This window comes from Pinus tabuliformis, chromosome 2_2 (assembly GCF_031772625.1).
Source record: "Pinus tabuliformis cultivar Carrire ecotype Pingquan chromosome 2_2, CPIR1, whole genome shotgun sequence".
Taxonomy (NCBI): domain Eukaryota; kingdom Viridiplantae; phylum Streptophyta; class Pinopsida; order Pinales; family Pinaceae; genus Pinus; species Pinus tabuliformis.
In genome coordinates this window covers 211,520,283-211,592,371 of record NC_142300.1, presented here as the reverse complement: position 1 = coordinate 211,592,371, position 72,089 = coordinate 211,520,283, and the positions used below count along the sequence as shown (strand labels likewise).

The 72,089-nt window shown below is 40.0% G+C and overlaps 1 protein-coding gene across 1 annotated transcript; it reads right to left on the bottom strand.

The window, feature by feature from the left end:
- Positions 1-38,793: 38,793 nt before the first annotated feature.
- Positions 38,794-41,421, bottom strand: LOC149192078 (uncharacterized). The gene is made up of 2 exons (XM_089406834.1): positions 40,250-41,421; positions 38,794-40,084 (listed from the first exon to the last, which is right to left on the bottom strand). Exons 1-2 carry the CDS (start codon positions 41,419-41,421, stop codon positions 38,794-38,796), a joined length of 2,463 nt encoding a protein of 820 aa, XP_089262960.1.
- Between the last annotated feature and the right edge of the window lie 30,668 nt (positions 41,422-72,089).

Here is a 72,089-nt window from a genome sequence, read left to right as displayed (position 1 = left end):
CCCTTCAAAACTCGTTCCTGTCCCACATGCCGATGGTTTGATCGGGTTTGTTTCCAACTATATGAGACAACTTGTTGCCCAAATTGGGAAATTGATTGTTACATCTCAAGCCCTAGAAAGTGCGTCTGGCTCTGCTAAAGCACCCTCTCTTGACCAGTACACCAATGTTCTCAAAGTGAAGTCCACTTAATCGAAGAACAACCTAGAATTCGATGGTAAAAATAATATAAGAGAAATAAACAAAAGAACCAAACTGCTTAGGAGTCTCAACCCAACCCACAGAGTCAGGGAGGGGGCTCTAGTGAACGTCGATGTAAAGTCAATTTCCCCTGTAAACTTTGTCAAGGCGACCACCTTACTCACAAATGCCCTTGAATGGATGAATTCCATAGGATTATTTCACCACCATCCACTCAACAGCATGTTGTTTTGACTCATCCATTCCCTACACAACCCCAGAAAAAAATGGTTTCTCAACCCTCTTGACCTCCGTAAGGGGGAAACGAGGGGTTATCTTATCATAATTCATCCATCTTCATGTGCAAGGAAGATGTTAATGTGATTATGCGAGCCAAATATTCTGATGTTCCTGAGTCAAGTTCTCCCCATAAGGAGTCATTAGCTCCACCTACCTCCACTTGACCTCTCACTTTCGATAAGCCTATGGAACCAGCTGTTATAGACAATTTTGTGCCTTACAGCAACAAGCATGAATTGTCAATAATCCAAGGGATCCAAAGTTCCCTAAACATGATGTTCCTACCCCTAGAGGAACAAGGTCAGCAAACCAACAGCTCTCAGATCAGTTCTCCACCTGAAAACACTCAAAAACAAGCAATCCTAAAATCAAAGCAGGTGCTCCACTAGGTTTCTGCGCTGAAACTCAGTTGCTCCATGGTGTACCTGCGTTGCAAAGCAAGTGGGACAAAGGCCACCTGCGCTGAGCGAAATGGGACAAGTGGCACAATGAGTCATTGCTTTGGAATCTTCCAAAAATGACACTTGGATCAGGGATTTCGCCTTGTGATGAGTCAGAGGCTTTGTTTCTCCAAGTGGAAGCAAGGTTCACCAAGTGGACTCAAGAACTGAAGATCAACTAAAGATTAACTGAAGAGAGAGAGGACACAAGGCAGCTACACATCAGTTGCAAGCTGACTCATCCTTTCTCAATTCATCTATATATTGAGCTCTCTCCTATGAGCTCAAGAGGCTGGAATTTTGTGCAAAGTAATGATATGTTGTTGGTTTCATTCTTGAGTTATTGGGTGATTGTTTGAGAGAGGTGAAGAAGAGCAATTCTTTCTGCTGGGAGGTGTTGCTGGGTTGGAGCCTGCAATGGTTGAAATCCTCTCAGAACCTTTATTTCTTCATTAATAAAAGCTATTGAGGTTCTTCTATGTGCTCTTGTTTCAATTATGTATTGTGATGATTGCATGTTTGGTTTACACTAATCCATGAACCAGTTATGATTGCATGCCTCTTGTAGTTTCCTTCTTTGTCATTGTCCAGGATCTCATTGCAGCTGGGCGAGCAGAAGGACAAAGAGCTAGGAACAAGCGGCCAAAGAGGAGAGTTTGGATTCGACATTAAGCGCAAGGCAACGGTTAGTGCTTTCTTCATCCTCTTTTGTTTTCATAAAGAAGTAAACCTTCAGTAGTTTGTTTTACAGTTGTTGCTAAGGAACTGTCACCCTTAGAGTGGGTTAGGGTCATCCGAGTCGGATACTTTTCCCTACAACAAACTGGCGACTCCGCTGGGGATCGTATCCGTTTGATTGTGTTTGTAGTATTTTTCTATTCATTTCCTGAACAAAAGAGTACCAAATCGAAAAGATTTGACTATATCAAAAGCGAAGTAGAGGGCAGCTACTCTGGCTCATTTCTGAGCAAGTTCATGATTTGAAGAGCTGATCTACAAGGATCCTTGTAAGCTCTTAGTGATAGCTTTGCACCTTCCTAATCATCCCTTTGAGTGTGCTTGACTGATTGCTTCTGATTTGAGCAAAAACCGTGCATTTTTGAGAAAATTATGACTCGGAAACTGTGAAAACGCAATTCTCGTTTTCCAAAGCAGGTAGTACACAGGCTACCTGCCTTGCAACGCAGGTCCCGAAGGGGCTACCTGCGCTGAGAGCCAGACTGGCTGTGCAGCACCTGCGTTGGCCCAATTTTGCCTAGTGCTGTTGGGGTTTCCTCCTTTTCTCTTGCCTGTTTTCACCATTGATTTGGCTGCCAGTTACCAGTCTTGCACCTGTTCTGAAACCAATATTACTTGCCATCATTCTGCCTCTGTTATATAACGAAATTGTACTTGTTCTTTGTATTTCTTACTCATTTACAATTTCCCATAACGAAAAGTAAACTAGTCTTGCTTTTGGCCTCTTAGATCTGAACCTGTGTTAGGCATTTTGCTGGTCTAAAGAGTTAGCTTGTTTGCTGTCCATAGCTGATTAGTCATTTTACTTTCGTCAGTATGGTTTGATTTCATGTATTTCCAGTGATTAAGCAAGTGAATCTTAAGGTGTCTTTTGATTTTGGACAAACTTGTTTGTTTTCGCTCTAAATCGAAATCAAAGTTATATAACCACTTTCTTTTTGTAATCCATCGACATTAAGAAAGGGAAAAGAAAATACATGCATTGTGCATTTTGCATTTGAAAAAGTTTGCATGATGATTTAGGAGAAAGTGCATTAGTTTGTGCTGTATGAACTGTGTGAAAAGAATTTGCCTTTCTTCTCCCTCAGTAGTTAAGATTTTCATCAGTCAAAAAGATTTGAAAAAGCTTGCTTCTCATCTTAGGCTGCATTTAGGAATTTGTCATATACATCTCGTGGTGAACCTTGAAAGGCAAACTTTAAAAAGATCAACTTAAAATATACTGAATGAACCTAACAACGCATTTGAAACATAACGCAAACATCTAGAGGTCTAGGTAGAGACGTGTTCCGGCGTCGTTAAACATAGTGACTGTCGATCTCTATGAAGGTGGGTGATTCCTCCTGAGAGTCGGTGGCACTAATACGGATTTGTGCTCCCACGTACCGTCGCGTATATATTGGGAGACCCCTATAGGCAATTATCCTTTATCCATAGGAAGCCGTGTCGGCCGCCCTACTGATCGCGATGCAGTGAACACAGCATTCACGAAGATCGACCACCCGTACCGTAAAACATATTCTGTGGTTTCGCGAAAAGTTTGGCACACCCTCTGCCTAGATCTCCAGAGCAGTTTCTTTTGGCCCTTTTCAAACTCTATAACTGAAAAGGTCCAACCGAGCATTTGTCACTTCGGGCTCGTTAATACATCGAAGGAGACTAGAGTCATCTTTAGCTTTTTCTCGACTCTTAAAACTTGAAAAAGCAAAGTTATGTTTAAAAGCGTCTAATAAAATTCATTCAAATCGGAAACACAAATTTTCCCCTTTATATTTTAGTTGATCGAGTAATCCGCAATCGTGGAAGAAAGTCAACTGAATATCCGTCGTTCTCGGAGGCTTGCGAGTCAACCATCTTTGTCTCCGTAATCGAAAACAATCCCGGCAAAGCGAACTCGTCGAACCAGTTCAAAATCTCCTTTAAAAGTTAGAACAAGTGTTCCAACAACATCTGAGATTCTGGTCACTCCAAACATTTCCGGAAACCCTGCCTCCATAGAAGAAGTTCAACCGCCACAGAGGGACAGTAACACTGATCCTAGTCTGGGGGAAAATACTTGTATGACTGAACCAGTTCCATCTATAACTGGTCCAGAGAGTTTTGTTCCTCAAACATCTGTCGCTTTTGATACAACCCCTTCTTCGGCACCGGAAATCTTTTACAGACCTGACGGTCTTCCTCTTCCACCTGGTCTGATTGCGATAGAGGAAATTATAGAGGAACCGCAAGTATCCACTCCAATTCAGTTTGGAGTAGGGGTCACTCTATTTCCTGCTACAACAAAAGTTTGTCCATCACCAGTGGAAGTTCCTGTAGAATCACTAGGCGATCAATTGGATAGACTTAAAATGTCTGAACAACCGTCAACATCTAGGACTGTGTCAAATGACACGGCGACGGCAGAATTACCTGCTGAAAATCCAACAATGTTCGCCGGCATACCATCTGTCCCAGCTAGCTCTCAATCGCTAGAAGGAGTCCACCAAGAGACTATCTCGACAGTATGGTCTGTTCCTGTTTGTTCCGGAGTAATGTCTGGTAACTCTCACGGTGAGACTCATCAAATTGACCCTTTTGGGAATCTAATTAGGCCATCCAGTCCTCCAGGACAATCAATTGCCTTGAGTTCTGGATTGCTACCGTATGGGGGGCAGTATGCCCTTTCATTACCCCCTCCGGGAGGGTACCCATACGGGAGTTCTCAACCTTATTCAAGTTATGGTGGAATTGCAACGAGTAGTTGGGTACCTATGCTATCCCAGCCACCAAGAGTTGTATATTCTATGCAACAGTGTGTACCTATGACAAACATCCCAACTACACCGGCTATTGTGACCGTGTCGCAAGTTCAAACAATGCCTGTTGTATGTCAACCTCAGATTTCTCAGGTTCTCATGCAACAGCCCCTTGACCCTGCGACCCAACCACAATCGCCTACTGGTGGGGCAACACAAGTACAGTCGGGTACAACTACCCCACATCTTGGTCCAATGGTTAGTATAGCGCAACAACCCATGGCGTCGCAACCGTGGATAGTGCAATACCAACAGCCGCAATTCCAACAAGTGTACCAAGGTTCTGAACAGCAAATCTTTGCGAATACTGGACAACCATATATCCAAAATGGTCAAAATCAACCACTTTATAGTGGTCAAGTCCATCAACCGTATCAATCATACCAACATCAACTCCATTATGCTGGTATGCAAAGACCAACTGTTCAGGCGATTCCATCGTATCCTGGTTACGCTTCACCTAACTTGAATCAACAGTTACCATTCGTGGCGACTTTAGAGTTGCCTGATTTACATCGGTTAACCAATGATCCAATTGCTTATGCCCCTTGGTGGCCAGTGATTCCGCACAAACTTCCATCCGACATTCCTAAATTCAATGGAAATCCAGGTGAAGACCCGTCGAATCATGTGATGACATTTCATCTATGGTGTTCATCGAACACTTTAAATGACGATTCGATAAGGCTTCGCCTCTTTCAGAGGAAATTGACAGGTCTAGCGGCAAAATGGTATATAGAATTGCCTAGAGCTTCGTTCGACAATTTTAGCTCCCTTGCCATGACATTCTTAACCCACTTTCAATTACCAATAAGGTATGAAACGGGAACAGAGATATTGACCAACTTCAAACAGACAACCGCAACTCATATATAAGATCATATACATGAGTGGCGACGTCGACGAAGAATGGTTAAAACATACGTTCCTGATCAGCTTTTAGCTGAGTGGTTTATAAAGTCGTTACTTCCGGCCATAACGGAAGATGTGGCAAAGGGGGGGGTCGTAACAGAAGAGCAGGTTATCGCTCGTGCACAATATTTGGACTTAGTATATACTCAGTCCGGCACGCTCTATGACAAAATACCAGACGCCCCTAGACCAGAATTTTCAATCCCTCCTCCTCCTAAATCAAATAGTGACTCTCATGCCGGCGATGGCGTGATTGGCACAGCAAACACGAATCCGAAAAGGACCAATCAAAAGAAGGCCCGTAAGGATTCGAATCAAAATGCGCATGAAGAAGTTCTTGCTTCGGAAGTAAATGTCATATCCACAGATAAAGGCAAAGAAACCAATCAACCAGGAAGCAAGAAAAATCAAAACAAAGGGAAGAAGAAGAAACAAGGAGAGTCATCTCCTCGAAAAACTTCTTCAAGCCCTCCTCGAGATAGGAAACCACCTTATGGGTGTCAGATATGTGATGAGGATCACTGGACGAGAGAATGTCCATACAAAGCTGATCTAAAAAGATTCTTAAAGAGTTCGCAAACTCCAGCTGTGTTAACTGATCCGTTTCCCGATCGAGGAAAAAATCTGGTTGGTAGTGGAAATGCTTCACCGTCGCAAGTGCTTATGTTATCGATATCGAAGCAACATAATGATGCTTTGATTTCGACAAGGAACAAAGATTACGGGAATCCACAGGTGTCGAACGATAAAGGTAATGATCAACCTAGCAGTTCGACAACAACTTCGGCAGAAGTTGTACCCCCCATCACGCATGAATTAACAATAAAACCGCCAAAGGGAGTAGTACACAAGTCGACATTTAATCCTCGTGCTAGAGCGGCACAGCATTATAACATAGTAGAAGATTTGGCGCAATCACCATCTGCTATGTCGACTCTTGAGGTACTACAACATTGCCCATCCCAGAGGCAGGCATTGTTATCAGCAATTGGTGGGGTGGATCCTAAAGATTCCAATCTGGTATCCTTTGATCACAAAGGGTATGATCCTCAGTTACCAGCTCAACTAGCTTTCCTCGTCCAAGTGAAAGCCCTCAACAAAACAGTTCATAGAACGATCATTGATGAGGGGGCATCGACATGTATTATGTCGATGAGTTGTTGGAAAACTTTAGGATCTCCAACCTTGTCACGATCATCGACAACATTAAAAGCATTCGACGGAAGGATATATACCCCTTACGGTATCCTTAGTAACCTGAAAGTTGAACTAGGGGGCAAAGCAGTAGAAATAGATGTTGAAGTCATCGACGGCAATCTTGACTATAATATCCTACTGGGAAGACCATGGATTTATGCCATGGAAGCTGTTGTGTCGACCTATTTTAGGAAAATCGCATTCCCCTTTCAAGGAGGGATTACGATCATTGACCAACAAAATTTCCTCCCTAATGGTTCACAAGTTACAGGAAGCGTTCCTCTGATCCATGGAAGCGACCATTCGTTTCAAAATATCGGAGTAGGCCTACTAAAAGATCCTACATTAATGGGAACTTTCACCCTTCCGCCAACGTTCATTGTGGGAGAAGTGGCGACAGTAGGAACCTACAATATGATATCTTCCACACAAAAGATGTCAGAAAACGATATCAGCATGGATCAGGCAAAGGTTTTGTCCCCAAGCCCAATGGAAGTATTGTAGCAATCAATTTTCTTGGCCTGGGGAGCAACCCCAAATCAACACTCATTAAGCGTTTAGATAGATAGGTCTAGAGAATATGGTACCCCTTTAAGTCCTTGGTCGCGAGTGCATGGAACCGACAAAGGAATAGTCCAATCAATGGTAATTGACGGGGCACCATGGAATGATTCCCACCATCGTTCCCTTCTCCCGGGTTGTGGGGAAGATACTCCAAATAACCTTTATCATCCTTCAGTTTTCGATTTTCTATCGAGTACTGTAAATACAGTGGGCAATGAGGATAGTTCTTTTACTATGTCAACCTCATTAAAAAATGAAACGATCCCCTTTCCAGATCTCAATGGTAAACCTTCATTCCAACCAACAAAGTTGAATGCAATGAAGCTTGGGGGGCATGCACCTCGATTTGCGTTATTATGCTGGGGGCATGCAAACATATCATCGAGCAGTTTTAGCAATGTTCATGCTCGTTAAAAAATAAAAGCAATCATCGAGCAGTTTTTGTGCAGAAGTTCATGCTCGTTAAAAAATAAACGTAAATTGTGAGCAATCTTTCCCTAGCAGTTCAAGCTCATCCAGAAAAATGAACCGGTAAACAACCTCGAGAAATGTAACCTTTGAAAGCCATATTAAAAGCCCTTGGTCGTGTTTATATGCCATCACCTCCATCTGTTCATTTGGCCAATCGTTCACCTCCATATGTTTGTTTACTCATTTTGAGGAACAGCTGCGAAGAGTGATTTCACTTAGCCATCCTTGTGACACTGCCGTGATTGGAGAATTCCAACCTATACCTGGAATCTGCTGCTATCCCTGTTCATCACTCGTTCCTCAAAAGACGAGTCTTCTTTGAGCTCTTTTCACTGACTCGTAAAATATGAAAAGTTTGCCGAGTTTTGGCCTTCCAGCTCGTTAAAGCGACCAGAAAGCTATCCCTCCTCTAGATTTTAATCTTTTTGGACCTGAGGGATTATTGCACAAAAAGATCGAGCGCTTGTTTGTTCGGCTCGTTAAAGCAACCGAAAATTCATCCCTTCTGTATTGTTTTAAACTTTTTCGGACTTAAGGGATTAGATGACGAAAAAGGAATTTTGGAGTTAACTTTTCGTACCTTTTCAGACTCTCTAAAAATGAAAAGGACCGAGTTTTCCTTGTCGTTAGACTCGTTAAAATGATTAAATAGCGACAAACTTGTCTTTAGACGAGAACGAGTTTCCCTATCGCTAGGCTCGTTAAAACATAGCGATAGGCTTGCCCGAAGGGCAGGTTATAGAACAAGCATATGTTATCCTCCTCAAGCTTGACAAAAATAAAGAGGTATTGGTCAGCAATGACTAGGGAAAAATTGGGAGAACCTCACAGTATTAATGGTAGCAAGTCGCTCTTGAACATGACACTTTGTCCTCCGTAGCACATCGGGTTGGGTTGTTTCATTCACCGGTCGCAGAATCATGGTCCTCGCCACACCATCCACAATTGGGGTAATTCTACCAATCCATCACATCAGTGTCGTTATATGTTCAAGAGATGTGGTTCTGTAAAGAGTCAACCGTGTTCCACCCACTGCCATACATTATCCTTCATCCACTTCATGACCACCACCCTGAATCATACATCACAGTTTGTTTTCACCTCATCATAATCACTAGCTCTGTTCCGTGTCACTGATGTGGGATTCATTAAGGCCCTCCTTTGACGGATCGCTCCTTGTCGACATCAGCTCATTATCCAAGGAGTTGATTTAGGAACACCCCCTTCAGTACTTTGAAGCTTGCATTCCTCAATGGCAAGTTTCTCACTTCCGGCGACAGGTATACATCAATGACCTTCGACCAGAAGATTTTGCATGGTGGTCGACGCCAAGTCCTTCATTCCCACCATGTGGATTGTACTGCCGTACCTTGAGGGTCATCATCCTTATCGGTGATTCCTCTCGCGCTTGTTAACGGTTTACATCATTGACCGGTAATCAAGCGATGTCTTTCCATGTTCGACTTCAAGAAATTCTCACATGGATCGACTTGTACATCGAGTGAAGATCGGAAGAGATTGAAGACCCCGGATCTAGTTTCATCCATCCGGGCTGCGATATATATTCAGGACATAAAGACATTTGATATGTACATCATTACAGCAGATGATCATCCTTCTCAAAGGATGATAATTTCATCAGAGAATTATCAGTCTACAATCAGACGATCGTCTGTTCTATGTACCAAAATGTATTTATAAAGCTGAGCATGGGAATGCCCGCCTCAGCTAGATCATGAAAATGTATGAAAAATAATGTATTGTATTGTATCTTATTACAGGACACTTCTCAGCAGATTGAATGAACTTCGGATCCTCTCAATAAAGCATTTCACCCGATAAACGACCTCATACTTTAGGGGGCATCTGTTATAGACAATTTTGTGCCTTACAGCAACAAGCATGAATTGTCAATAATCCAAGGGATCCAAAGTTCCCTAAACATGATGTTCCTACCCCTAGAGGAACAAGGTTAGCAAACCAACAGCTCTCAGATCAGTTCTCCACCTGAAAACACTCAAAAACAAGCAATCCTGAAATCAAAGCAGGTGCTCCACTAGGTTTCTGCGCTGAAACTCAGTTGCTCCATGGTGTACCTGCGTTGCAAAGCAAGTGGGACAAAGGCCACCTGCGCTGAGCGAAATGGGACAAGTGGCACAATGAGTCATTGCTTTGGAATCTTCCAAAAATGACACTTGGATCAGGGATTTCGCCTTGTGATGAGTCAGAGGCTTTGTTTCTCCAAGTGGAAGCAAGGTTCACCAAGTGGACTCAAGAACTGAAGATCAACTAAAGATTAACTGAAGAGAGAGAGGACACAAGGCAGCTACACATCAATTGCAATCTGACTCATCCTTTCTCAATTCATCTATATATTGAGCTCTCTCCTATGAGCTCAGGAGGCTGGAATTTTGTGCAAAGTAATGATATGCTGTTGGTTTCATTCTTGAGTTATTGGGTGATTGTTTAAGAGAGGTGAAGAAGAGCAATTCTTTCTGCTGGGAGGTGTTGCTGGGTTGGAGCCTGCAATGGTTGAAATCCTCTCAGAACCTTTATTTCTTCATTAATAAAAGCTATTGAGGTTCTTCTATGTGCTCTTGTTTCAATTATGTATTGTGATGATTGCATGTTTGGTTTACACTAATCCATGAACCAGTTATGATTGCATGCCTCTTGTAGTTTCCTTCTTTGTCATTGTGCAGGATCTCATTGCAGCTGGGCGAGCAGAAGGACAAAGAGCTAGGAACAAGCGGCCAAAGAGGAGAGTTTGGATTCGACATTAAGCGCAAGGCAACGGTTAGTGCTTTCTTCATCCTCTTTTGTTTTCATAAAGAAGTAAACCTTCAGTAGTTTGTTTTACAGTTGTTGCTAAGGAACTGTCACCCTTAGAGTGGGTTAGGGTCATCCGAGTCAGATACTTTTCCCTACAACACCAGCCTATCCCCCCCCCCAAGGATGTTCTTCGGAAGTAAACACACAATCCTTCAGCCAGGGCTTCTTAACATGACAATATTGTTAAGGATCTAGCCTAGGCTCCTTGTGCCATGTCTACCTTGGAGGTCTTGCAAATCAATCCTTAGCATTGTAAAGCCTTCTTGTCTACCATTGGTGGAGTTGACCTGATTGACTCTAATCTCATCGATTTTAATTCCAACAAAGTCATCCCTCACCTTTCCCATCAGATTTCTTTTCAAATCATTATGCATATTTTTCCATTGAAATATTCATCGCACTTTGGTGGATCAAGGCTCTTTCACGTGTGTTATATCAGTATCTTGTTGGAAGGCTCTTAGCTCCCTAATGTTCGCCATGTCCAAAACCACTCTCAAAGCTTTTGAAAAGCACAACTTTGTCCCAAAGGGGGTTCTTCCGAATTTTTCCATCGAGTTAGGGGGGGAAACTGTATATGTTGATGTTGAAGTTGTCGAGGCCACAGTAGATTACAACCTACTCCTTGGTCGTAGCTAGTTTTATACAATGACCATAGTCGTCTCATCTATTTTTCATTTTCTTTGCTTTCCTCATGAAGGAAATATTTTCACTATCGATCAAATCGATTTATGTGTGCTATCCTCTCATATTTCCACTACTGGGAATCCTGTACCACTTGTGGGAGGTAACCCTAGTCAGTATGAGAGTGTTGGAGCTAGACCCTTTAAACTTTCAACTCTTATGGGGGGTTTTTCTCAACTCCCTCCTCCCAACACTCCTACTTCTACCACAGCTCCTATGCATATGATCTCTTCTAGCACTGGTGGAACCCATCGACCTCCTGATCCTTGGGTGGTTTCGCCTATTACTATGGAAGTTTATATAGCTATTCAACATCCTCTACACCTCTTCTGGAAGATATTTCCTCTTCGATAGTCCCATCAATACCTTATAATGCTGGTTAGAAACACCATCCCAATATGGAATATGATCAGGTTCTTTTTTCCACACAGGCCCCCCCTCTACTTGTTCCACATGAATCAGTTACTTACGAGCCTCCCTGATTAGTCATCTTGGAGATCATGGATCTATCCATTGATAACCCTAGGCAGTTTATGGCTCTTTATGCCTCTAGTATCCATGATGAGGAATGAGCAGAGCCTGGCACTTTAAATCTTGAATTGAATCAGGGGGCACCTTCCCAGTGTTCCTTGAAGTTGCCACCCATGAACTGAGTCAAGTCTTGGGATGCTAATGTTGAACTTGTCAATGAATTGTCAAACTCCTTACCCCCAATGGGTGTCGTGTAACACCTTTATGTCTTGATCCTCCCTTATGACCTTAGGTTAGCATCGCAAGCGTGACTATGTTAGAATGTCCCTGACTTGGTCAACCTTTCCAAATTGGGTAGTTGAATTCCTTTGGCACAACCCCACACTGATGAGCCATATGGTCACATCATCCTCCATGGGTTCACATATAGAAACCCTTTGCCTATGCCCAGCTATGGGCACACTTTGACATGACCTATTATATCAAGTTGCGCTTGTACATATTACACATAGGAGTGTGATCCTTTATCTCATTTTTTGATTTGGTGTGTGATGTGAGTACTTTTCATGCCTTATTTATGCCAAAATTAAAAAAAAAATATAAAATCCAAAAAATCAAGATATATGGTCTTTTTTTTACCTCATCCATGTTTATTTCTTTAATTATGTGATTTAACAATGGGTTTAGTCTTTTTGGATGGTTTTTATAGGATAGAGTGTTGTTTCTATTGAGACATCTATTGGACCTTAGGTGTGTTTCTCTAAACTTGGCATATAGGGGTAGGTCATTTTTGTCGATATTTCATTTTGACCGTCAGCATCATTTATGCCTTAGGGTTGGCCGCATCAAGTTGCGATTTTATCCACTTTTCTTTATGCATGTCGTCACTTGATGGTAGAGCTTACCTAATCATCGATACCCTAGCTAGTGCCTCTTTGCCATATTGGTGTCCATGCAGTCATTTTTATTCCCTTCTTGGAATTCCTTCTTCTGACCCACCATGACCTAGAATTTCAACCACATTTCCTCTTCTTCTTCATATTTCTGGCTATACCCCAGGAGAATTCCACCATTTTTACCCCTTCCGATTGCCACTTTTTATCAGCCTACTTTTGCACGATGAGCGTTGGTTTCACTCTTCCATCGTCATCATCTGCTTGGCCTACCACTGGCTTTCACTTGGTGTTTTACCCTTTCTTAGAGGAACCACTGTAATGAGTGGTTCTATTAGCCAACATCTTGTCCTGGTTATGTCATGAGAAGTTCCAGCATTACCGGAACTAGTTTCTACCCTCTGTATCACTTGTTCCTCCAAGAGGAGTTTTATTTAAGCTATTTTTAGAATCCTTAATTTAGAAAACATTGTCGATTGAACTTGTCTACTTCACGCTCATTAATGTATACGAAGTGTCATCTACCCAGTATAAGTTTAACCCTTTTCCAGACAAGGACAGACTAGTTATGAAAAAGCAATACCCTAGTCTGCTTGGCTAGGAGGTTCCCCCTTGTATACTTCTCTCTCTTTTTCGGGCTTGGGGGACAACTTTATGAAAAGGAACTTATAAAAAGAGAAGGGAGGGAACATATTTTTCCATTAGTCATGGGAATGGCAACATCAGTTACATCACCATTGGACATGGCAAATGTCTGTTTCATTATCTCACAGTTGGGTTTTAGCTTTCCTAGGAGCCATACCATCCATATGAGTCTCTTTACACTTCAGATGGGTAACTCTTCCAGTCATATGGAATGTGCTTTGATGCCTCCTATGTTGTTGTTTAATATCACATGGTGCTCATTAGTCGTGCTTCCAAGTCACTCTTGTGTTGTGCCGCTATGTGTTCAAGGGAAGTCTCAGCCTATGATAGCCATCTACAATAGCCTATTGACCTTTTTGACTCAACCATCCTTGTGTCATTTGTACTTGACCTCTTCATTACTTCATCCATTCATGACATCATCCTGGTCAACTATGTGTCGATTGATGGGGGATACATTAAGGCCCTCCTTCGATGTATATTCTCTTGTTGACCTCCGCTCATTATCGAGAAGCTTGATCTAGGAACCAGTAGTAACTTGGATCTTTTAGACCTTAGTGGCAAGATTCCTCATGATTAATAATGGGTTTACATAATTGGCTCCTGATTGACCGAGTTCACTAGTGTTCAACATCAACTCCTCTATTTACACTGAGTGGACTATACTAGGTACCTTGTGGTCCATTTTCATTATTGGTGGATATCCTCGTGTCTGTTACTGGTTTGCCTCATTGGTTGGTAATCAGGTGATTTCTACCATGTTTAACTTCAGCTCATTTATTCGCATGATGTAGATTCATACCATAGTGGTTATGTCAAAGACCCTGGGTTAGGGATATCTCACTCTAATATGGCATCCTCCCTAGGCTGCGTTGGATTTATGTATCTCTTATGTACTTTGAGGGCTATCTGAGACACTTCTCTATCTGCCATGTGCCCATAGTCCTATTGATGTATACTATGACATAGATCCACATTGTATTTGTTGGTGGCTATGCTCTATTTGTTAAGTCACATGGATCCACTGTGTATGTCATCATGACCATGATCTAGCATTTCATGTCATGGATCCGCAGTGTATTTTATGGTGGCCATGTTCAGTACTTTCTTATGACAGAGCATGGGTATCCCCACCTTGTGGATATTATCAACAGAGTTTAGACTTCAACACTTGAGTTCCTCTGATCCAACTTCGTAGTCTTAGCTCCTTCCTCCCATTTTGAGAATTAAGTATTATTGTAGTGCATTTCGGCCATCAGTTTCTCTTCTAACCTCATGCATTAGGGGGCATCTCTTACAACCCTATTTTCAACTCCATTATATTGAGATAAACCCAAGTTCAACTTACCTCATTTATTTGGCTAAAATGCATCCCTTTTCACCTTTTCTTTTACTTTTATGAGATTTATCCCATGTTAAAAGGGTGAAATTACATAATTGGGAAATTTATCATAATTATTTTACAAAAATATTATAATTATGAGATAATGTTTATTTCACAATTGAGATAACTGAGAAAAATATCATAATTGTGAAAAAGGTTTCTATATTTTTCCATTCCCATGGATATCAACTTGACCCAATTGTGTATGAATTGGCTAGGCATCCATTATTGTAGAAGTTTCCTAACTTCTCAAGCCACTAGGTGTCTAGATACATTCTCCTAGAGGATGGAATGAGCCTTTATAATATCACCAAGAGGGAAAGAGGGATAGTATCCAAAATATAGCATGAGAGATCCATTGTCTTGGGAGAGTGTTCTAGTGGCTACAACCACCCTCCAAAATCTTGCCTTAGCTTCATTTTGGAACCTACCTACCAACTTTTCACAGCAACATGAATTTCCTTGTAAAGTACACAACTTTAACAATTTTCACATCCCCCTCATAGGCTGTTTCTCCAGACTTGGTCCAACTATAGGCTGAGTAGCTCCCTCAAGAAATTGTGCAATTCTGGAGGGAAACCAACCTTCCCTCCAAAAACTGTGCAATTCTGTCTGGGAGCCTACTAGGCTCCAGAATTGCGCAAATTTTCCTATCACTATTCACTGGAAAAATTGTGTAATTCCTCCAAGCAGGATTGCTTAGCCCAGAAATTGCTAAATCCTAGGCAACAATTAGTTGTTCTAGCTAGAAATTATGCAAATATTGTGGGAAACCAGCCCACTTCCCTCCCAGAAATGCGCATTTTTTCCTCCTAGCTGAGCAGACTGTTGCATGTGCAGTTTAGTTGACCGGTTCCCTCTAGGACCAAGCAAAACTGATTTTCATGTATGGATTGCTTCTCCCATGGTAGCATGCAATGGAATCCCTTGATTCAGGGATATATTTTTAGTAGCTAGAGGTTACATGCAAGGATCATTTCGAAAACCTCCCGTCAAGTGTCTCTTTTCCTATATCTGTGGCATGCATGTCAAAACCTTGGCTTTATCAAAACTCATTAACTAGACATTGTAGATATCTTTCCTCACATCGATCTTGCAGCTCTGACATCCCAGATTGCATCTAGGAGTCATCAACACATTCAACTTAGTTGTTTTGGGGTAAGCCTGATTTTCATGTCTTGCGTTGCATTTCTGTTGCATTTTGTGTTTTACTTTGTGTGAGTGTTGTTTTCTTGATTTCAGTGAGTGCTTTCTGTTGTTTTAAAGTATGTTAGCTTGTCGAAGAACCATTTCATTTTTTGTTCGCATCTCACTACTATCATGTGCATGACACTATTTTTCACAGATGGTTGTCGTTGCAGCGACTCACTTCACGCACATGCATGATTTCCGCATTTTATGAGTCCTGTGTTTTTTGTTTGCATGAATGATCATTCATGCTCATTTGCACGCATCTCATCATGCATTTAGACTTCTCATGTTTTTAGTCTTTCGTTGGCCGGACTGGGTTGCCTTCGTCCAGACCATGCCTAGCCCATCTAGCACTATTCTTTTTTCAAAGTGAAGGCTTTGCCTTCCCTCCAGAAATTCTACAAGTCTATCCAGGAACTGACCTTCAGGCTTGCATTGTGCAATTTTGGAGGCAGTGTCCTTTTGGCCCCAGAAACTGTACAATGCACTTTGCTGGTTGCATGTCACTACAGAATGAAATTGTGCATTGCGTAGTTTCAGTTCTCAGTAGGACAAGCTGGACTATGCATTGCTCATTTCTAGTAGTTACTTAGCCTCCTGACAGCCCAGACTGTGCCTTATGTAGTTTTGGCAGTCAGTCTCCCAACCTACCAACAGAAATTATGCAACTTTCGCGTTCAATCACACATGTACATTGCAAGTCAGTCCTCAAGTTTGTTTTGGTTTTCAACTGGCCTATTTCTTTCCCTGAGTGTTTCTATGTCTCCAGGAATCACAAGTTTTCAATTGTCTCTCAGCAGCACAAGTACAATGGCTTCTAGGAGAGCATAGTCAAAGACACTATTAAGAGCGCAATTGGGGATGCATTCGATCAAGTGTCTATGAACTTGCCTATCCACAAAGACATTAAGTTGTTCATGGAAAAGGATATCAAGATCAGTGGCAATGGCATCACATTGATCATCACCATCAGCAGTAGTAGAAGGAAACACAACTGCATGTGACGGATGAAAGAGGAAGGTCGTTGACATCGTAGAGGTAGAGAAAAGCTACAAGTTCAAAGCAGAACCACTCATGACGAAAGAAACTTTGGAGATTGAGGCTATGAGGTGACGATGCGACATGAAGATTACGCGAAGATAGATAATGGAATAGAGAAGGAGTTGTATGTGTTAATGCAACAACTCAAGAAATAACAAGAGTTGCATAGATGAGAGAATGAGTTGTAGCAGGAACAGGCACATAAGGGGGTGTAACATGAACTGACGGATGAAACTGTACCTGTACAAGCTATGGATCCATCCCAATAGCTAGCACGGAGTAGACAAGGTGGGTAGTCCTATTGATCACATGCAAAGGAATTCAATAGCATGCATGTCATTGTGCACACGCATGCGATCCCACCCATTTGGCACACTCACCAAGGCAAAGACAAGAAGCAAGTCCAATTGGAGCTGAACATGTATTTTTCCAAGTTGATGCGCACGACCACTAGCACATTCTTAGAGATTAGTGTAGACACTATGCATCAACATGTTGTCAGTCTAGTCACACCCAGGAAAACCATGCACATGATATCAGATGAGTTGAACGGAGGAGCCATATCAGCGTACCCAGATCCAATAGAGGAAAGAGTTCTCTTTAGCAAGATGTCACCATTGAGTGCACAGACACCATCACAGACCACCACACTTGGTATTAGTTCGCCACCATCGACCATCACAACGATGTCAAAGAGTTGGTCTCACCACAATGGTCCGAGTGTTAGTGATGTCTTGCATGGATTTCTCAAGCCATTTTGTCTCACATGGGTACATGTGCATTGTAATGTAATGTCTTGTCAAATGTAAGTTCAAGTGTCGATAGTTGGATGTAACAGTCATAGAGTAGTTGAAGAGTCATGAAGATAGATGAACGATCTCAAAGGGGAATGCCAAGGGTCACCCCACCCTTTTCTATAAATAGTACCTCATAACTCATTGTATAGGTTTTTGGTTAGAAAAGCTTTGATAGGAGTATCTTAGAGAAAGCTTAGACAATATTGTAACACACCTTGGCTTCTCCACTGTGCAGAGCTAGTATATCTCTTTGGAGGAGTAGGCAGTTGTGGTTGTAACATTACGCTATTGGAACTAGTGGTTGGACATGGATTTATTGTATGACTGAAACTTACACTTCTTAATATAATAGAGTGAACACGTTTCATGCATATCTTGTATTGTATTTTAGCTATCTGTTTTACTCTAAATGATATATGTATTTTCTTTCTTACGCATGCATGTATGGACTATATTGTATAAGTATGTATGAATCTCTTTGAAATGTGTTGTTGTTTTAACCATCACCTTGGATTGCTCGCTAACTTGTTTTCCATGTTGTGATGCATATTTGCTCATGTGTTCCCTTCCAAGTTGTGTACTATTACAGGTTTCCAAGGGGAACACTCACCTCACCCTCAGTGTGTTAGAACCTCTCGTTCACCTTCCTTGACTTATTGTAGCTGTCACACCCTTGCCACCAGTAGGGACATCTTAGTTGCCTTTGTGTGAAACCGTGGTCAAGGAATTACCATACAACCAACTGTTGGGACTCCTACACCAAACAATCTAAGGTCTAATTGGGACTTCTTACTGGGGAGATCCCCTGACATGTTGGTGGGCCCAGCATCGTCAACATTTATAGTGCCAGAAGGAGGGAAAGATGACAAGATAAGCCCTCATCATTTGTTTTGAACCTTTACATATCTATCATGGAGTCTTGCACTCTCCTCCCTCCATGATGTTTTTCGCATGTCGAATCTATTAGCATCACAAGGGAGTTTTTCAATATCTTTCCACATACACGTATGATGGTGAAGGAAAAGTGGCTTGGCCTGAGTTCTTACATCACTTCCCTACCATGCTTCATGAGGAAGATGGTTGTTCTGATGAACAAGCCAATCTACTACTTAGATACACACTTCGTGAATCTCCACATCAGTGGTTGTGCAGCCTGCTGGCTGATAGCGTTCACTCTATTGAGCATTTTTGTGATCTCATTGAAGACACTTTCTATCATTTTGATCTAGAACATCTTGACCAAAAACTATTACAACAACGAAAGGCTCTGCATGAATCTCCTATGGATTTTTCGCAACGCTTCCGTGATTTGCAGTTTGAAGCTTCGAAAATCCAGATGAAATCTCCTTATAATTGGGATAGATTCGAGTATTGTTAAGAAATTTTCCCATCCTAAGAAGAAGTTCAAGTTAAAACCCCACTCAGAATTATTCAATGATGGAGCTGCGCAACCACCAATGGATATAGTCACTGTCACAAGTGATTGTCTATCGTCCCCTCATTAAACAGCTCCACCACTGCAAAGTGATGCAGGATGTGGGAGTTCATGCTCACACATTTGTTGAACCATCAAAACCTCCCAACATCACTCCTGCCAATTTTCGTATGGACTTGGTTGTGATTCCCATACCTCCTCACATGTATTTTGTACCTCAATCTCCATCTTCATATTCTGATCATCCTCCAGATGACACTGTCTTGTATTCTTCCATTTGGGACTCTACACTTGTTTTGAACAAGGATCAATCTATTGATGAATCTGGTGTTGCACAACCAACATGATGGAATTCATGAAGAGAATGACAAGGGGCTTGAACATCCACCGGCATCAGGGGACCATCCCTATCTGTCCGTACCTCCTTCGTTTTTTCATGACATCCTTGATGATCCTGCCATCCCTGATTTTTCATGTGCATCTCTGTCCATGGATGCACCCATTGTTGATAATTCATAGGACACACTAGATATCAGTCCATCATCTGACAATGGGGAGGACCAATCATTCATTGAAAATCCACTTGATCTTTCATCTGCATTTTTCGGAAACACAGAGGGTGAACATCTTTTCTTCTCATCTACCCTTCTGTGTGATTCATCAAATCATGAGGATGCTGACCATCATCGTAAGTTTTTGGATCTTAGTTGTCATGATCTCTTTACCTCATAATCTAATCACAATGTTGATTCACTCGTTGTTAATATGTCTAAGCCATTGGTCTACGATGATCTATCTATCGACGAAGTTGAAACCCCATAGATTGTCGAGGCACTTCAGCTCGAGCTTATGGTTATGTCAGGCCCTCACTATCTTGAGGTCAGTCTCACTGCTAATTAGGAGATTGTTCGAACACCTGAGGCTCCTCATCACTCATATGTATGCACTAAAGAACTATCTAGCCTCAGATTTCACTTCCTCCACTCGAACTACACAATCCCATTGCTCATGCATTGGAGTAGTCTTACATAGCAAGCACACTTGCACAACATAAGTGGTCTACCTTTCTCACGTTTTCTTGCATGTGACAGTCAAGGGAATGCATACACTCAACATCTGCACACAATGTAGCATAGTACCATAGCAAGTCCATAGAGTGAATCTCATGCACTTTCACTCATTTTTGTTTTGTGGATGCTTGTAAGCTTGGAGTGTGTTTTTTTTCATTGTTCTATCTTTCACATTTGCTGGTTTTCACAACTTGGTTTCTCACGAAACAAGCCTTCACCAACATGGGTCAACCAATGAGCTAATGGATGCATTGGAAATATCACTTGACGTGATCAAGCCCATGTACTGTTAGCTTAGGAATAGGAGTATTGTTTGCTTTCAATTTTCTTGATTGAATGCTTGTTTTCTTTCTTGCTTTGATGTTTATTTTTCTACTTGCTTGTTTTCTTGATCACTTTGCTTTCACATTTACTTCATCTTCTTCTTTTCTTTGTTGTTTGTTTTCTTGTTTTATTTCATAGGTTATTTTCACATGAAACCATGCATAACTCTTGAAACAAGTTGGATAAAAGTACAAGAGGCCTTGTGTAGCTATAACTACTTGGTTATCTGTCATCCTGCCTCTGTATGATGAACTTGTGACTTTTATTCCATGAAACGTCAATGTAAAATATGTACTGTTTGAAGTAAACCTTGGTGAAAACACAATTCTTGCACGCTAACTAGTGTCACCTTCTCTTGTCGGTTGTTTTTGGGTTAACCCTTGTCAACTTAGTCAAGTAGAGTAAGGTAAGGGGGAAAACCCTAGCATGCACATCAGAGGTATATAATAAACTAATTCTATGAACAAACAACCTCTTCTACTCTCAATAAGTTAGGATCCCTCTTCCACCTATGAAATGAATAAGTTCTATGCAAAGTTACGAAAATGAAAAATGAAAATATAAAGAATCAAAAATGAAAAAATGAAAAATGAATAAAGCAAAAGAAGAGAAAGGCTTCCTGCACAAAGGGGTGATACAAGCAACTCCACTAGGGTACTGACCAGGCTTGCTGGAAACGAAGCGATGTTTGTGTTCTTGCGTGACTCCGTCGAGGTACTGTCTAGGCCTACTGGTAGTAGAGAAAAACTAGAGATGAAACTAAGACTCAGATGACTATACTGCTTGTGCACCAATATACCCCTCAACCCTAGTCGAAATAAATATGTTGACCTGGCTTGGAATGTGTGTCAATCGACCAAGAGCTTCGCAGATGCTACATCTGAAAATCAAGCAAGTGTGGAAACCAAGACGAATTGAGAAATGAAAAATACTTCTGGAAGTGTTAGACCTGCTTTTCATGACCAAGGTCCATTCAGAGATCTGGAGTTCTACCAGTGTGTCACTAAGTGTTTTAGTGGCTACAACCACCCTCCAAAATCTTGCCTAAGCTTCGTTTTCAAGCCTCCCTAATAACCTTTCATAGCAGCATATCTTGCCTTGTTAAGTACACAACTTCAGTGATTTTCTTGCAGAATGACAGCATGTCCTTCAAAGCTTGTTGCATCCCCCTCACAACATATTTCTGTAGACTTGTTCCAGATGTAGGCTGAGCAACTCCCTCAAGAAATTACACAACTATGGAGGGAAACCAACCTTCCCTCCAGAAATTACACAATTATGTCTGGAAGCCTGCTGGACTCCAGAATTGTGCAAATCTGCCTGTCACTATTCACTAGAAAAACTGTGCAATTCCTCCAAGTAGGACTGCTCAACCCAAAAATTTGACAATCCTGGGCAGTTTTCATCTACTATGCCTAGAAATTACACAAATATTCTAGGAAACCAACCTAGCTCCCTCCCATAAATGCGCATTTTTTCCTCCTAGTTGAGCATACTCTTGCATGTGCAGTTGAGTTGACTGGTTCCCTATGGGACCGCGGAAATAGACCCCTGCTTGACTGATCTATTTTTAGCAGGTAAAGGTTACATGCAAAGATCATTTTAGAAACCTCCCGCCAAGTGTCACTTTTCCTAGATTTGTGGCATGCACGTCACAACCTTGGTTTTATCAAAACTCATTAACCAAATGTTGTAGAGCTCTTTCCTCACATCAACCTTACAACTCTGACATCCCACATTGCGTCTAGGAGTCATCGACACATTTAGATCAACTGTTTTGGGGTAAGCCCATTTTTCATGTCTTATGTTGCCTTTTTGTCACTTTTTCTATTTCGCTTCATGTGAGTGTTGTCTGCTTGATTTTAGTGAGTGTTTATTTTAGTTTTGAAGTATGTTAGCTTGTAGAAGCATCATTTTAGTTTTCGTTTGCATCTCACTACTGTCGCATGCATGACACTATTTTGCATGGATGGTCGCTGTTGCGGAGACTCGCTTCATAGACATGCATTCTTTCCCCATTTTCTAAATCTTGTGCTTATTTTTTGCATGAATGATCATTCACTCTTGTTTGCGCTCATCTCATCATGCATTCACACTTTCCATGTTTTCATTCGCTCGTTGGTCAGATTAGGCTGCCTTGGCGCAAACTGTGCCTTTCCCGGCTGGAACTATGCATTTATGGAAGTGAAGGATCTTCCTTCCCTCCAGAAATTGAGCAAGTCTAGCCAGGAAGTGACAACCAAGCTTGCATTACACAATTCTTGGAGGCAGTGTCTTGTTGGCCCCAAACACTGCGTAATGTAGTTTGCTGGTTGCATGTCACTGCTGACTAAAATTGCGCATTACGTACTTTCAATCCTCAACAGGCCAGGCTAGACTATGCGTTTCATAGTTCCAGTAGTCAGTTAGCCTCTTGATAGCCCAGACTATGCCTTGTGTAGTTTTGGCAGTCAGTCTCCCACCCTCTTGGCGGAAATTGCCCACATTTCACGTTCAATCACATAGGTATGTTGCAAGTCAGTCCTGAAGTCTGTTTTGGTTTTTGACTGACATATTTCTTTCCATGAGTGTTGTTATGTCTCCATGCATCAAAGGTGTTCATATGTCTCTCAATAGCACAAGTACAATGACTTCCAGGAGAGCAAAGTCAAAGACACTGTTAAGAGCACAACTGGGGATGTAGTCGATCAAATGTTATGAACTTGCTTATCCATGAAGGCATCAAGTTGTTCATGGACAAGGATATCAATATCAGTGGAAATGGCATCACATCGAGCAAAACTATTAATAGTAGTAGAAGGAAGCACACCTACACGTGATGAACGCAAGAGGAAGGTTGTTGACAACATAGAGGTAGAGAAAAGCTACAAGTTCAAAGCAAAACCATTCATGACGAAAACAACTTTGGAGATTGAGGCTATGAGGTGGAAGTGTGACATGAAGATTGCGCGAAGGTAGAGAATAGAATAGAGAAGGAGTTGCATGTGCTAAAGAAACAACTCAAGAAAGAACAAGAGTTGCATAGACAAGAGAATGAGTTATAGTAGGAAAAAGCACAACAGGGGGCGTAACATGAACAAACAGATGAAACTGCACTCGCACAAGTTATGGATCCATCCCAGTAGCTAGCATGGAGTAGACAAGGTGAGAAGTGTTGTTGATCACATGCAAGGGAATTTAGCAACATGCATGTCATTGTGCTTACACATGTGATCACACCCATTTGGCACACTCACCGAGGTGAAGACAAGAAGCAAGTCCAACTGGAGCTGAACATGTATTTTGAAAAGTTGATGTGCATGGTCACCATCACATGCTTGGAGATCAGCGCAGACAGTATGCATCAACATGTTTCTAGTCTGGTTGCACCTAGGATGACCATGCACATGATATAACATGAGTTGTATGGAGGAGCCATATGAGTGTACCCGGATGCAATAGAGGCAAGAGTTCACTTCAGTAACATGTCACCATTGAGCACACAGACAACGTCAAAGTCCACCAAGCTTGGCATCAGTTTGCCACCATTGACCATCATAAGGATGTCAAAGAGTTGGTCTCACCACAATGGTCCAAGTGTCAATGATGTCTTCCATGGCTTGCTCAAGATGTTTTGTCTCACATGGGTACATGTGCATTGTAATGTAACGTCTTGTCAAGTGTAAGTTCAAGTGTCGATAGTTGGATGTAACAGTCGTAGAGTAGTTGAAGAGTCATGATGATAGATTAACGGTCTCAAAGGGGAATGTCAAGGGTCACCCCACCCTTTGCTATAAATAGTACCTTGTAACTCATTGTATAAGCTTTTGGTCAGCCAAGCTTTGAGAGGAGTATCTTAGAGAAATCTTGGACAATATTGTAATGCACCTTGGCTTCTCCACCACACAGAGCTAGTATATCTCTTTGGAGGAGAAGGCGGTAGTGGTTGTAATGTTCCACTGTCAAAACTAGAGGTTTGACATGGATGTATTGTATGACTGGAACTTACACTTCTTAATATAATAAAGCCAACATGTTTCATGCATATGTTGTATTATGTTCTAGCTATCTAGTTTACTCTAAATGATATATGTATTTTCTTGCTTATGCATGCATGTATGGACTTTTCTGTATAAGTATGTATGAATCTTTCTAAAATTTGTTGTTGGTTTAACTATCACTTTGGATTGTTGCTAACTTTCTTTCCATGTTGTGATGCATCTTCACTCGTGTGTTTCGTTCCAAGCCGCGTACTATTACAAGTTTTCAAGGAGCACACTCACCTCACCCACATTGTGTTAGAACCTCTCATGCACCTTCCTTGACTTACTGCAGCTGTCACACCCTTGCTACCAACAAGTACATCTTACTTTCCTTTGTGCGAAACCGTGGTCAAGGCATTACCATTCAAATGACTGTTGGGACTCCTACACCAAATAGTGTGAGGTCTATTTGAGACTTCCTATCGCGGAGATCCCGTGACATGGTTGCGGGTCCAACACCATCAACAAAGAGGATACCATATTGTAAGTTGGAGGAGAGGATCTTATTTGTTGAAGGTATAAATTTGATCTACATTCATTTATGTGGTTAATAAAAATATATGTTCTGCAAGGAGCTATTTCTATGTGATCTCATGCCTAATTGAGATCATTAGACAATGAAACATAATGGCTAATAGAATATAATAATGATCCCCAATCCATATGGTCATTCATGCAGAAAGAAGTGAGATCTATGCTATAAAGATAAGAGATCACACCTTGAATCCTTGCATGTTGGGGAAGGGATTTGAGTTCGATTTGGATCTTGCGCTCCACCTAGGTGATCCAACACATGTGCACCACATCTCTATCCCTGCACACAAACACAACTAAACAAGGACAATAGTTGATCTTCCTCAGAATATCATCATATCAAAATAAATAGATACGATCATATAACATATTGAACACAAACTCATGTAAGGAAGGGAGCATAGACTTTTATTAACCATATAAAGGAAAGTACATCAAATGTATACCTTTGAAAAATAAGATCCTCTCCTCCAACTTGTAGTATGGTCTCCTCTCTTAGGAAAATAGAGCTTTCGAGTTATATTTTGGATCCTCTCCTACTTTCCCTCTTGGTGAGATTATAAAGGCTCATTCCATCCTCGAGGAGAATGTATATAGACACCTAGGGGCTTGATAAGTTAGGAAACATCTACAATAATGGACCCATAGCGAACTCATACACAAGTGGTTCAAGTTTATCTCCTTAGGAATGGAAAACTATAGAATTTGTTTTCACAATTATGAGTTGTTTCTCAATTATCTCAATTACGAAATAAATATTATCTCATAATTATAATATTTTGTCAAAATAATTATGAGAAATTGCCCAATTATGTAATTTCACCCTTTTAACATGTGATAGATCTCACATAAGTAAAAAAAAGGTGAAAATGGATGCATTTTAGCCAAACAATTGAGGTAAGTTGAACTTCGGTTTCTCTCACTACAATGGAGTGGAAAATAGGGTTGTAACAAAGGAGATTTGTATACTAGTGGAAAAAGTTGCACTTCAGGAGATACTACAAGCTCTACTCGACTTCCTCTTGATTGTGTGTTCATGATCTTGGTCATATTATTGGTCGTACATAACCAACCAACGTTTTACTTGCATAATGCTTTGGTCAGTGAGCTAAATCTATGAGATGATTTCTGATTTCCATCCTACAATTCAACTTGGGTCAAATCTTCTTCAAAAGAGAATTGAAGCTTCTTGTTCCCCTATTCAATCTAGGACTGAGAAGACATATCTAGTGATGTACATAAAATAATGTTATTCTCTAGAGATCCTTGATATAATGGAGATAACCTTGTACCTCATTCAACTTTTCCTACTTGTGCTACCTAAATCATTGTAAGAAGTCCAAGAGTATTGCCATATGAATCCTCTTGTTCCATCTTCTACTTCTTCTTAATAAGAAGTGTCGAGAGATAATCCAACTCCTTTTCTGATAATCCTGCTCCCCGTTGTAGTGACAATTTGAGATGTTCTACCGGTGAAGCACTCCTTGCCATTTGACATGCATATGTCTTCTTCAAAAGCTTATCTAGAAACAAATTGGGGAAGAGCTATTTGTTTGAGGTAAAGGCCACAACATGAGAAATTTATCTTATTATTGAGATGCATCATGATGCACATGTAGCAAAATTTATGGCCGCAAGCCATGAGGAACACATCCTTCATCATCTTCATGCAGATATGGCACAAAAAATCCTTGTCCAACTACCATTTTGAAACATTATGTAGTCATGGATACACTGGCCTTCTTGTTGATCTCCTAAATTAGCACACGCTAACATAACTCTAACGAGAGTGACTTGTTTCGACTTTACACCTAACTATTTCATTTGTTGGTAGATATTTGATGCCTTTCTAGGACGACCAATATACACATACCCTATAATCATATTTTCCCATGAAATAACACCCTACCTAGAAATTTTGTGAGACATGGCATGCATCATCTATGCTACCACATTTGTTATACATTTCTACAAGTGAATTCCTAAAGGGGCATCCAATTCATAGCCTCTTTTAATTATAAAATCATGTACCTCTTTCTTTCTTACATATATAGTAATTGGGCACATGCTACAACCACATTCCCAACTGTATCTAAGTTTAGTTCTGTTGACGGTACTGGACTTGCCAACATGTCAAGGGATTTCCCTGTTAAGATGTCCCGACTAGACCTCATACCATTTGGTGTAGGAGTCCCATCAGTGGGTCATACGATATCACCTAGACCGCGGTTGCACAGAGGCAAGTGAGATTTCCCTGTTGATAGAAAGGGTGTGACATGCATAACAAGCCAAGGAAGGTGCATGAATGGTTCCAACACACGGAAGGTGGAATGAGTGTGCCCCTTGGAAACTTGTGTAACAACACAGCTTGGAAGGGAATGCATGAGCAAAGATGCATCACAAGGTGGAAGGAAGGTGAACCAACAATCCAAAGTGATGGTTAAACCAACAACACATCTCAGTAAGACTCATACATACGTATACAGAAAGAGTCTATACATACATGCATATGCAAACAGATACATATATCATTAGAGTAAACATTGAGTTAACTGAAATGAAATAACAACATATGCATGAAACGTGTTGGCTCTATTATATTAAGAAGTGAATGTTCCAATCATACAGTACAACCATGACCAACCACTAGTCCCAATAACATAATGTTACAGTCACTACCACCTGCTCCTCCAAAGCGATGTATTAGCTCTGCACTATGGAGAAGCCAAGGATCATTACAATACTCTCCAAGCTTTCTCTAAGATATTCCTATCAGAAGTTGGCTGACCAAAATACTCTACAATGAGTTACAAGGTACTATAAATAGCAAAGGGTGGGGTGACCCTTGACATTCCCCTTTGTGATTGTTCACCTACCCTCATGACTCTTGAAATACTCTATGACTGTTACATTCAACTATCGACACTTGAACTTCCAATTTACAAGATGTTACATACAATATGTACATGTACCCATGTGAGAAAAAATAGGCTTGATCAAGCCATGCAAGACATCACTAAGACTTGTACAACTGTGGGAAAACCAACTCTTTGACATCCTCACGATGGTCGATGGTGGCGAACTGATGCCAAGCTTGGTAGTCCGCGATGGTGTCCATGTACTTTGTGGTGACATATTTCTGGAAATGAACTCTTGCCTCTGTTGCATCTGGGTATGTTGATTTGGCTCCTCTATCCAAACCATCTAATAACATGTGCATCATTGTCTTGAATGCGGTCGAACCAATGACATACTGATGCATAGTGTCTGTGTTGATTGCTAAGTCTTCACTAGTGGCTGTGCCCATCAACTCGTCAAAGTATGTGTCCAAATCGAGTTAGAATTGATTCTTTATATTTTCTTCACTATGTGTCCCAATAGATGGGATCACATGTGCACAAAAAACAATATCCATGCCTCTGAACACCAATTCATGGGAAGCCTACAAACTAGTGATGAGCTGCAGTAGTTCTTCGTAGTTCTGGATTTGACTCTGGATGTGTGCCTTCAACTCAACCACCATTTGCTTCATTTTCTTGAGCAAGTTTAATGGGGCTCCCTTGTATATCATTGTCCATGTTTGCATGTGGTTGCCGACATTATGTAGATTTGACAAGATACATGCTTTCCTAGCACATCACTGCTACCAACCGTTGAGATGGACAACTGCATTATGCACGATACCAAATATGGAATACAACGTATGCATGATTGTCTCAAGGGATGATACTTCATCTAGTATTACCTTCTTCAACTCTACTATGGTGGATGCTATAACCTGTTCTTCTCCCTACTTGGCTGTCTATAACTCCTTAGCCATTTGCTCATTCTCTGCTATCAAGAAGCAAACACTCGAGCTAGTGGCCTAGGCATATGATCTAGTAGCATCGACCAATGTGGTTGGATGCTTATGCACATAAAACATGGTCAATCATTCCTCAAACTACATAGGAGATGTTTGGACATCCATAGTGGACACTCTGTGTGATTTCACAATTGTATGCTGTGACCCGTTGAATGATATGTTGTGCATATCTTCTTCTAGATTGTCTCCAAGGATCTCAATATCTCCATGGTCACTCAAGATTTTCTCTCCTTCCAGATCCAGTGAAGCTGGTGAGTCAACCTCTTGGTGGTAAGGCATTAGGTCAATGTATTTTTCTAACTCTGGCTACTCCATCTCTTTATCCATCTGCTCAAGTACTCATTCAATTTCTTGAGAGAAGTCTTTCTCCTGCGATTTCTCACCTTGTCTGCTTTGTGCCAGCTTCTCAGATGAGTCTACATCCTATATGGAGTATTTTCATCTATCTATGCACACTACGCCTTCTGCTATGTTTGTACCTACTATGCTTCCTTCTCCTGTCTGTGCAACTCTTGTTCGTTCCGTAGTTGCTCCTTCAACTCTTGCAACTTCTTCACTGTTTGCTCCATCCTTTATTTATCTCTCTACCTTTGTGCATTCTTCTTGTCGTGGTGTTGCCTATTCGCCTCTATCTCCAAAGCTTCTTTTTCCACGAGTGGGTTTGCTCTAAACTTCCAGTGTTGTTCTGCCTCTATGTTGTCAATAATATTTCTCTTTACTTTGTCATGTGTAGGTATGTTACCCTCTGCTACTACTGATGGTGGTGCTCTCCTAGATGTTTCTTCGCATACCCTTCCACAATGATGTCAACTGGTTCATTGGGGCTATAGAAGTTGTGACAATTTCTCCATGGGTCTTCCTCAGCCCAATGACATGCCCCGTGGATCCAAGGAAATTTCACTCTCTCACAGTGATCCCTTACAAAGAAATGCAGGTCGTACGAATTGAAGCTTTTGGTGCCGAAAGTAAATCTTTTGAGCTATTTTGTCTCAGCATCATCATGCTTGAGATTCCATATCTCATATAACTTGATCCATAATGGAAGAGTGGTCTAGGGCACCTTCTTCTTCCAATGCAGTCTAGCTTACAGTCCTACAAAGATGTGGTATGACACTTCTTGTGTGACAAGCTTGTCCATGGAAAACTTCAGTAAATCATGCGAAGGCTTCTCCACGCCATACATCCATATGAAGGTGCCAAAATGTGAGGCATTCCAATCGTCTATGTCAATCAGTTCCTCCATTTGGCTTTGACATGTAAAGTTGATCCTGCTGAAACAACATCTTGTACACCGAGGTGAAAAAATGGTCTGACAACTGTGTGATGACCCCACAGAAGCTGCATTTGGAAAAAAGATTGCAATAAGTGTTCGAAAAGGTTTTTGTTGATGTCCATGCCCACTTCAAGCCCGAGAACTTCTAACAGGCACAGATTGCATCCAAGATGTATGCGAACATGTAGATTTCTTCTTGCTAACCTTTGGGCGGCTGTCGAGCTCCTGTTACCTATTCCTTAAGCCAGTGAGCTAACATGTTAGACCAGTTCCATGCTTTAACTTCATTGGCCAATTGGTCCAACACGATCAACCAACTCCGAGGGAAGGTCTTTGTGCTCTATTGGACGTACAATTGGCATGAAAAGATGATTAAGTACTAATATGCCTTTGGTAGTATCTTCGTCTTGTAAATATGGTTGGGTGTCATCCTGAACATGGATGACTCCTTCACCCAGCTTTTGAAGATATCCTTGGAGTTGGCATTGTTGTTGGGTATGTTGAAGGGTGTCTCCAGTATGATCATTGGCTTTAGCAAGAAGTACATCTGTTGATTGTCCCGTGCCCTAAAGGTAGAAATCTCTATCCCACCAATATTGCTTAACACCATCGTCTAGGGATCAATGTGGATACAATCCAATGTATCATGTCTACGCGTGGAAATGCGGGGTACCTTCATGAAATCTGGTACAAGCCAGACTTGTGAATGTTCACATAGACCCTATGGTCTTGAAGATCTTCATCAAATGTGCCTGAGAATACATCATTGATATCCTGCCATTTACGCTTGATGTCCTTGTCTACGATCAACTTGGTGTTTTTCATAAATTGACAAACTCATAGACACTCTCGCAACTGGATCTCTAATTGCACTTTTGTCGATGTCCTTTAACCTTCTCTCTTGTAGGTCATTGAACCTGAACTACTGAGAGACAGATGAACACCTGCTATACCTGAGGTAGTGAGCCAACATGTCAGACCAGCTCCATGCTTTTCCTTCACTAGCCAATTGGTCCAACATGATCAACCAACTCCGAGGGAAGGTCTTTGTGCTCTCTTGGCCATACAATCAGCATGAAAAGATGACTAAGTACTAATATGCCTTTGGCAGCATCTTCGTCTTATAAATTTGGTTAGGTGTCATCCTGAACATGGATGGCTCCTTCACCCAGCTCTTGAAGATATCCCTGGAGTTGGCATTGTTGTTGGGCATGCTGAAGGGTGTCTCCATTATGGTCACTGGCTTCAGCAAGTGGTACATCTGTTGATTGTCCCATGCCCTAAAGATAGAAATATCTATCCCAATGATACTGCTTAACACCATCGTAACGAGATCATTGTGGATACAATCCAATGTATCATATATGTGCATGGAAACGCGAGGTACCTTTATGCAATCCCGTACCATCCAGACCTGTGAATGTTCACATAGACCCTGCGGTCTTCAAGATCTTCCTCAAATGTTCCTAAGAATGCATCATTGATATCTTGAAATTTAACCTTGATGTCCTTGTCTATGATCAACTTGGTTTTTTTTGTAAATCAACAAACTCATAGACACTCTCTCAACTACATCTCCAATTGCACTTCCATCGGTGTCCTTTGACCCTTCTCTCTTGGAGGTCACTGTACCTGAACTGTTGAGAGATGAATGAACACCTGCCATACCTAGAGACATTGTGACATGCATGACAAGCAATCTGTCAGCTAAAACCAAAGCAAATTTGAGTACTAGCATGCAACATACCCAGGAGACTGATGGCAAGGATTGTGCAATTTTCACTGAGAGGCTGGGAGATTGACTGCTAGAACTGTGCAAAAGGAAATTCAGATTGTCAGGAGGCTATTTAACGACTGGAATTATGCAACGTGCAATCCAGGTTGACTTGCCAGGAGTTGAGATTGTACAGTGCACAATTTCAGTCAGTAAGGCATGAAGGCCCACGGACTACATTGCAGAATTTTCTAGGCCACTAGATCACTGCCTCTTAGAATTGCACAAATCAAGCCTGGAGGACAGTGTCTGGCCAAATTTTTGCATTTTCTAGGAGGAAGGTAGAGCCTTCCCTCTCAGAAACGCCCAATGTTTTATGGGTAGGGCAAAGTCTGGGCCAAGGTTTCCTACACCCACTGACGGGCGACTGAAAAGATATGAAGATCTAAATTCATGGTGAAACTAAGTGTAGGAAAGAGTGAGTGATCATGCATGCAAATATCGAATGAAATAATCGGAAAATGAGAAAACATGCATGTGTGTGAAACGGTTCACAGAATCGGTGATTGTTCGTGAAAAACAATGTCATGCATGTGATAGCAGTGAGATGCAAATGAAAACTAAAATGGTGCATGGATAGGATAATATGCATTCAAACGACAACAAGTGTTCCTAAAAATTAAGCAGACAACACTCTCATAAGCCAAGGTACACAAAGTGACAAAAATGTTGCAAAAGAAAAGTAAAGCAAACTTACTCAGAAATAGCCGAGATGGATATGTCGAAGATTCCTGGATGTGTTGTGGGATGTTAGAGATCCAAGATCGATGTGAATAATGAGCTCTGAAGCATCGAATAAATAATTTTGAGGCTTATGACATGCATGCCACAAATGTAGGAAAAAGTGACACTTGGAGGAAGGTTTCTAAAACAATAGTTGCATGTAACCTTTAGCTACTAGAAATATATCCCTAAAATCTAGGGATTTTTTTTTTCTATTTTGGGAAAAGAAACCCATGCGTGCAAATCAATTTTGTTGGGTCTTGAGTGGAACCGGTCAACTTGAAGGCACATGCAACAACCTGCAAGACTGGGAGACGAATTTGTGTAGTTTATGAGTTGAGCTAGGTTGGCTGTCTCAGAGGCATTGTGCAATTTCTGGGGTCAACAGGTGTCTTCTGCACAGAATTGCACAATTTCTGGGCTGAGTTATAGGGTTGGGCCAGATTGCATAGTTTTCTCAAGGAAGCCTTTCTGACTGTTCTGCTCAATTTCTGAGCCCAACAAGTTTCCCAACAGATTTGGGCAATTTCTGGAGGGAAGGCTAGTTCCCCTCCAAAATTGTGCAATTTTATGGGGGAGTTGCTCAGCCAGAAACTAGCTTATGTCAAGAATGGAAGCCTGTGAAGGGAGTGAAGCAAAATGACATGCACAGGCTGGCAAGCCATTGAAAAACTGATGAAGCCTATGTACTTGACAATGCAAGACATGCTACTAAAGATGGTTGGTAGGGAGGCTCCAAAACAAGGCAAAATTTTGGAGGGTGGTTATAGCCACTACAACACTTGGCGACACACTGGTAGAACTCCAGCTCTCTGAATGGACCTTTTTCGTGAAAAGCAAGTCGAACACCTTCAAAATTATTGTTCATTTATTTGTTCATCTTGGTTTCCACACTTGCTTGATTGTAAGATGTGGCATCTGCCAAGATCTTGGTCAGTTGGCACGCATTCCAATCCAAGCCAACACAATTGTTTTGATTGGGGATGAGGGGTATATTGGTGCACAAGCCATGTAATCATAAGAGTTTTAGTTTCATCTCTAGTGTTGCTCCACTACTAGCAGGCTTGGATAGTACCTCGGTGGAGTCACACAGGAACACAAGCATCACTCCGCTGCCAGTGAGCCTGGTTAGTACCCCGGCGGAGTTACTTGTATCACCTCTCTGCACAGGAATCCTTTCTCTTCTTTTGCCTTATTAATTTTCATTTTTCAATTTTTTTTTCACATTTTCATTTCCGTAACTGTGCATAGAACTTAATCATTTCAGAGGCGGAAGAGGATCCCAACTTATTGAGAGTAGAAGAGGTTGTTCCTTCAGAGAACTAATTTGTATATACCTCTGACGTGCTTGTTAAGGTTTTCCCCCTCACCTTACTCTACTTGACTGAACTGACAAGGGTTAACCAAAAACAACCGACTAGAGTAGGTGACACTAGTTAGTGCGTAAGCCTTGTGTTTTCACCAAGGTTCACTTTGATTAGTATGCATTTCCCATTGATGGATCATGGACTGAAGACAACACGTTCTTCATATAGAGGCAAGATGACAGATAACCAAGTATTGGTAACCACACAAGTCCTCTTGTACTTTCCCTAGCTTGCTTCAAGAGTCGCACATGGTTTCATGTGAAACTAACATACATACATAAACAAGCAAACAAATAACAAACAAAGAAAAACAAGAAGTAAATGCGTAAGAAAAGCGAGTAAGAAAACAAACAATCAAGCAAGAAAATGAACAAAGTAAGAAGCAAACATGCATGAAAGCAAAGAAACAAAAAGAAGAAACTACTCCTACTCCTAAGCTAATAGTGCATGGGTCTGCTCACATGAAGTGATACTTCCAATGTAGCCATTGACGCATTGGTCGACCCATGTTGGTGAAGGTATGGTTCGCGAACAACATAGTTGTGTGAACCAGCAAACATGAAAGATACAGTAATGAACAAAAACACATTCTAAGTTTAAATGCTTCCACATAACATAAGTGAGTGCAAGTGCATGACATGCAATCCATGGAATTACCATGGTGTTGTGTGACACTGTGCGCAAATGTTAAGCATACGCATACTCTTGAATGTGACATGAAAGAAAATGAAAGAAACAAAGACATCTTGTGTCTTGCACATGCGCTTGCTATGTTAGATTCCTCCAATGCATTAGCGATGGCATCGTGTAGTTTGAGTGGAGGAAGCATAATCTGTCTGTGAGATTGATCTTCAATGCATACAGATGAATGATGAGGAGCCTTGGGTGTTTTAGCAATTTCTTGAGCGAAAGTGAAACCAACCTTAGGATAGTGAGGACCTGATATAACCATCATCTCAGGTTCAAGTGCCTCGATAGGCTGTAGGATTTTAACTTCGTCGATAGGTAGATCAGCGGAGACCAGTGTCTTAGATGAATTAATAGTGATTGAATCATCATCGTGATCGGACGAAGAAGTAGAGACATCATGACACCCAAGATCAGAAAATTCATGATATTTGTTGGCATCCTCATGATTTGATGAATCACATAGAGTGGTAGATGAGAAGAAAGAATGTTCATCCTCTACGTTTTCAGAAAAAGCAAATGAAGAATCAAGTGGATTTTCAAGGAATGAATTTTCCCCTCCATTGTCGGATGATGGACTAACATCTAATGTATTTTGCAAATGATCAACAATGGGTGCATCCATAGACAAAGATACACATATGAAATCAGGGATGGAAGAATCACTGAAGATTTCAAGAAAAAACGGAGGATGCATGGAGAGAAGGGAATCATCCTTCGCTGCGGGTTTATTCTTAGTGTCCTACTCATACTCTTCATGGATGACATCGTAGGTTGGTTGTGCCACACTGTTAGCCCCCTATACTATTATTGTAACCCCTCATTGTTATTAGTACAACCCACTTATTATATTGATGTACCCATGTAGTGCCCATATTGTTATTATTGTGCCACATAGAAACCCACTATTGTTATTTTTTTCCGAAGAAAAAAGCAAAACTTTTTATTAAACATATAAAAAGTTTACATTATGTTTGAGACTTTGAGCAGACCTGGTGGCTCACATGATTGCTGTTTTGTTCTTCTTATAAGAAAGACAAGCAAGAATCTCAGTCCTTTTTTGACTGATTGTGGATGTTATAATATGTCCTGATACTGCTGTAATAAAACTGACTAGACTTCCTCCCTTTAGGAGGCTTAAGTACAAGTTATACTATGCATACTCCGGGGTCTCCTTCAGAGAAAGAAAACAACCCCTTACAAGATTGTATATAATACTGTGATACAACTGAAAACTGTACAAAAATATTTTGGATTTTTTGTCTGAAGTGCTCATGATAAAAATAACAAAAATAAAGAGAAAGCTGTAACAGAAAAACATTGTGCCCATGAAACTGCTAACAAAAAGAAAATACGAGCCTCGTTCACTGTGGAGGAGCAAAAGGGGGCTGTTGGGAAGTGGATGACTGCCCCTGACTGATTTCTTCTATTGACCAGCTGCCCATATCTTGCTGTGAACCAGCCTTAGAAAGCTGGTCTGCTTCCTCGTTTTTGTCCCTGTAGATGTGGCAAATGGTAAAACTGTTAAAAGATGACTTTAAAAACATAATTTCTTCTACAGGAGTCTTCAGAATCTGGTTTTGACATGATGCATTCCCATTAACCCATTTTATGACATTCAGAGAGTCTCCGAAGATTTGAATTGTGAAGATGTTTCTTTGAAGTAACCAGCAAAGGAGAAGGCGCAAGGCAGACAACTCAGCATAATTGTTTGTACCAGGTCCTAGCCCTACAGATGCTTTTAAAGAGTGATCAGGATTCAAGTGAATGCACGGTCCTGCTCCAGCCTTGTTATTCTGGGTTGCTCCGTCAAATAGGCCCAAGGAATGCCCTCCAAGATAGTAACAGGCTTTTGATTCTTTTGAGGATTTTTAGCTTCAGGGATCGGGATGGCATAGTATATGGCAGCACAATTGATAGCTATGGCGGATGTGGGAGTGTCCTTGTCTTGAAACAAGCTTTTGTTTCTTGCTAACCATACACCCCAAAAGAATATAAGAGGCAGATTTCTCATGTTTCCCTCCGGATAGTTTTGCCACCATTTCCTCCAAGCTTCTTCCAAAGGATCTAGTCCCCACTGTACCTTTACATTAAGCAAGCAGGTTAACTCCTCCCAAATTTTTAGAGAGACTACACAAGCTGTAAAGAGATGGCTTATTGATTCCTCTTCAGACTTGCATAAGGGGCACCTCCCAGGCCCAACTAAGTATCTGGCTTGTAAAATGTCCCAAGTTGGGACTTTTCTTTTTAGCATGCACCATAGGAAAATCTTGGCCTTAGCTGGGCATTTTAATTTCCATATGTTTTTTGCCCACCAATCTGGTATTCCCCAACCTTTCTTTTTCATTAAGAAGGTATATCCATCTTTTGGGGAATATTCACCTGTTTTTCCTTACGCCCAAATCAACAGATCAGGTTCGTTTTTAAGCCTGACATTTGAACGATGCAGTTCTTGGATGTAAGCAACCCATTCGTTCTTCCATCTAATATTTATTCCTAAGTCTTCATCATTCTTCCAAGCCTGACCCCATATGGTAGAGTGGCCTACTTTCTCCACCTGATTTAAAGTTGAAATTCCTTTACTATCAAGATGTCTGAGAAAGCCAGGTGACAAGGCAAAAGCTTCATTACAACCTACCCAGGGGTCCCTGCCAATTCTAATATGTCTTCCATCTCCCACTTTCCATGCCAAACCTTGTTCAATCACAGAGAAAGCCTCCACCGTGGCCTTCCAGATGACTGAGATATTCTTCTTTTTCTTATCTTGGCTCCGAATCCAATCTTCTAAAGGAACTGGATCAATATACTTCCTTTTAACCACCCTTGTCCAAAGATTCTCCATCGAGATTAATCTCCAGCCTGATTTAGCTGCCAGGGAAAGACTAAACTCAGGGAGCCTTTTTATTCCCCATCCTCCCCAATCTTTTGGTCTGGCCACCTTATCCCATGCCACCCAGGGGAGGACGGAGGATTCTTTTGATCTTGCCCATAGAAACCTGCAGCAGATTCTTCTGATTTTCTCCATCACTCCTTTGGGGACCCAGGTTAAAGCTGCCCAGTATACTGGAATGGCTAACAATACAGATTTGATGAGGGTCAATCTGCCAGCTCTGGAGAGCCACTTGAAACTCCAATGAGAAATTCTGGCTTCTAGCTTTGCTATGAGCCAGTTCCAATCCTCTTTCTTATAGGCTGCCGGCTTTAGCCAAAACCCCAGATATTTGAAAGGGGAGTCCAGTGGCTGATGGTGGAAGGGAAAAATATTAGCCATCATGGATCTTTCTCTTCTGTCAAAATCTGCCACACAAACTTGAGATTTCCTAGAGTTTATCTGCATTCCAGTAGCTTTCAGAAACAGATCGTAAATGCATTTTAACTCCTTAAGTTCATTATACGATCCATTAGTGAAAATCAAAATATCATCGACAAAAAGCAGGTGAGTGATAAAAAGATTAATTGCTACCTCTATACCTTTTACCTTCTCCTCTCTTCTAGCTTTGTGAATCAATCTGCATAGCCCTTCTGCCACTAGAAGAAACAGGAGAGGAGATAAAGGACAGCCTTGCCTGAGGCCTCTTTGGCTATTGAAAAAAAGGGAGGCTGCTCCATTGATCAGAACAACAAAACTGACATTTGTGATACAGCCCATTATCCAGCTGATAAAAGAATAGTTGAAGCCCAAATGTGTAAGCAACATCCGGAGATAGAGCCAGTTAATTCGGTCATATGCTTTGGAGAGATCTATTTTAAGTACCGCTCCCTTCTTTTTCTTTTGTTTGACACTATGAATTACCTCCTGGGCTACTCCAATGGCTTCATGAATTTGTCTTCCATCCAAAAAACCAAATTGTTCCATTGAGATGTTTCTTGACAGGATAGGAACAATTCCGATAGCTATCACCTTAGCAATGATTTTATAAATACAATTACACGAGGATATCGGTCTGAAGTCTTCAAAGGTCTCCGGATCATCCTTCTTTGGTATGAGAGCAATAAAAGTTGAATTAAAAGGCCTGTAGACTTCTCCTTTCTGTCTTGATTCTTCTACTACATCAGTAATTTCAGAGCCTATTTGGTCAAAGAAGGAGAGAAAGAGTTCAATAGTCCAGCCATCAGGTCCTGGAATTTTGTCTTTGGCCATATGTTTCATAGCAACTTCAACCTCCTCCTTGGAAACAGGGATTGATAGCTATTCTGCTTCTTCCTCCTCAATGAATCTTGGGAAACATTGAGCTGTTCTAATGACTTCTGCTACGGTGGCCTCTCCCGGATCTGAGAAAATTTTCTGGAAGTGTCTCTGTCCTAAACCAGAGAGATCTGAAAAAGAACTGGCCTCCCTTCCTTCTTCATCTTTAAGGCAACAAATGGTATTTACAGATTTTCTTCCTTTTGCATAGTTGTGAAAAAAACTAGTATTTTCATCTCCTGATTTTAGCCATATTTCCCTACTCTTAAGCCTCCATTCTTCTTCCTTGTCCAAGAGGATTTGGTTTTGAAGCTTCTCCAGATGAAGGATTCTGCCCTTTGAAGCCTGTGAGATATATCCATCTTCCTGAATGCTCTCCAAATTCTTCAACTCCTCCCTGATTCTAAGCAGCTCTTCATTCTGTTTCAATTTCCTATCCTTTGCCCAGGATATTGTCGCTTTCTTCAATCTTTTGAGATTCTCCATGAACAGGAAACTTTTGTCCTCTCTTGCATTTCTGTCCGGATGGATCCACGTTTCCTTAAAGAGATTATTGAAAGATGGATCTTGAAGCCATGAGGAATTGAATTTAAAGGGGGCAGGAGGCTTAGGGGGAGGGAAAGAGAGATCCAAAAAAATAGGGAAGTGATCTGAGTTGCCTATCTCCTCAACCCACTGCCTGAGTATAGGAGCTTTAGAGATTAGGTCCTCAGATAGAAGAAAACGATCTAATCTTTTGGCGATCCGATCCTCCCCTGCTCTTCTGTTCCTCCAGGTTGGCTTGAGTTTGATCGGGGAAGGATCTATGAGGTTGTTTTCCAAGAGGAGATTGAGGAAGAAATCCGACAGAGGGTCTTCCCTAGCTGATGGACCCCATGCCTCTACTCTGCCTATAGAGAAGTTTAGACCACCCCCCACAATCAACAGAGAAGACTTCATCAAAGATTTTGTCATCAAATCATCCCAGAAAAACTCCCTTCCTTGACAAGGGCCATAAATGTTTACAATTGAAATGGGGTGGGAGAAATCAGGAGAAATAACCTCCATGCCCATAACTTGCTTCATCCCCCATTGATTAATGACCTTAATTCGTCCTTCTTTAAACCCAATTGCTAGACCCCCCGAGTGGTCTGATGAATCTATTGCGGAAAAGGTCCATCCTGGCAGGAGTTCCTTTAGCATTGTTTCTACCTCAGTAGCTTTCCCCAACGTTTCTTGCAGAAAAAGAATGTCAGCTTTTGAATTAAGGATCCAATCTCTCAGGGCCAATTTTTTAGGTTTACTGGCCAAACCTCTACAGTTCCAGGATGACAAAATCATTTGATAACAAAATCAGGGGTCTGCACTGCTCTAAGAACCCTGGGGATAGAGTATTGTTTTCCATCAGCTACGTCCAACTTGGCTTTAAGTTTTGCCTTAGAAATGTCCGATTTTCTACCTCTCTTGTTTTTGGCATTACCCTGAGAAGTTGACTGTCCTCAGCCTCCAACTACATTCCGACAGCCCAGAATTTCCTCCCATAGATCTAAGGTTATAGGGGCACGGGGTGTGAGGAACTGGGGGAGCAAGAGGGGGCCACATATCTTCACAATTCAAATCAAGAGACGGCATGGCAGCCGAAATAGAGTCTACATCAGGAGAGGTCTTTGCAAGTTCCATGTTCTCGTTTAGGCTTATGTTATGAGAGGGATTGTTTGAAGGCGAAACATGCAAAGAAGCTGAAACATGCTCAGGAATTTTAAGAGAAGAAAAAGGAGGACCTGAGCACATACCCTTTTCAGGATCGCTGAGAGGATTTTGTTCCGCGGATGCGACCTTTGCGTTCTCCTCCTCTGCTTCCGCCGTATGCGATTCAGGGATCTGTGCCGCCTCTTGGATATGGGGGTCTTCAGACACTGGCTCTTTCAGAGTCTCCTCAATCTCCATTTCTTCTGTTGCCTGCTTCGCCATGTCTTCTTTCTCCTGAGGAGCTTGAGTGTGATTGAAAACTGGTTCTCTGAAAACTGAGGTCCTCCGAAAACGTCTCCTTCTCCTGAACAGCGGACAATCCTTTGCAAGGTGCCCATACTCATGACAGCGGTGGCACCTAAAGGGCAAGTGCTCGTAATCCAAAATCTGTTCGAACACATAATCTTTGTATTGTAAATTGATTTTTTGGGCCAGACCTCTGCTCAGATTGAGGCTTACCAGAATGTGGGCCATCGCTCTGTTCTTCGTCTCCAGAAAAGACATATCTACTTCCAAGAAGGATCCCAGTCTGTTCCCGATGGCTTTGAACACAGCTTCTGTCCATAGAAACGAGGGGAGACCCGGGGCTCTCACCCATACCGGAAACACATCAGTTTTCTCTTTGATAGCATCAAAAAGGGGGCTCCATTTTTTCAACAGAACCGGAATGTTCCCTATATTCCAGTTTCGTTCAAGCACCCACTCTGCCGCCTCCTTATCCTCGAACCGGAACTTGAACCACCCTTTCGCTAAGCATTGAGCCTCGAACCGAAGAGGTCTGTCAGAGACGAAACGATGTTCACCCCAAGCTTGAAGAAATTCCGACGAAAGTTTCTTACCTCTCGCCCTTCCGACTAGGGTGCATTCTGCAACTGCTAGGGTTTCTTCTATAGATACCTCCATACCTAGGACTAAGTTCCCTTCAAGCTCCTGAGATCCAATTGGCCTTTGGGGTTTTCTTTTCTCCCCTTTTTTCCTTAACTCTTCCGCAGAGGCCCTAGTTTCCCCGCGACCATCGATCCGTTCTGGTTCCTCCTGTGTCGTATCCGCAGGGAAATCTACCTCCGGCTATGTCTGAACATGAGCAGAGAAAATGGGATCGGGGCTCCCTGAAAAAAGATGACCAGTCGTCGTACCATCGAGACCTCCTTGCTCTCCCACTAGGCTGTCAGATTGGCCTACGAAACCTCCTGCAGAGCCTTCTTTTGGAAAAGGGGATTCTCTTTGCAGAGAAACCCTAGAAAGCGAGGGAAACCCTCCAGAAACCTTTGTTATGCCGAAGCTTGGAGAGAGCCCCAAATTTGCAATATCTTCAAAACCCTTTGATGGAAAATTCCGGCTTGTTACTGATTTGCCCTTTGTATTAGAAGAAGGAGCACCTACTATCGACCCATCCGCCGCATTCTCCCTAACCACCTGCTTGTAAGAAGCCGGGTTTCGAAATCTTGAGGCTTCTCTGCCGGAATCCTTGCTTTGATGCTGAAGGGATGGTTTTACCTCCTGTGAAAAAGACTCCAGCCTCGACAACTCAAATGTTCCAAAATACTGCTCCATGTTTTGAACTGTGGGTTCCTTTCCCCACATTGAGAGAATATCTTCCAATTCCGGGTCCAGATCCACCAATTCGTTGGGATTAACCATGGTTAGGGGAGCCGTTCCGAGAAAAGCGACAGCAAACAGTCAAAGTGACAGGCGCCCTTACCCTAATCTCTTGAAAACGGAAAAAAAACGGAAGTTCTGCAGCTTCAGTGACGGTATTTTCTCCTAACTAATCGCTTAAGCCAAACAACGCCAACCTCCAGCTGCTAGTCATCTGGGATATGCTTTCCTGCGCCTTCACCTGTTCACGAAAAATGACTGCAAACTTCCTACCCGTGACCTGAACGCGGTTCTGCCTGAAACCCTCGCCTCCAAACCCTAGCCATCTCTCATCTCGGTTCATCATTACAGCAATGATTTATCAAACCCACTATTGTTATTATTGTGCCCTTACATTATTATTGTTATGTTGGATCTCATTACGTTATGACCCCTTAGACTCCTATATATAGAAAGGACGTCTTTACATTTGTACCATCCAAGAATTGTTCATTTATGTAATGTAAAGGAGGTTTCCCCCTCGAAGAGGCTGAATTTTAAGGCATTGATCTATCTTTTCTATCTTTTTCTTGAGCTGGTTCCATAACATTTGGTATCAGAGCTTTTGATTCTAGGGTTTCGCTGCTCCAAACAGGTCATCGTGGCATTTTCGCTATAACTTTTTTTTGCGACGTTTCAAAAGCTAAAAACAAAACCCATTTGAGAATAAATCACGATGAATCTCGGTTCTGAATTGCAGAGCTTTTAGCACTATATTTGTGGATATATGATCTACGGAAGTTGGTCTTTTTGCAGACTCCTGAAATACATTCCAAAAAGGTGACCTGGGGAAAATGGTCATAACTTTCTCTTTGAGCATTGGATTGAAATTTTGTAAGAAGGTATAGAAAGAGGACCGACTGTAGTTTCTTGTATATATTTTTCAGAGCCAAAGGTCGAAACAGTGACACATGGCACTTCATACAAGTTTTCTTCTCTAGAAAGGTCTATAATTAGGTCATCTTGGGAGATTATGCACAACTCTTTCTTGGAGAATCCAATTTGGATCAGACTGGTGGCATTAGAAAGAGGACGTAGAGGGCTACTACAAATAGCAATTTCAGAACTTAAAGATTTTAAAGTACAGAGTTACAATCGTTTCAAGATCGAGCTCCTAAAATCAAGAAAAAGCAATATGAGGAAGTTTGATGGCAAGGATCCAGTAAATTGGATACTTCAGATGGAGCAATATTTTGATCTAGATGGTGTACCACTATTACAAAAGGTATGTGTTGCATCTTCATATTTAGAACCAGATCAATTTTTATGGTATGAAGGGATTTGTTCTCGTAAACAACTTGTTACGTGGTCAATTTTCACGAAGGAAATGATAGCACATTATGAGGATACGAAGAGCAACACATTCTTTAGAGCAACACCACAAAAATTGGAAAGAGTAAAAGGGCTTTGTGACATAGTGGAAAGAAAAATTATGGAAACCAAGAAGCATACCCCTCACAACTATCAAGATGGAAGTGTTGTTCCTCCCGACCTTCCACAACCTACAAGGGTTACACCACAACAATTGGAAGAAAAAAGAGAAAAAGGGCTTTGTTACAATTGTGATAGAAAATGCACTAAAGGTCATAAGTGTGCTGAGAAGAAATTATTTCACATAGAATATGAAGAGGAGGAAGAAAAGGATCAAGAAACATCAAAATAAGAGGATATACGTCAGGAACCCACCCCAGAGAAAGAAGAAATGAATCAGACCATATCTTGTAAAGCATTGGCAAGAACTACCACTCCTCAAACTCTCAAGATAGAAGGACATATCAAGAAGAAAAAGGTGCAAGAAGTGAAAGATCACATTGAGAAAGAAGAAATGAATCCAACCATATCTTGTAATTCATTGGTCAAAATTACCACTCCTCAAACTATCAAGATAGAAGGACATATCAAGAAGAAAAATGTTCAAGAAGTGAAAGATCACATTGAGCATCAAGAAATGAATCCAACCATATCTTGTAAAGGATTGGAAGAAATTACCACTCCTCAAACTCTAGAGATAGAAGGACATATCAAGAAGAAAAAGGTTCAAGCAGAGAAAGATCACATCGAGCATCAACAACAAGTTCTCCAACTTTTAAAGGATAACGCCACTTCGGTGCAAAATCAAATGAAACAACAGGTAGATCAACATCGTAGTGAAATTTTTTTTGATGTAAGTGATTGGGTATTTTTACTGCTACATCTCAAGCAAGATATTTATGAGAAGGAAATGTTGGCAATACTACATGTACTTAAAAAATGGCGACTTTACCGAATGGGAAGACTCTTCAAGGATGAGGATGTGGAAGCATCATTTTGTGTTATTTCTATTATCCAACCAGATTTGATAAACGAAGAAAGGGATGAATGGAAGAAGGACGAAGAAGTATGGCCACTTATTCAAAAGTTGCAAAAGATCCCAATTCAAACAATATTGCCAGAAATTGAAGAGGAAGGGAAAATCCTATTGGAACCTGGAGCAGTCATAGAAACAAGAACCCAATAGCTATGAAATCGATCAATTTCAGAGTATCTCATCAAGTGGAAGAACTTACCCGCTGAAGATTCCACATGGGAAGACAAGAATTTTATACAGAAGCATCAAGAACTACTCAAATGTTGAGGACAATGCTTTTTGAAGGAGAGGGGCATGTTAGGCCCCTATACTACTAGTGTAACCCCTTATTGTTATTAGTACAACCCACTTATTATATTGATGTACCCATGTAGTGCCCATATTGTTACTATTGTGCCACATAAAAGCCCACTATTGTTATTATTGTGCCCTTACATTATTATTTTTATGTCGGCTCTGATTATGTTATGACCCCTTAGACTCCTATATATAGAAAGGAGGCCTTTTCATTTGTATCATCCAAGAATTGTTCATTTATGTAATGTAGGGGAGGTTGCCCCCTCGAAGAGGCTAAATTTTAAGGTGTTGATCTATCTTTTCTATCTTTTTCTTGAGCTGGTTTCATAACACACACCAACTCCATCGATAGCTTGATCCTCATTCACAACAGGTGTACATTCTAGAATGGAAGAACACAAGATAGTGCAATCGTAGGATTAGCAGAACATGCAGACAGAGGTTGAGGTAAGACATGCATGTGACAAACCATGGGCTTTGCAACCAAATCTGCACAAAAATTGAGAGAATTGATGTTTGCAGGATGTGACAGTTGAACCGATGGGTGTGCATGTTCTTCCACATCACTTTGTAGTGTTGGAGCTATTTGATAAGGGGATGGAGGACAGTCACTTGTGACAGTGACTATGTCCATCTGTGATTTAGCAGCTCCATCACCGAATTATTTTGAGCGGCGCTTGAGCTTGAACTTTTTCTTGGGATTAACATATTTAGTAAGACAATATTGAAATCTCTCCATGAGATATTGCAATTTCGTCTGAATTTTCAGAGCTTGAAACTGCAATACACAGAAGTGCTCCCAAAAATCCTAAGGTGATTCTTAAGGATTCTTCCATTGCTTTAATAGCTTTTTGTCAAAATGTTCTAGATCATGGAAACTAGATTCAATGAGATCACATAACTACTTAAGTGAGTGCACGTTTTGGGGTGGAAAACTCCAGCACCACTGTTGAGGGGATTCGCGATGTCTGTATGAAAGTAGGATGATGACCTCTTCTGCATAGAACTCATTTGCAAGGAATGCATAGAAGTCTTCTCAGTACTCAGGCCAGGCTATCTCGCCTTCACCATCATACGTGAAATCATAAAAGAGATCATAAAACTCCCTCATGATGTCGAGAGGTTCGACATGAGAAAAACATCGCATAGGGATGAGTTTGATAGTATCCATAAAAGATGTGTGGAGCTTCAAAACAAGATGAGAAGACACAACTTGTCATCTAGCCCTCCTTCTAGCACCAGAAATGTTGGCAGTGTTGGACCTACCAACATGTCAGGGGATATCCTTGACAAGAATTCCCAAATACACTTCAGACCGTTTGGTGTAGGAGTCCCAGCAGTGGGGCATATGGTATCTCCTTCACTGTGGTTGCATGCAAAGGCAAGTAAGATGTCCTTGTTGGTAGCAAGGGTGTGACATGCGTAGCAAGCCAACGAAGGTGCATGAATGGTTCCAACATATGGAAGGTGGAATGAGTGCACCCCTTAGAAACCTATGTAAACACATAGCCTGGAAGGGAACGCACGAGAAAAGATGCATCACAAGTTAGAAGGAAGGTGAACCAACAATCCAAAGTTATGGTTAAACCAACAACACATCTCAGTAAGATTCATACATACATATACAAAAAGAGTCTATACATACATACACAAGAAAACATATACATATATCATTAGAGTAAACAAGTTAAATGAAATACAATAACAACATATGCATGAAACATGTTGGCTCTATTATATTGAGAAGTGAAAGTTCCAATCATACAATACAACCATGACCAACCACTAATCCCGATAATGGAATGTTATAGTCACTACCGCCTGCTCCTCCAAAGAGATGTACTAGCTCTGCATTGTGGAGAAACCAAGGCTCGTTACAATACTCTCCAAGATTTCTCAAAGATACTCCTATCGGAAGCTTGGCTGATCAAAATGCTCTACAATGAGTTATGATGTACTATAAATAGGAAAGGATGGGGTGACCCTTGACATTTCCCTTTGTGACTGTTCACCTACCCTCATGACTCTTCAACTACTCTATGGCTATTACATTCAACTATCGACACTTGAACTTCCACTTTACAAGATGTTCTATACAATTTGCACATGTATCCATGTGAGACAAAATAGGCTTGAGCAAGCCATGCAAGACATGACTAAGACTTGGAAAATTGTGGGAAGACCAACTCTTTGACCTCCTCACGATGATCGATGGTGGCGAACTGATGCCAAGCTTGGTAGTCTGTGATGGTGTCCATTTACTCTGTGGTGACATCTTTCTAGAAATGAACTCTTTCCTCTGTTGCATCCCGGTAAACTGATTTGGCTCCTTTGTTTGACTCGTCTGATAACATGTGCATCATTATCTTCAGTGCGGTCAGACCAATGACATATTGAAGCATAGTGTCTATGTTGATCGCCAAGTCTTCGCTAATGGCTATGCACATCAACTCGCCAAAGTACATGTCAAGCTTGAGTCAAACATGATTCTTTTTCTTTGCCTCACAGAGTGTCCCAATAAATGGGATCACGTGTGCATGCACAACAACGTCCATGCTTCTGAACCCCCGTTCATGGGAAGCCTTGCAAACTAGTGATGAGCTGCAGGAGTTCCTCATAGTTCCAGATTTGACTCTGGATGTGTGCCTTCAACTCAACCGCCATTGGCTTCATCATTTTGGGAAAGTGTAATGGGGATCCCTTGTATCTCATTGTTAATGTTTGCATGTGGTTGACGAGAGTATGTAGATTTAAGAAGATACATGCTCTCCTAGCACAATGTTGTTTCCAACCGTTGAGATGGACAACTAGCTTATGCATTGTACAAAATCTGGAATACAATGTACGCATGATTGTCTTAAGGGATGATACTTCATCCAGTATCACCTTCCTAAACTCTACTCTAGAGGATGTTGTAACCTGTTCTCCTCCCTACTTGGTCATCTATAACTCCTTAGCCATTCACTTGTTCTCCACTATCAAGAAGTGAACACTCGAGATAGTGGCATCGGCATATGCTCTAGTAGCATTAGCCAATTCTGTTGTATTCTTGTGCACATCAAACACAATCACTTGTTGCTCAAAATATGTAGGAGATGTGTGGACATCCAGAGTGGACACTCTACATGATTTCACAACTCTATGTTGTGACTCATCGAATGATATGTTGTGCATCTCTTCTTCCTAATTGTCTACAAGGATCTTAGTATCTCCTTGGTTGCCCAAGACTTGTTTTGATTCTAGATCCGGTGAAGATGATGGGTTTACCTCTTCGTGGTAAGGCATGAGGTCGATGTATTTTTCTAACTCTAGACGCTCCATATCTGTATCCATATGCTTAAGTACTCATTCAATTTCTTGAGCGAAGTCCTGCTCCTGCGACTGCTCACCATGTCTGCTTTGTTCCAGTTGCTCGGATGAGTCTAAAACCTATATGTGTGTAGTTTCATCTATCTGTGCATGCTATGCCCCCTCCTGTGTATGTCCCTACTGTGCTTCCTTCTCCTATCTGCTCATCTCCTGTTCTTTCCAGAGTTGCTCCTTCAACTCCTGCAAATCCTTCACTATTTCCTCCATCCTTTAATTATCTTTTTGCCTTTGTGTGTTCCTCTTGTTGCGTTGTCACGTCTTAGCCTCTATCTCAAATCTTATTTTTCCACTAGTGGGTCTACTCTGAACTTCCAACTTTGTTCTGCCACTGTGTTGTCAACAATCTTTCTCTTGCCTTTGTCACGCGCAGGTATGTTACCCTTTGCTACTGCTAATGGTGGTGATCTCCTAGATGTTGCTTTGCGATGCGTCACTAACCATTCCACTGTGATGCCAACCAATTCATTGGGCCTCGAGAAGTTGTGAAAATATCTACATGGGCCTTCCTTAGCCCAATGACACACCCTGTGTATCCAAGCAAATTGCACTCTCTCATAGTGATCCTTTACAAAGAAATATGGGTTGTACGGATTGAAGCTTATGGTGCTGAAAGTATAACCTGATCTGCAACGGAAGAGTGGGCCAGGGTTCCTTCTTCTTTTGATGCAATCTAGGTGGCAGTCGTTCCGAGATGTGGTATGACACTTCTTGCATGACGAGCTTGTCTATGGAAAAATTCGGTAAAACATGAGGAGGCTTCTCCGCATTGTACATTTGTATGAAGGTGCCAAAAGGTGAGGCATACCAATCCGCTATGTTGATTAGTGCCTCCATTGATAGCTTCAACATGAAAGGTGGATCATGCCCAAATATCATCTTGTACACCGAGGTGAAAAAATGGTCTGACAATTTTGTGATGACCCCGTGGAAGTTCCATTCAGAAAATAGATTGCAATAAGTGTTCATAAAGGTTTTTGCTGATGTCCATACCCACTTCAAGCCTGGGAACTTCTAGCAAACACTAATTGCATCCAAGATGTATGCGGACATGTATATTTTTTCTTACCGACCTTCGGGCAACTATCGAGCTCCTGTTACCTATTCCTTAAGCCTGTGAGGCAACATGTCAGACTAGTTACATGCCTTTTCTTCACTGGATAGTTGGTCTAATGCGATCAACCAACTCTGCGAGAAGGTCTCCGTGCCCTCTTGGCCATATATGCAGCATGAAAATATTATTAAGTACTAATATGCCTTCGGGAGTATCTTCATCTTTTAAATATAGTTGGGTGTCATCTTGAACTTGGCTGGCTCCTTCACCCATGCCTTCAAGATATCCCTGGAGTTGGAATTGCTACTAGGTATGCTAAAGGATGTCTCCATTATGATCACTAGCTTTGGTAAGTGGTACATCTACTGATAGTCCTGTGCCCTGAAGGTAGAAATCTTTGTCTTGCTGATAATTCTTAACACCATTATCTCAGGATCAGTGTGCAGTATGATCCAATGTATCATGTCTGTGCATGGAAATGCAAGGTACCTGCATGCAATCTGGTACATGCCAGACTTGTGAATGTTCACATAGACCCTGTGGTCTTCAAGATCTTCCTCAAATGTCCCTGAGAATGCATCATTGATATCCTACCATTTAAGCTTGATGTTCTTGTCTACGACCAGCTAGTTTTTTTTGTAAATCGACAAACTCATAGGCACCCTCGCAACTGCATCTCCAATTGCACTTCTGTCAATGTCCTTTGACCCTACTCTCTTCGAGTCCATTGAACTTGAACTACTAAGAGACGGAAAAACAATTCCTATACCTAGAGACATTGTGACATGGATGGAAAGAAATCTATTAGTTAAAACGAAAGAAAATTTAAGGACTATGATGCAATATACCCGGGAAACTGATGGGGAGGGTTGCACAATTTTCACTAGGAGGTCGGGAGACTAACTTCTGGAACTGTGAAAAATGCATTCGAGACTGTCGGGAGGTTGGTTGATTGATGGAATTGTGCAATGCGCAATCCAGGATGACCTGCTGGGTGCTGAGATTGCACAATGCAAAATTTCAGTGAGTAGGGCATGCGGGCCCAAGGATTACATTGTGTAATTTTCTGGGCGAGCAGAGCAATACCTCTCATAATTGTGCAAAGCAAGCCTGGAGGACAGTGTCTCGCTAGATTTGCACATTTTTTAGGAGGAAGGTTTCAGGGTAAGGCAAAGTCCGGGCCAAGGTTTCCCAAACCCACTAACGGGTGACCTAAAACATATGAAGATGTAAATGCATGGCGAAATTGAGTGTAGGCAAGAGTGAATGATCATGCATGCAAGGATTAAATGAAAGATTCTAAAAATGGGAAAACATGCATGTGTGTGAAAGGGTCGTGGAATCGGCGATTGTTCATGCAAAATAGTGTCATGAATAAGACAACAATGAGATGCAAACAAAAACTGAAACAGTGCTTGTATAGGTTAACATGCATGCAAACGACAACAAGAATTCACAAAAATCAAGCAGACAACACTCACACAAGCCAAAACGCAAAAAGTGACTGAAATGCTGCAAAAGACAATGAAAGTGGACTTACCTGGAAATAGCTAACTTGGATTCGCCGAAGACTCCTAGATGTGCTATGGGAAGTTAGAGCTCCAATATCTATGGGAAAAATGAGCTCTAAAGCACTAAATAAATAGGTTTGAGGCTTATGATGCACATTCCAAAAATCTAGGAAAAAGCGACACTTAGAGGAAAGTTTCGAAAATGATATTTGCATGTTACCTGCATTTGCTAAAAAGAGATCCCTAAAATCTAGGGATGCCTTTTGCATGTTGTTTTCTTCTATTTCAGAAAAAGGAACCCATGCATGCGAATAAAGTTTGTTGGGTCCTGGGTGGAACTGTTTAATCTCAGGGCACATGCAACAACCTGCAAGACTAGGAGAGGGATTTGCGTAGTTTCTAAGATGAGTTGGGCTAGCTATCTCAGAGGGATTACATAGTTTCTAGGGTAAACAGGTGTCTGCTGCCCAAAATTGTACAATTTCTAGGCTGAGCTGTAGTGTTGGGCCAAATTTTGCAATTTTCTCAACGAAGCCTGTCTCCATTTTCTACACAATTTCTGAGCCCAACAGGTTGCCCAATAGATTTGCACAATTTTTGGAGGGAAGGTTGGTTCCCCTCCAGGATTGCACAATTTTCTGAGGAAGATGCTTAACTAGCAACTAGCTTAAGTCTGAAATGGAAGTCTATGAAGGAAGTGAAGCAAATTGACATGCACAGGATGACAAGCCACTGAAAAACCAATGAATCCTATGTACTTGACAATGCAAGACATGTTGCTAAGGATGGTTGGTAGGGAGGCTCCAAAATAATGCTAAGGAAAAGTTTTGGAGGGTGGTTGTATCTGCTACAACACTTGGAAACACATTGGTAGAACTCCAGCTCTCTGAATGGACCTTCTTCGTGAAAAGCAAGTCTAACACCTCCTGAAGTATTTTTCATTTCTCTCTTCATCTTGGTTTCCACACTTGCTTGATTGTAATATGTAGCATCTGCCAAGCTCTTGGTCGGTCGGCACACATTCCAAGCCAATCCAACACAGTTGCTTCGATTGGGGATGAGGGGTATTTTGGTGCACAAGCCATGTGATCATTAGAGTTTTAGTTTCATCTATGGTGTTGCTCCACTGCCAGTAGGCCTGGACAGTACCCCAACGGAGTCGCACAAGAACACAAGCATTGCTATGCTACCAGCGAGCCTGATCAATACCCCGACGAAGTTACTTGTATCATCTCTCTGCGCAAGAAGCCTTTCTCTTATTTCACCTTATTTATTTTCTTTTTTCGATTTTTTTCACATTTTCATTTTTTTATTTTCATTTTCGTAATTGTGCATAGCACTTATTCATTTCAAAGTTGGAAGAGGGATCCCAACTTATTGAGATCATAAGAGGTTGTTCCTTCAGAGAGGTAGTTTCTATATACCTCTGACATGCTTGTTAAGGTTTTCCCCCTCACCTTACTCTAGTTAACTGAGCTGACAAGGGTTAACCCAAAACAACCGACAAGAGTAGGTGACATTAGTTAGTGTGCAAGTTTTGTGTTTTCACCAAGGCTCACTTCGATCAGTACATATTTTCCATTGATGTATCATGGACTAAAGACAACACACTCTTCATGCATAGGCAGGATGAGAGATAACCAAGTATTGATAACTGCATAAGTCCCCTTGTACTCTACCTAGCTTGTTTCAAGAGTCACACATGGTTTCATGCGAATCTAACCTATAGACGTAAACAAGTGGGAAAATAAAAAACAAAGCAAAAGAAGTAAATGTGTAAGAAAAGTGAGTAAGCAAACAAACAAGCAAGCAAGAAAATGAACAAAGTAAGAAGAATAAATGCATGCAAGTAAACAAAGCAAAAGCAGACACTACTCCTACTCCTAAGCTAATAGTGCATGGGTCTGATCACGTGAATTAATACTTCCAATGCAGCCACTAGCGCATTGGTCGACCCATGTTGGTGAAGGTATGGTTCGCCAACAACACAATTGTGTGAACCAAAAAGCATGAAAGATATAACACTGAAGATAGACACACTCCGAGTTTAAATGCGACCACAGAACATAAGTGAGTGCAAGTGCATGACATGAAATCCATGGACTTACCATGGTGTTGTGTGACGTTGCATGCAGATGTTAAGCATACGCATACTCTTGACTGTGACATGCAAGAAAACAAAACAATCAAAGATAACTTGCATCGTGCACGCATGCTTGCTATGTAAGATTCCTCCAATGCATTAGCAATGGCATCATGTAGTTCGAGTGGAGGAAGCATAATCTGTGTGTGATATTGATCTTCAATGCAAACAAATGAGTGATGAGGAGCCTTGGGTGTTTCAATAATTTCCTGATCGGAAGTGAAACCAACCTCAGGACAACAAGGACCTGACATAACCATCAACTTGGGTTGAAGTGCCTCGACAGTTAGTGGGGTTTCAACTTTTTCGATAGGTAGATAATAGGAGAATGGTGTCTTAGACGAATTAACAATGATTGAATCATCATCGTGATCAGATGAAGAAGTAGAGAGATCACGACAATGAAGATCAGAAAATTTAGGATGTTTGTCAGCATCCTTATGATTTGATGAATCACACAGAGGGGTAGATGAGAAGAAAGAATGTTTGCCCTTTGTGTTTCTGGAAAAAGTAGAGGAAGAATCAAGTGGATTTTTAAGGAATGATTTGTCCCCTCTATTGCCGGATGATGGACTAACATCCATTTTCTTCTACGAATGATCAACAATTGGTGCATCCATAGACAAATATACACATGCAAAATCAGGGATGGCAGAATCACCGAATATGTCAGGAAAAAAAAGGAGGTGTGGATAGAAAGGTGTCATCCTTCACCACTGGTTGATGCTTAGGCTCCGAGACATACTCTTCATGAATGACATCGTAGGTTGGTTGTGCAAGATCAACTCCATAGATATCTTGATCCTCATTCACAACAGTTGTAGAGTCCGAAATGGAAGAACACAAGACAATGCAATCCGTAGGATCAACAAAACATGAAGACAGAGGTTGAGGTAAGACATGCATGTGACAACCCATGGGCTTCACAACCAAATCTGCGCAAAAATTGACAGAGGTGATGTTTGGAGGATGTGAATTTTGAACTGATGTGTGTGCCTATTATCCCACATCACTCTGTGATGGTGGAGTTGTTTGATGAGGGGACGATGGACAGTCACTTGTGACAATGACGTTGTCCATCTGTAATTGCGCAACTCCATCACCGAAGTATTTTGAATGGGGCTTGATCTTGAAATTTTTCTTGGGATTGACAGATTTGGTATGAAAATATTCAAATCTGTGCAAGAGATATTGGAACTTCATCTGACTTTTCAAAGCTTGAAACTGCAATACACGGAAGTGCTCCCAAAAATCCTGAGGTGATTCTTGAGGAGTCTTCAATTGTTTTAACAGTTTTTTGTCAAGAGGTTCTAGATCAAAATGATGGAAAGTAGATTCAATGAGATCACAGAACTGCTGAAGTGAGTGCATGCTGCTAGGTGGCAGACTCCAACACCACCATTGAGGGTATTCGCGAAGTGTGTATGCAAGTAGCACATTGGCCTCTTCTACATATATCTCGTATGCAAGGAATGCATAGAAGTCTTCTAAGTACTTAGGCCAAGCTACTTCACCTTCACCGTCATACGTGAAATCAGACAAGAGATCAGCAAACTCCCTCGTGATGTCGAGAGGTTCGACATGCAAAAAACATCACAGAGGTATGAGTTTGACAGTATCCATGATAGGTGTGTGAAGGTTAAAAACAAGATGAGAGGACATAGCTTATCATCTGCCCCTCCTTCTAGTGTGAGAAATGTTGACATTGTTGGACCTGCCAACGTGTCAAGGGATCTCCACGGTAAGAAGTCCCAACTACACCTCAGACCATTTGGTGTAGGATTCCCAACAATGGGTTGTACGGTATCACCTTGATCACGATTGTGTGAAGAGGCAAGTGAGATGTCCTTGTTGGTAGCAAGGGTGTGACATGCGCAACAAGCCAAGGAAGGTTCATGAATGGTTCCAACATATGGAAGGTGGAATGAGTGTGCCCCTTGGAAACCTATGTAAGCACGCAGCTTGGAAGGGAACACACAAGAAAAGATGCATCACAAGCTAGAAGTAAGGTTAACCAACAATCGAAAGTGATGGTTAAACCAATGACACATCACAATAAGATTCATACATACATATATAAAAAGATTATATACATACATGCGTAAGAAAATAGATACATATATCATTAGAGTAAACAAGTTAACTGAGATATAATTAAAGCATATAGATGAAATGTGTTGGCTCTGTTATATTAAGAAGTGAAAGTTCCAATCATACAGTACAACCATGACCAACCACTAGTCCCAATAATAGAACGTTAGAGTCACTACCGCCTACTCCTCCAAAGAGATGTACTAGCTCTGCACTGCGGAGAAGCCAAGGCTCATTACAATATTCTCCAAGCTTTCTCTAAGATACTCCTATCAGAAGCTTGGTTGACCAAAAGCCTCCACAATGAGTTATGAGGTACTATAAATAGCAAAGGGTGGGCTAACCCTTGACATTCCCCTATGTGACTGTTCACCTAGACTCATGACTCTTCAACTACTATATGGCTGTTACATTCAACTATCGACACTTGAACTTCCACTTTACAAGATGTTCTATACAATTTGCACATATATCCATGTGAGACAAAATAGGCTTGTGCAAGCCATGCAAGACATGACTAAGACTTGGAAAATTGTGGGAAGACCAACTCTTTGACCTCCTCACGATGATCGATGGTGGCGAACTGATGCCAAGCTTGGTAGTCTGCGACACTTGAACTTGAACTTTATAAGATGTTACATGCAATTTTCACATGTACCCATGTGAGACAAAATAGGCTTGAGCAAGCCATGAAAGACATCACTAAGGCTTGAACAACTATGGGAAGACCAACTGTTCGACATCCTCAAGATGGTCCTCAGTGGTGAACTGATGCCATGCTTGGTAGTCCGCGATGGTGTCCATGTACTCTGTGGTGGAATATTTCTGGAAATGAACTCTTGCCTCTGTTGCATTTGGGTATGCTAATTTGGCTCCTCTGTCCAACTCATGTGATAACATGTGCATCATTGTCTTGAGTGCAGCTAGACCAATGACATATTGATGCAAAGTGTCTACATTGATCACCAAGTCTTCGTTGGTGGCTATGCACATCAAATCGTCAAAGTACTTGCCCAGCTCCAATTGGACTTGATTCTTTGTCTTTGCCTTGGTGAGTGTCCCAATAGATGAGATCACATGTGCATGCACAACATCATCGATTGTTTTGAGCACTTGTGCATAGGAAGCTTGTAAACTAGTGATGAGCTATGGGAGTTCCTCATAGTTTTGGATCTGACTCTAGATGCATGCCTTCAACTCAACTGCCATGGGCTTCATCATGTTGGGAAAGTGTAATGGGGATCCCTTGTATCTCATTCTCCATTTTTTCATGCGGTCGATGGTAGTATGTAGATTTGACAAGATACGTGCTCTCCTAGCTTAGCATTGCTACCAACTGTTGAGATGGACAACTGCCTTATGCACAGTACCAAATCTGGAATACAACATCTGCATGGATGTATCAAGGGATGATACTTCATCCAGTATTTTCTTCTTAAACTCTGCTCTATCGGATACTGTAACCTATTCTCTTCGCTGCTTGGTCATCTGTAACTCCTTATCCATTCGCTTGATCTCTGCTGTCAAGAAGCAAACACTCGAGCTAATGGCCTTGGCATATGCTCTGGTAGCATCGAATAATGATGTTGGATGCTTTCTCACATCAAACATGATCACTCGTTCCTCAAACTGCGTAGGAGATGTGTGGACATCTGGAATGGACACTCTGCACAATTGCACAACTCTATGTTGTGACTCGTCAAATGATATGTTATGCATCTCTTCTTCTATATTGTCTCCAAGGATCTCAGTATCTCCTTGGTCACTCAAGACTTTCTCTCCTTATGGATCCGGTGAAGCCAATGGGTCACCCTTTTGCTGGTAAGGCACGAGGTTAATGTCTTGTTCCAAATCTGGCTACTCCATATCCATATCCATCTGCTCAAGTACTCTTTCAATTTCTTGAGCAAAGTCTTTCTCCTGTGACTTCTCACCCTGTCTGATTTGTGCCAGCTACTTGAATGAATCTACAACTTGTGTGGGCATAATTTCCTCTATCTGTGCAAACTATGCCCCCTGCTATGTCTGTCCCTATTGTGCTTCCTTCTCCTGTCTGTGCAGCTCCTATTCTTTCCAGAGTTTCTCCTTCAACTCTTGCAACTCCTTCGCTATTTTCTCCATCCTGTGTGTTATCTCTCTGCCTTTGCACATTCCTCTTGTCGCGCTGTAGCCTCTTCGCCTCTATCTCCAAAGATTCTTTTTCCACTAGTGGGTTTGCTCTGAACTTGAATATTTGTTATGCCTGTGTGTTGTTAACAATCTTTCTCTTGCCATTTTCATGTGTAGGTATGTTACCCTCTGCTGATGCTGATGGTGGTGCTCTCCTAGATGCTGCTTCGCTAACCATTCCATAGTGATTCCAACCAGTTCATTTGGATTGGAGAATCTATTACAACATCTCCATGGGTCTTCCTCAGCCCAATGACACGCCCCGTGGATCCAAGGAAATTTCACTCTAGCACAGTGATCCTTTACAAAGAAATGTGGGTCGCATGGATTGAAGCTTTTGGTGCCAAAAGTAAATCTCTTGAACTCTTCTGTCTCTGCATCAGCATGCTTGAGATTCTATATCTCATACAACTTGATCCGCAATGGAAGAGTGGGCCAGGGTTCCTTCTTCTTCTGATGTAGTCTAGCTGATGGTCCTACCAAGATGTGGTACGACACTTCTTGTATGATGAGATTGTCCATTGAAAACTTTGGTAAAACATGCAGAGGCTTCTCTGCACTACACATCAGTATGAAGGTGTCAAAAGGTGAGGCATACCAATCTAGTATGTCGATCAATGCCTCCATTGATGCCTTCGACATGCAAGGTGGATCCTGCTCAAATATCATGTTGTACAATAGGGTCAAAAAAAGGTATCACAATTGTGTGATGACCCCACGGAAGCTGCATTTAGAAAACAATTTGCAATGAGTGTTCATAGAGGTTTTCATTGATGTCCATGCCCACTTCAAACCCGGTAACTTTTGACAGGCACATATTGCATCTAAGATGTATGTAGACATGTATATTTCTGCTTTCTGACCTTTGGGTGGCTACCGAGCTCCTGCTACCCATTCCTTGAGCCTATGAGACAACATGTCAGACTAGTTGCATGCTTTTCCTTCACGGCCAGTTGGTCCAAAGCGGTCATCTAACTCTACGGGAAGTTCTCCATGCTCTCTTGGTCGTACAAGTGCCATATAAAAATGACCAAGTACTGATATGTAATTTGTAGTATCTTCATATTGTAAATCTAGTTGGGTGTCATCCTGAACTTGGCTGGCTCCTTGACCCTCCTCTTGAAAATATCCTTGGAGTTGGCATTATTGCTGGGTATGTTGAAGGGTGTCTACATTATGCTCACTGGCTTTGACAAGTGGTACATCTGCTGATAGTACTGTGACCTGAAGGTAGAAATATCTTTCCCACTAACACTACTTAACACCATCGTCTTGGGATAAATGTTTGAGACGATCTAATGTATCTTGTCTGCACATGAAAATGCGGGGTACCTGCCTGCAATCCAGTACAAGCCGGACTTGTGAATGTTCACATAGACCCTGCAGTCTTCAAGATATTCCTCCAATGTTCCTAAGAATGCATCATTGATATCTTTCCATTTAAGCTTGATGTCCTTCTCTATGATCAACTTGTTGTTTTCATAAATCGAGAAACGCATAAACACTCTCTCAACTACATCTCTAGTTGCACTTCCTTTGGTGTCCTTTGACCCTACTCTCTTGTAGGCCATTGAACCTCAATTGTTGAGATATGGACGAACACCTGATATACCTAGAGACATTGTGACATGCATGGAAAGAATTCTGTCAATTAAAACCAAAGAAAAGTTAAGGACTGGCACGCAACACACCTGGGAGACTGATGTCAAGGATTGCACAATTTTCACTGGGACGCCAGCAGACAGACTACTAGAACTATACAAAAGGTAGTTCGGACTATTGGGAGGCTGGTTGACTGTTGGAATTTCATAATGCACTATCCAAGTTGACCTGTTGGGTGGTGAGATTGCACAATGCACAATTTCAAACAACAAGGCATGCAGGCCCAGGGACTACATTGCACAATTTTCTGGGCCCATATAGCACTGTCTCTCAAAATTGCTTAAATCAATCTTGGAGGATAGTGTCTAGCCATATTTGTAGATTTTATGGGAGGAAGGCAAAGCCTTTCCTCTAAGAAATGCGTAATGATGTCCGGGCAAGGCAAAGTTCAGGCCAAGGTTGCCTAGACCTGTTGACGGGTGACTGAAAACATATGAAGATATGAATGCATGGTGAAATTGAGTGTAGGTAAGAGTGAATGATCATGCATGCAAACATCGAATGCAAGATTCAGAAAATGGGAAAACATGCATGTGTGTGAAAGGCACCGCCGAATCGGTGATCGTTCGTGCAAAACAGTGTCATGCATGTGACAACAGTGAGATGAAAATGAAAACTGAAACAATGCTTGTATAGGCTAACATGCATGCAAATGATAGCAAGTGTTCACAAATATCAAGCAGACAACACTCACACAAGTCAAAAGACAAAAATAAAAAAAAAATGTTGCAAAAGAAAAGTAAAGTGGACTTACTCTGAAATAGTTGAGCTGGATGTGCCAAAGACTCTTGAATGTGATATGGGATGTTAGAGCTCCAATATCGATGTGAAGAATGAGCTCTGAAGTGTCTAAGAAATAATTTTGAGGCTTATGACGTGCATGCCACAAATCTACGAAAAGGCAACACTTGGAGGAAAGTTTCTAAAACAATCTTTGCATGTAACCTCTAGCTGCTAAAAATAGATCCCTAAAATATACGGATGCTTTTTGCATGTTATTTTCTTCTATTTCAGGAAAAGTAGCCCATGCATGCAAATAAAGTTTGCTGGGTCCCGAATGGAACAACTAAACCTGAAGGCACATGTAATAAGCTACAAGGTTGGGAGAGGGATTTGTGTAGTTTTTGAGCTGAGTTGGGTTGGCTATCTCAGAGGGATTGTGCAATTTATCGGGTTAGAAGGTGACTGCTGCCCAAAATTGCCCAATTTCTGGGCTGAGCTATAGTGCTAGGCCAGATTATGCAATTTTTTGAAGGAATCCTATCTGACTGTTCTATGAAATTTCTGAGCCCAGCAAGTTGCCTAGCAGATTTGCACAATTTTTGGTGGGAAAGTTGGTTGCCATCCAGAATTGCATAATTTTCTGAGGGAGCTACTCAACGAGCAACTAGCTTAAGTCTGGAATGGCTGCCTGTGAAGGGAGTGGATAAAACTGACATGCATAGGCAAGAAATCCACTGAAAAAACAATGAAGCCTATGTACTTAACAGTGCAAGACATGCTGCTAAGGATGGTTTGTAGGGAGGCTCCAAAATGAGGCTAAGGCAACATTTTGGAGGGTGGTTGTAGCTGCTACAACAGGTTCCACATCTGTGCATTTCATTTCACAAAAAAGTAACAAAGCCTCTTTGGCATGTCTATTATGAACTTGTTAGGCAAACATAGCAATCCAAGAAACCATGTCTCTTACATACATTTTATTAAGCACTTGGAGCAGATTCTCTACAATCCCCAAGTGAACATATGTATGTATAAGAAAATTTCCCACATAACAATTCTGTTTTCAACCCATTCTTGTCTACGTAATAATGAGTCCCATGGGCCTCTTGTAGGGACAAAAGGCTAGCTCATGCATTGAACAAAGTAGGAAATGAAACATTGTTCAACTGTATATTTCTCTCTAGCATTTGACAGAAAAGGCCAAGGACTTCCTCACCTAGCCATTTCCTCACAGACTCTTTAATCATTAGATTCCCTAAGAAAACATCCCTTGGGCATATTTTGTCAAATAATTTGTAAACATGTTAAACATTTCACCCATATGTGTCATCTTAATCCATGTTGTCCCACTGTACTAACCCCTCTAGGCCACATTAAGGGTGAGCGATAATGAAATATGCGACAATGAGTAGTTGAATGTCTTAGACATTTCTCATAGATTTTTGGTGCATTCTCTATTCCCAACTTATCTCTTAAGGTATTTCAATGACTTATTGATGCAAAGTTTTCTATTATGTTTTCTGTTATGTGCCATAATTTAATTGGATATTCTAAGACTAGTCTTTGTTGTTTGCAAATTCTTTTTGCTATGTGCCATATTTTAATTGGAGCTTCTGAGAGTAGTTTTCATTGTTTGTAAGGTATTTTTGGTCCTTACATGTGATTAGTAATATTTACGTGTTGCCAAGAGCAAGTTTTATAAAACTTTCTTTCTTTTTAATAAATTCATTGGATTTATGGCCAAGTTACCCCTTATTTCATTGCCCAATAGTTATTTGGTGTTCCAAAAAATGCAAGTGGATGAAGGAAATATCACCTTGTTTTGTGCTTCAATTTGATTTTGTGAATTTTTATTATAAAATTTTAGTTGCAATGGTTGCAGACTCATATCTTGAGCTCTAAATGGTCAACCTAATTTTAAAATTCACTCTCGATTTCCATCAAGAAAAATGAGGAAATTAATTCATGTTGCAGCCAAAATTCAAAGAAAAAACATGGCAGTTATGTGGAAAAGAACTTGTACTATCAATTTTATTTTTTATCATTCTGAACATATTTTCATATTTGAATTGATTTTTTTAAAGATCCCTTTTGCAGTTGATTAAGGGCTTGGAAGATGCATTTGAAGGGGGAGTTTGAGATCAACATTCAAGTTTGCTGGTAAGTTTTCTAAACTGTTTCTTGATGATGCAACAAATTGAAATTTTGGAAGTTGTGTGAAAAAATAGATATTTGGAAGCAACAAAATTATAATTCAGGGAAGGGGAACAACTAAGATAAGTAGAAATATAAACAATTAAAATTTGAAACTATGGTTAGATGCATATATTTGGAAATAATGTTCCTAATTCACTAGAAAGTCATCAGTGAAAAACATTTAACATCATAAATTTTCTAGATAGTAGTTGCTAGTGGCCTTACTTTATCTGATGATATTGATATTCAATATAGGTTTTTGTTATTGATACAAGAGAATCCATTTTTTTTTATATGTTGTTGTGTATTAATTTTAATCTAGTTTTGTTCTTCTCATGTGAGTAGCTATAAAGTTCCACCATCGCATCATGTGCTGTGATATCGAATGTACATTCCACATATGAACATGCTTATAAATATGAGTATTCTGTAAGTCCTCATACCACACACTAGGACGTGGAAATTAATTATCTTCAAAAGAATAATTATCTTTTATATATATATAATATATATATATATTCCCGCTAACAAATTATTTGGTGTCGTCATTGATTGGAATAGGTTATCTAAGATTTGATTATGTTTATGTTAGTGTCCTACAGTATTTAGAGTGCAAATATGGTATCCCTTGAATGATCTAGGATTTGATGATAATAGTATTTACATTGACACCATATTTTGTCCTGTGAAGTCCACTCAACTCAGTAACCAATGTTCTATGAATAAATGTGCATGAAGTCTCTACTTGTGGTGCACTACGAATGCTTTATTTTATGGCTTGAAAATGTATTTACAAAATATTAAAGAATATACATAAGATTAACCGTGGAAAGATAATAATAGTTACATTGAAATGCTTATGCATCTTAAAGAAAGAGGATAGCTAATTATTTTAACTAGTGTGTTTTGAAATATCACAACATTTGAAATTTGTACACTTGCACATAGGCCAATATCTTGCTAATTCTAATTTTTTATTTATTATCTAATTCCCAACTAATTTATGGTGTTTTCAAGCCAACTTCTCTTCCCTTTTGAGTAAAAGACCGTACATATTCATACAACTTTTTTATTGTCTATTTGGAATATTAAAAGCCTTGGAAGTTCTGGCTAATGAGGCCAAACATTCATAATGCCTCTTCGAAGCAATGATATTAGGGCTCAACAAATTCCTGAGAAATTTCTACCATTTTTAGGTTAACTTCTTTTCCCTTTTAGTTACATGTTCGTATATATTTACACAAAATTTCCATTATCAGATTGGAATCTTAGTAGCATTGGAAATTGGTATGCCACATGTCATAATGACTCTCTAGCACAATGCTATTTCACTCTCCACCTATTGATTTCACAACCATACAACTTCTACACATGTTCAGTTTCTCTTGTTTCTCTTGTTATGTGAGCTTCCAACCTTGTTAGTGTTTTCTCCTTTGGGTGCTTGCAACCAAGGGCTTGTACTCTTTCTTCAATGCCACACAATTTTTCCTTGTGGGCTTCTACTATATTACAATTGGGGCTTGTGGCTCCCACAACTTTGTTGCATTTATGTGTCATTTTAACATTATGTTTGCAGTCCCTTCATGAGTTTGTTGGTATTCTTTTCAACCTCTTTTGCAACCTTACAGCTCAATATTCTTACAATTTCTTGTGGGTCCTCATCCTAATACATGGAGGGTTACAATTTTCTACAACATAATGCTTTAGCATGACATCATTGTGGGGTATTCATTGCACTCACAACATATCAATATTGCATCTTATGAATCCCTTAACTTCTATAGACCTCAATGACCTCACAAATTTTAACTTTAGGACCATACACAGATTCAACCTCAACGATCTCCAATGGCTCAACTTAGGGAACCTTTCCTATGATTGTGTTGTGTATAGTATATATGTTTACTAGATTGATGGTGTTCTTTCTTTTGAGCCTCAAATAGTTCTATCTTATCCTATGTGGTGGCTTTCTTTCAAAAGGTAACCTGGAAAATTGTGCAAGTTGGGCAGTGGAATTGGGTGGTCAAACTATGGGATTCCATATCATAGTGGAGAATATGAGTTAGCCCCGACAATTCCTTATAGAGGTCAATTAAATTCTTAGATTAACATGATTTTCTATATGCACTCAATAACTCATTTCCCATTATTTTGAGACAAGGTTTAATGTTATCATGTTATATTATGCTGGTTTTCACCAATATTGTAGATGCTTTGTGAGGAGTGGGGGCTCTTCCTCGAAATAGCTGACATCATTCGAGGCTTGGGGCATATGACTTTAAAGGAATTCATGGAAGCTCGCAATGACAAGATCTGGGCTTTCTTTGTTGTTGAGGTAATTCTGTGGTTGCAAATAAGATAATTAATTCTTAGACCTTGATTCCATGTAAATTTTCCTCTTTTATTTGTGTTTGGTTGCTTGAGGAGACCATAGACTTCAATAATTTGAATTTGTATTTATAATGAGAACACAGTATGCAATTATTCTTAAGCCTATGCGTGTTTCTAGAGTTGGAGAAAAGTTCCACACCAAACAAATGGCTATGGTTGATGCTTAACAGCTATCGATTGGAGATTGTTCTTGGGAATTTTATTGTGTAGGGATGAATACCATGAGATACTCTAGATATCAACCTCTATATTTCACTATATGTGCTCATATATGTTGTGGCATATAAATTTTTAAAGGCACCCTAGCATGATTTGTCATGTTGCGTAATTTGGTAGTTTCACGATATTTTTTCATAGTAGTGACTTCTTGGATTGGAAGTGAAACTCTAACAATGTAAAAAGATCAATATTTTTCTAAGAGTCGCATATAAATTTGAAAATAAAAATCCTGATCTTTAGTGAGCCCTAGACATTCATGTTACTAAAGACTACTTGCCCTTAGTAGAAGATGAGGTAAATTAGTGAAATCATTTTGGTAGAGTTAATACCCTCACTTGAAAGTGTAAATTATAATTATGGAAGTGTAGGAAGATGCACAAGGAGAAATAATATAGCACTATATTTTGTCTTCTCCGTAGGTACATCTACAGGAGGTTGTGTGCAATCAAGTCAGACTATAACACAAATTTTAACTTGAGAAATGAAAATTTTCCACCTTGCATACAATTTTGACACTTTGGGGTGCATTCTAAGTATGGAATATGATGTTTCATGGCATATAGGATAGCTCCATTTCCTTATCATATGTCATGTTTGCAATTTATGTACATGGCATGCATTTTTTCATGCAAGTGGACATTTTAGGACTATGAAAACATTTTTGTCTTACATAAAACATATTTTGGCCCATGGGAGAATAAATAAAGGTAGGATATGGTGTTGGTGAGAAATATGAGTAGGTGTCCCCTCAGACGTGGCATGGAAAAAATGATCGTAGAGGTTAAGTTGGAAAATTTCCCAGTCCAAAGACATGAAAGCATGGTATTGGTGATCAAGTTTGAATTTACCAAACTCAAAGATGACATGTTGCATCGTAGGATACTTAATGGTTTGGGAACTTTTGTTTTAATGATTAAGGCCCAGGAGGATTGTGACCCTTGACATTGTAAAAGATATTAATGTTGAGGGCTGCAAATGAGTTCATTGATTACCAATGGATGAGAGGAATGATGGTCATCTCTGACAAATAAAGAGATAATATATATTTATTGGAAAATAAACTTTGAATTTGCTAAATGTTCAAGGTTAAAATTTAGATAATAATTTTATATTTTTTTCATAACAATCTACATTGAGGATATTGTAAAATATGTAAATCAGGGGAAGAAAGTCTTCCATAGGGGCATGGAGTTTTTCGGGTTTAATCCCCCCAGAGTTGGCAATAAGACCATAAATGATCTCTGACTCTAGTACAACATCTGGGTAGCCATGGTTGTGCCATTCATCCTTTTCCCTTTTCTATAGTTCATGCTTGTATGTTAATGCAGCAACCAATTTTTTTATTTATTATTTTGTATCTATATTTCATGCAATAGAATTATTTCCCTTGATACTTTTGAGTAGAGAAAGAGTAGGAGTCATGATTCGTTGTGTATCCTCTACTACTTTTTGTAAGTTTATATGGACAAGGATTAGTGAAGCAAATACATTTTGAGATTATTGTATTTATATTTATTTGCTGTGGTGAACACAAGTAGAACATTGGCTAGGTAGTGAACCCATGTGTATCAATGAAATATGATCATTCCATTTCTCAACATGAAAATATCATGAGTTTGTTAGTTAAAAAAAAAAAAGGAAAAATGGGCATATTTGAAGCATAATATAAGATGGCTTTGCATTCCAAATGCTCATTCTCCATAAGGACATCACCTTAAACAACATGGATACAAAGAATTTGATCGAAGTTGAACTCAACAAACATGATACAATCCATAAGGGGAAGGATCAATGGAAATTAAGAAGAAAAACTCTCATAATATAGAAAACAGTCAAGGCATGGACCCATAAATATGATTAATGTCTCCATTATTCTATGTTATTACACTTTTGAGTGTCCACGTAAAACATGCCACATGTAAGGAAACCTTTAACATCTACCTTTTAATATGATGCACTATAAGCTCCTTTATGTAGTTTCAGAGGATTTTTTTTGTATGATCTAATACACTGATCAACCCCACATATATTGTTGTTATCCTCTGCAACCTTTTGATTGATATAATATAATTTTGTTTTGGAAAAACACCATGCCTTTATAATAACTTATAATGAGTTATATGTGCTATTAGAGGAGGCTTTAAAAACCTGAGAGAAAGAGTTAAATATAACTATTCTTGACCTCAGGAATGCATTATGTTCTTCACAAGACAAAGTCTCATAAGGAAAAGCTTAAAAAGATGATATTCATATTCCTTTTATTTCTTTCCTTCATTAAAGTGATGCTTCTACATGTTAGATTGAAAGAATAATGGGCAGTCCAATTTGTGCATGGCGAAATGGTCCATGAGGGGAAATTCATAATAACATATCCTCTGGAAGATTTTAACCCTAGTGAATAACTAAAGAAGTCACCAACTTCACCTTTCTATTTCTTACTCGTAATGTAGTCAGAGATGGGTTTATGCATATTTACTAATAAATACTACTTTTTGAAAAGGGATTTATGTATATTCACTGATAACATTTTAGCTATTGAAAATGGGGTTCTGTATATTTAATGGGTCACCTGAATTTGTTAAGCCATTGTTGCTATTAAATGTTTAGCTTATGATAGGATAATTCTCTTATTACAGGCTATAATTGAATCTCAACAAAAAGAGAGAAGCACAACAAGCAACTGAAAAAATGAATAGTCACTTGTGTGAAGAGATTGAGAAATATGGGAAGGATGCATCAAGTGAAAATGAATAGGTATAGTCATTTATTATTGATTCAACTAGTTCATGCATCAAGGGAACTCAAGTTCCTTTTTTGTATCATTTACAAAATATACATATTTACAATGTAATGAGTAATATGTATATGGAAACAGGTGCATCACTTCAGGATATCAATAAGTGATTGCAATAGTAAAGTGCTAGTTTATAGCAATACAATAGCAAGCTTCAAAGTGCTGTTGCATTTAATGTATATACCATTTCTTATATTCAGAAAGAAAAAATAACTATAATGGAAACTTTAAGTAGTTTGAGAGGTAATTCAACAACTATTCAGGATTAGCTTGTTAATGCTAAAGTGAGTTCTTTGTAATTTTGATAATATTTATATTCAACATTTTTTTTACCCTATAAACTTAATGCTTACATGAATCCATGTATTGAGTGCAAATTGCTTATTTATTCATTTTAAGATATTGTTAACATAAGGTTAGAATAAAGTAAAGACTTTCTTAGAAGTTTCAATTGATTGTTTAAAAAGGTGCCTCCCGTTCTTTTCAGCATGACATATTAAAGAATAGGTTGCAAACATAATTATTCTTTATGTTGTATATGTAAATCTTTAGAACTTATTTTATTGGCCTTTTGAGTAAGCGCTTCTTTTACTTGCATAAATATAAATTAGAAGCATATTTGTCTCTGGTTTCTTCTTCATGGTAGGTTTTGAGCCTTTAGGTATATTAAGTAGGTGTTAATGTTACTTGACTTGATGTCATGTTAGAAGCAATCATGAGATAACGTAGGTTTCTCTCTATTGATTTAATAATTTATTGCCAAAATGTCATTTATGTTAAATCATTAAGAAATTTGAAAAGGTATCTCGAATGGAAAGTTTGAAGAAGTGTTAGCAAATCATGTTCTTTGGTAATCCATGCTATCCAATAGGAAACTCTAAAGGAAAAACAAGAACTTCTGGATAATATTGATCGTCTTCATGCCTATATTCAACAAGCTACAGATGATAGAGATCAATAGGCTGCACAAGTACATACATTAACATCCATGTTTGCAAAATATAGGGAATGCACTGACAAGTCTGATGCAAATCTTGAACAACTTGCTACCAAAACACCATCTTTAGAGGTAAGCTTATGATGGTGAACTGGCATCATTTATGACTATAAAAGTTGGTATTTCTCATCATCAACAAATTCTATATCTAAAAAATAATGGTTTTATTATGTAGGAAAGTTTTTCTTTGTAGAATGAATATATCGGAAACTTATGCGTAAAGCTTGAAATTCCAAATCAAAATCTAGAGGCAAGCCAACATTCAAGCCATTTACAAAATATTGTTCGAAATGCTTAAACTTTCGAATAAATAATTTCATTTTATTATGATTAAATGGGTGCATTCTAGTCACAACTTATGCATGTAGATAGAACAATAATCTCATTTACAATGCAAAGCCATAGGTGGCGAACAAAAGCAAACAATTGAACATTTGTGAAAACACCTTGAAGAATATACACTTGAAAATTTTGGAGAGTTTCTAAGAAGAATTTTTCATAACACGATCTTGGTAATTAGCAAGCATATATTTTTGATCTCATTTATAGTTATCTTTATGTTTCTTTTATATCAAACCAATGTGTTTGACCTATACATTTCAGGAACTAAAAGGAAATGTTAAGGTATTTTGTAGAGCAAGGCCAATATTGCGAGAAGATGATTGAACAAGTGTAGAGTCACCATTATGCATTATCCCACATCAGCTGAGCTTATTGGGCAAAGCATTGACTTAATACAAGGTCTAGGTAAGCTTCACACTAAACTATACCTCTCTGTATTGCTTCATAGACCCATGCCTTCTTGAAAATACCAATCAAATCATTGTTTTTTTAATGCCACTCATTTAATTAAAATATTTATTCCTTTGCATGCTTATTTCCTACTTGATCATTCATTTTCTCTTAAAACACTTGCCTACAATGATGATATGTCAGTTAAATTTTTATGCATTTAGTCACTTAAGGAATTTGAATATATATGATTTTTTTCATTTTAGATTAAATATCTTCAATATGGGTAGTGTATATATTCTAAAAATGAGAACTAAATAGGTACAAATGCAACATTGATGGGTAAATATCAGAAAACTATATGAATTTTCCCCTAGAATGTGAACTTTGTTTTTCTCTTCACTATCCCATCTAAGAAAATTTTTGATGTTACCATGAGCGGCTTCATCTAAATGAACTTCTCAAGCTCAAGAAGTCTATGTCAAGAGTGGAATGTACATTTATCTTACCTCCCAACTTAGCATAAAAGGTAATTTCTTAATAAAATAAAGTTTAGGCCTCACATTTGAACACTATATCACACTCTTTATACTGGCTGCTAACTCTTTCACAATACTTATGAGCCTCAGAATAAGAGCTTCAGGTCCAAATCACTTCATGCTCTCACAAAGAGATTAAAGCAATAAAATAATATATAGTCTGCTCGGCTAATCTATTTCGCCCTCCTCTAAAACACCATTTCCAACAGCTATTACACTAGTAGTAGCCTCTTCCCCCCCTTCATCTTCATTTCTCATGAACAAAATGATTTGCTCCAAACATTTTCTTCCCTGCAACAGAAAGGGTGCCAGTCCATCTTGAGAATGAGCAGGACATTTTTCATCCACTGCACTGGGAATGTGATTAGGTTGAGAAGATCTCAACATCTCTAGGTCCTTGAGCAATTGGGTGTTTTCATCAATCTCAACAATTTTCTCCATCTGTCATGTGTTTATAATGCAAGGGTAACAAACTCATCAATACTAACTTCTCTTCTTTTCTGGACTCTTGCTATTTGAATCTTGCACAAAACAAATGTGATAACAAGAAGAGAGAATAAATAAAATAGAAAGGGCTCAAAACCTTCTATAATTCCACGTGTGTAGCTTTCCACTGGCCACAAATGCGCATGCTTCCTGGATTCGAACAACTTCTTCAACCACACATCAAAAAAAGTCACAAGTCCCTAAATAATCACCTTCTTCTCTATGACATCGATAGTCACAGTGTGCACACCTACAACAACAAGCCATATGGTTGCTAAATATCTATAACTAGATTTGAACATGTGACCTAAACACAACAAAAACAAAACTAACTATATCCAAACATGCCAGAGCATGACTCTTCTTACCATCTATTTTCTAGAGAACTTTATTAAACATTTTCTTGCATTTCTTGTAGGTGAAATGAAATTTTATATCCCAAGTCTACACATGCCCTTCACCATCACTACCTACCTCACCTTCGATGCTTTCATTTCCCCTAAGCTTCCCACCATCACCTTTCCCTAATCTTCCTTCGGTGGTGTTTCCAAGAATCTGTACATCTTGTCACACACAAGAATAGGGTAGAGCTTGTTGTCGTATGAAAGAACAAACCACCTCTTCTAGCTCCACTGTAACGTCACATTAAATATTTGTGAGGATATTGTTTGGGTGTTGTAGGCAGTGACATTCAACTTCAAGCATGGATGGTGGTGGGGAGGAAATGTGTTCAAGATTGCACCTGTCTCGCACTTGTGTGGATTCATGATTGACAATTGTTGCTAAGACCACCATTCTAGTTGACAATTGTTTGCTCATATTAACGGTGGAAAACAACATGGTAGATGAAAGTCGAAGATGAACAATTTCAAAAGGGAAAAGTTAACATAATAAAGGTAGAGGGGGGATTAATTGTATTTTTGTATTGTGTAGTTCTTTTTTCTTTAAGAATATTTCCTTCACACCCCTTTACTAGTTGAAGTACCTGTGGGAGGACATAGTTATCATTGAGAGGTAAAGAGTGATTTTATTGTATCCATGCAATTGCATCTTTGTATGCTCATGCTTCGTGTGGATTTGGAAGTTTTTGAATGTGTCATGGATATTTTGTTGATGTAACATATATTAGCCAAACTTTGTGCTTACAATTTTAACATCAGTTTAATGGTTACATTTGAGGATCATTGTTATTGATCATTTTATTTTGACATCTTGAATTAATTAATAATGATAAGCATTCCCAATTAGTTTTATGAACTCCACAACTAGTAGGATTCAAGCATGTAGCTCATTATTCATAATTTCATCATATATACTCACCGATTTTTATTTTTTGGTATGAAAATAAATATTTTAGAGGCATATTTTTATGTTGTCAAAATAAATTTACATGATTCACAAGGTGATAAACCAATCTTTGGTGCAATTGTAGGTTTTAGGTTTGATAATTCTAGGTAATTTATACGGTATAAATGTCTTTAAAGATTCACTTCTAATTGAGTATTTGACTAAATATATTGGGTATCTTATACGTAACTATTTTTCCTTCCACCATCTTTTCATATCTTCCATAACCATTAGCTGGGCTTTTGCAATTTTGATGCTATTTTTCTTGCTTAGTAAACGATTTTCCAAGACTTTATAAAGTTTTATAATTTATTGAAAGTTGTATAATTTATAGTTTTATAATTTATTGAAAGTTGTAGAATTTACAATTTACAAAGTTCCAATGAATCATTTTTTAAAGTCTAATTCTTCAAAGGGTGCTATTGCAATATAAGAGCACCTACTTTCCAAGGAGGTTGGTGGTTCGATTCCATCATGCCATGATATTAATATGAAATGGTGACGATCAATTTTTGGTGAGAGAAGCTCTTTTTACCATCACCAATGAGCTTATGGTGACATTTTTCGATGCTCGCCAAAAAACGCAATGGTGACGCTATATGCATCAATAGTAACGACCATGAAAAGTCCATCACCATAAATCGTTGTTGTTCATATGAAATGGTGATTGTAAAAGAACATAAACATATATAGGTGCATCAATAGTGATGATCATAAAGGTCCATCATAATAAATCTTTGTCATTCATATGAAATGGTGATAGTCACTATCCCTGATTATAATCATTATTCATGAAAGAATTTGAATTTCACCACAAACCTATAATTTTGGTGATGCCACCTTTAGTGAAGTTCATTTTATTTTTGTGATGG

Excerpts from the sequence above, each read along its gene's own strand:
- LOC149192078 (XM_089406834.1), bottom strand. The coding sequence starts at position 41,421 with ATGGAGGTATCTATAGAAGAAACCCTAGCAGTTGCAGAATGCACCCTA. Across the intron at positions 40,085-40,249 it reads AGGACAGTCAACTTCTCAGG|AGGTTTGGCCAGTAAACCTA; the intron begins GTAATGCCAAAA and ends CTGGAACTGTAG.